Source organism: Lepisma saccharinum, chromosome 18, assembly GCF_977018435.1.
Source record: "Lepisma saccharinum chromosome 18, izLepSacc3.1, whole genome shotgun sequence".
Taxonomy (NCBI): Eukaryota; Metazoa; Arthropoda; class Insecta; order Zygentoma; family Lepismatidae; genus Lepisma; species Lepisma saccharinum.
Genome location: NC_139246.1, coordinates 25,221,939 through 25,293,863, shown reverse-complemented (window position 1 = coordinate 25,293,863; position 71,925 = coordinate 25,221,939). Strand labels below are relative to the sequence as shown.

At 37.9% G+C, this 71,925-nt stretch overlaps 1 protein-coding gene across 1 annotated transcript; it reads left to right on the top strand.

The window, feature by feature from the left end:
• Positions 1 to 12,147: 12,147 nt before the first annotated feature.
• car (vacuolar protein sorting-associated protein 33A) lies at positions 12,148 to 57,310 on the top strand. Its single transcript, XM_083139637.1, has 12 exons — positions 12,148 to 12,258; positions 14,356 to 14,549; positions 17,190 to 17,271; positions 20,523 to 20,627; positions 26,952 to 27,243; positions 28,856 to 28,973; positions 31,911 to 32,071; positions 35,341 to 35,495; positions 42,096 to 42,248; positions 46,841 to 47,078; positions 51,519 to 51,641; positions 56,971 to 57,310. Exons 1-12 carry the CDS (start codon positions 12,157 to 12,159, stop codon positions 57,054 to 57,056), a joined length of 1,809 nt encoding a protein of 602 aa, XP_082995763.1. The 5' UTR covers positions 12,148 to 12,156; the 3' UTR covers positions 57,057 to 57,310.
• The last annotated feature ends 14,615 nt before the right edge of the window (positions 57,311 to 71,925 follow it).

Below are 71,925 nucleotides of genomic sequence, written 5' to 3'. Positions count from 1 at the left end.
AAAGTTTCCTAAATATATGAGTAGGGTTCCATATATTCTTGTTCTTGCATGTTTTTCATATGATGTGATCACCACAACTCTCCAAGTGCTTTTACTGCATGTTTCCATTTTTATTGAGGCTTAGTGATTCCTAGAGCCGCTTTATGCATGAGAGAAAGCTTGAAAATTTTGATCTCAGATAGCCGTCAACCTTATGTCAGAGTATTTTCGAGTATATTTTAGTCTTATTATGGCCCACTAGAATATCATGGCTTGCTTATTTTTTAAGTATGTTGCGCAGTTATTGTATTTTTGCTTTTGCTTTCTAGATAAACTGTATGAAATGTTTAATATTTGTACTTTTTTGCACTTATAAGAGGCCAAACTTTTACTGTAACTAAAATTATTATGTCTCTAAGCACTGAAACCCCTTTACCAAGAGTACTATAACTGAATGTTTATTAATATTGTTTCTTTCATCCCTTAAATATAACAATTTAACAATATAATGACAAATCACAGGACAAGTCGATGTTAGCAGATGACTACGTGGCTCTTAAGTCCAACTGCCAAACTTTTCTTACCATGCTATTTACCCTTATAGTCTTTTATTCGGGGTACGTTTCAAGTACTATTGACTTTTTGAGTGTTTGATTAACACCAGGGGTTATTTGTATCTGTTATGCTGTATTATTTGAGGCTTCTATTTTTTATTCTACAATCACTATATGTCCATGAGAACTAAATTCCACTGACTGAAGCTTAAAGCTTAGGCTCTGCAGCATGTTGAATGGTTAAGCACTGGTCAATATGAATTTTACAGAGGCTAGTAGGAGGCATAGGAACACACGCCAGAGCATTATTAGCGTGCAAGAAGCATTTTCAGGGAGTACTACGAGGAAACGAAGTTGATTTTTTTGAGGGCTTTACCAGTTACACCAGTTACACAGCCAATAAACAAATAAGGAAATAAACAAAAAAGCAATCAACAATAAAGTTAAAAAAGGATAGTCCTGAAGTCAAACAACCTAACTCAGATAACAAGCAGCAACAAGGATAAACAGAAACCAACATGGAATTCAGAAAGGGACATCAATAGCCACAGCCATAGCAAAAATAATAGATAGTCAAACAAGCTAACTCAGATATGAACCAGCAACATACCTCAGATATCTAGCAGCAACAAGGCATAGAATAGAGTAAAACAGGACATGCTTATGGAGAAACTCAACAACATAGGAATAAAAGGGACAGCCAACACAAATACGTTACATCATACATAGCCCGTGCGAATAGAAAATTAACAACATCACCAGTAACTACTTATACCTGCTAGAACAACTAAGCGACTATAGTTAATCAGAAAAATACATATTTTCACGAACTAATTTACCTCTACGATAATAATGCTGTACTAGCAGAATGCCAAGGCTTCAAAAGATAGCTCCCAGAACAAAGTACAGCGTAGAGTATAGGGTCACATGCAAATGATTATTCAAAGGAGCTTCGTAGATCAATAAGACAATAGCGATTATTCTAAGTACTGCAACTTGACCGAAAATAGGAAACCTACACAAGAACATCAACACAAAAAGGAAAGATAGTTACTACCATTACAGCACCCACTCAATATCACAAAAGACCATGCAAAATATTCTACAACAATCTGCTTCATAACATAAAAAACTGCTAAGTTCCCTACTGCAACTTGACCGAAAATAGGAAACCTACACGAGAACATCAACACAAGAAGGAAAGATACTTACTACCGTTACAGCAGCCACTCAATATCACAAAAGACCATGCAAAATATTCTACAACAATCTGCTTCATAACATAAAAACTGCTAAGTTCCCTACTGCAACTTGACCGAAAATAGGAAACCTACACGAGAACATCAACACAAGAAGGAAAGATACTTACTTCCGTTACAGCAGCCACTCAATATCACAAAAGACCATGCAAAATATTCTACAACAATCTGCTTCATAACATAAAAAACTGCTAAGTTCCCAAAAAGTATCCAATCAATGAAAGAAAACTGGTTGAAAAGGGAGAACTCTCTACAGTCTCACAGAATTATAGGAAAATAACAGCAAAACTTGGAAGCCTACACACTCAATAATGCTCAATATGCATACACTTCACATGCAATCCCCTGCAAAAGGCATATAGCAGCCTCTCATCTGAACTTGGACACCAAAAACACCACTTTGGGATTACTAATACTCATAAATACTACATTGCCTGCCCTTGTTTGAATAGCGTGGATGCAAACTTCATAGCAAAATATTGAAAAACGTCAGATGTATGTTCGTATAAGTGTGTAAATGTGTGTGTGTGTGTGTGTGTGTGTGTGTGTGTGTGTGTGTGTGTGTGTGTGTGTGACGTGCGTGTGTATAAAAGAGAATATATGTGCATTTACCAGAGTGTGGTCTTACATAATTGATAAAAACAGCAATATAGAACCTGATAGAATAGGAAATAGTAAAAAATAAGGTTTTTAACATGCCAAAGTAATTAGTTTAGTTTGTTAATTATAAGAAACATAAGTTAATTACAAGAAATATAAATGAAATGCGCTAAATAAGTACAATTGTTTGGTTTGAAGGTAGTGAATATATCGAATTTGTGCAAAAGTTTGCATTATAACCAGTGAATTAAACAACGTTTGCGTTAGAATAGCACAAAATAGGATACTTATTAGATTAATAACAAACTTTCTGATGCAGTAAAATATTGACTAGGGCTGAATGATTCAATTACTGTAAAATATTAGTCTCAGATTGAAGTAAATAAAGTGTAAACAATACCCTTTGTTTGTAAAATAGGGTTGTTAATTCCTTTGATAGCAGAAATATAAAGTTGTACACATTAATTTGAGAGTTTTAGCAATATTTGTCCTGAAATGGATATAAATGTAACTTGTTAAGCGTGCCAAATACGAAATATTTAAAAAACAGTACCGTATAACCTCAATTTTGAAAGCTAACAGTACTCTAGTGTTTCTACATAGGCGTCTGTAGTGGTAAAATACATCCAGTCCTTAAGATTTTTGGCCATCCATTCATCCTCAGCGTCACGATTAGTCCCAAAAGCAAAAAAAGCGAAATCTTGTGGTTGTTATAATTTCTACTTTTCATGCAATCACATACACTATAGTACTAAGTTTAGTGAATTTTGGCGTCTTCCTGATTGGTCTGTTAAAGTTAGTAATCAATAAAAATATGCGTACATAGAAAAAATCCTGAAATAGTTGGATTCTCAAAAGTATGTACAATCAGTGTTCTTGCTACATTTAGCACCTAATAAAATATAAATTGAAGTCTAGTTAGTGTTGGGCTGTAAAATGTTTTGGTACATGTAGTTACTTGAAATAGCAAATATTGGCTGTGTAACTGGTAAAGCCCTCAAAAAAATCAACTTCGTTTCCTCGTAGTACTCCCTGAAAATGCTTCTTGCACGCTAATAATGCTCTGGCGTGTGTTCCTATGCCTCCTACTAGCCTCTGTAAAATTCATATTGACCAGTGCTTAACCATTCAACATGCTGCAGAGCCTAAGCTTTAAGCTTCAGTCAGTGGAATTTAGTTCTCATGGACATATAGTGATTGTAGAATAAAAAATAGAAGCCTCAAATAATACAGCATAACAGATACAAATAACCCCTGGTGTTAATCAAACACTCAAAAAGTCAATAGTACTTGAAACGTACCCCGAATAAAAGACTATAAGGGTAAATAGCATGGTAAGAAAAGTTTGGCAGTTGGACTTAAGAGCCACGTAGTCATCTGCTAACATCGACTTGTCCTGTGATTTGTCATTATATTGTTAAATTGTTATATTTAAGGGATGAAAGAAACAATATTAATAAACATTCAGTTATAGTACTCTTGGTAAAGGGGTTTCAGTGCTTAGAGACATAATAATTTTAGTTACAGTAAAAGTTTGGCCTCTTATAAGTGCAAAAAAGTACAAATATTAACATTTCATACAGTTTATCTAGAAAGCAAAAGCAAAAATACAATAACTGCGCAACATACTTAAAAAATAAGCAAGCCATGATATTCTAGTGGGCCATAATAAGACTAAAATATACTCGAAAATACTCTGACATAAGGTTGACGGCTATCTGAGATCAAAATTTTCAAGCTTTCTCTCATGCATAAAGCGGCTCTAGGAATCACTAAGCCTCAATAAAAATGGAAACATGCAGTAAAAGCACTTGGAGAGTTGTGGTGATCACATCATATGAAAAACATGCAAGAACAAGAATATATGGAACCCTCTCATATATTTAGGAAACTTTACCTACCCTAACAGTAAGAAAATACCGAGGAAACTCTAAAATAAACAAACTTTCCTACGAAGCAAACCAAAAATAGCGTAGTGGAAGTCAATAAACCCTAACAACAACAACAAGATTCAACAACTACATCAAAACAAAAACAACAACAACAACAATAATAATACTAATAATAATAGTAATAATAAAGTTTGTGGGTACAGTTTTACTTAAAAGTATTTCTTCCTTAGTGATTAGAGAAATTTTTTAAATAAAGAACAAAACTCAAAGTTAAAAATTAAAAATATAAGATACAAAAGGCAATAAATAGAAAAAATAATAAAAGAAGTTGAAAAAATTATCTTTGCAAGTCAAAATTGCAATAAACACTTCTGCAAGAATAGATGAAATTGTGATATTAGAGTAAAAAATGGAAATAAACTTTTAAAATAACAAGTTAAAAGTTGAAAAATGTCTTTGTGAGTCCAAAATTTAATAAAAAATGTTGCCTGAATAGAAGAAATTGTGATATTAGAGTAAAAAAATAAACCTAAATTTCAGCTAAAGTTGAAGAAACACAGTTTGTGTGTCTAAATTCACATGCGAACTCTTGCTTGAATCGTTCAAATAGCGTTTTCTGAGTAAAAATACACAAAAAATGCGAAATATTGTCTCTAACAGTAAAAACATCTGGTCAATTTTACATGAATCCTGATGTTTATAACCCAATAATCAAATGGGCCGTGGTTCGCAACCCAGAAATAAGAGCAAATAGTGGATGCCATCCACTTTAACTTGTAGATACTGGAAGTGAATGTTCCTAGTTCAGCCAAATTCGTTACGCCTTAGGTTAAATAGTCTTTGCAATGTTATGAAAGGCGGCAGAAATACCGCGTAGATTACTTCCACCAAATAAAATTGGAACCTCAAAGAAAATCAATACTCGTGTGTAAAAATTTGGCGACACTTGACTTCCATTCAACTTCGGAAGAAGACCAAGCGATGGGGGCCGTAACAATAGAGAACTTTTCTCCCCCCTCCCGTGTCCATGAACGCGCGCGGTTTGGGGGTGCCGATGAATGCAACCACATAACAGGTTCTTCCGTAACAGGTTAATATTAATAACATGGATTCTGCTCGCATACTTCGTTTTCATATAGGATACATCGTTCAATTTCTTCGCCTTTAAAGCGAACATGTGTTATAATATCTTCTACCTCCGATCGAACGCGTCGGCACCGGTTGAATACGGGTAAATCCGAATCCTTAATTATACCAAATATAACTCACCAATGACGCCAAAATGGCCGGAATAGGCCGAAAATGTCTTTTGTACATTAATGGAAAAACCATTAATTACAAGTTCCCACGTGTGCCTAAAGCACCCATGACTCATATCCGGCAGAAACGCATTAATAAAATACAACAATAGTGTTAGAATAGTCCGAAAACGAACTCCATAATAGTGTCTTTTGTACCTTAATGGAGAAACCATTAATTCCAAACTCCAACGTCAGTATAAATCATCTGTGACTCATATCCGGCAGAAACGCATATATAATATACAACAAAAGGTTAGCTTAGGCCGAAAACGGAATACATAATAGTGTCTTTTGTGCACTAATGGAAAACCATTAATTTCAAACTCACACGTGTGCATGAGTCATCGATGACTCATCTCCTCCTCCACCCACGACACGTGGCGCTAGATTAAATAACAATAGCGTCACCCCTCGAAAATGAATAAAAAAAGCCATTAATGTCAATTAAAAGGTCTATTGTCAGCTCTTATCTCGGGCCAATTCTACTGAGGTGGTTGTTGTCTGGCTCGAGTAAGAACCAGTCAAATCCAGGTTTCTTCAGTGTCTGATATGGAGATTCGGATGTCTTCTCAATACCCCCAGCCCTGCAACTAGAGACCACTTGTTGCCAGCCGTCAGCACGAACCATCGGAACAGTGTTCTTTTTAAACAAAAATTTCCCTTACGAGTTCCCCAAAATTCCCTTGTTGAATAAGGAGTTTTAACGTCATCCCCATATTTTTTAAAAAAAAATCTGTAATGCTTATGCACAGCCTTCAGTTGTGTTAATTTCCCCGTTTCTGGCACATTTTTACTTGTCTCTTTTTTTTTGGCTCCAAAATTCCCTTTTGTTTTGGTAAAACTTGACCCAATCCTACTGCATTAGTTTTGTTTATGTTCAATCTCGTGAAGAAGTTTTCCCAAGTAAAGCACATAGTTTGCACTTTTCCCATAGATGTCTCTGCTCGCCGTAACTGTTGCGTCGTCTAGCGCGAGATTTTCGAACTTGTCTCCAGTCCGTGGCTCCAGTAAATAAGAAATTCTCCTTTTTATTCTTTCTGCTAGCCTTCTATAATGCTAATAAAACGCTAATTTGCATATTTTTCTCAGGTAAACGATATTGTAGCGATGAAATCAAAGAGTTCGAGCTTGTTTCTCGTTGAGGTTGAAGGCACATAATCATAGGCGTGCGCAGACCCTCTGATTAGGGAGGGCAAAAGCCTGAAGTCGGGAAAGAAAATCCTTTTATCTCACCGTTTTAGTTTCATTGCATTGATGAGTATACGTATGTACATATATATAAATGTTTGCAAACTGAAAAACAATATTGAATTAATATGGCTCAAAATTTTTCACGGGGGCGATATGGTATTACCTTTTACAATTTTTTTTTCATTTAGATCGTTCGACCCCAGGGCCGACTCCCACCTCCCCCTAGCTACGGCTCTGAACTTGACAAGATTGTAATCGAATCGAAGAAAAATTTACGAAACGTATTTTTATTTGTATAAAATTTAATATCGTGGGGGCCCCCCTCTGTGTCCCTTGCAGGTGCCCTTGGCCGTCTAGAAGAAATAATGCAAGAAAGACGTGAAAACTAATTCCATCCTTTTGTCCTGCTACTCTTAAATTCTACTAGTCTTGCTTTCTTTTACCTCAATGTTCGCCGCCTCTCCCCACCAGAATTGATTTCCGTCCAAGGTGGTTGTGGAGGGGCAATGCTCATTGTTCCCTGCAGTGCTTTGGACTTCAATCGCCTTGAAAATACTTAATTTTCTTTGAGAGTATAATATCGTTTGATAACGGCGATAAGATTCCTCTCCACTGACTTTCTAGTTGAAAGTACAGTAATGTAGGAAGGACATGGACGTCTGGAAGGGGGTCAAGGATGGCCACACCTCCCCCTTAGAAATCGAATGTCAACCTAAAAGTATATATTTCACACGTATAATTTGATTTCAGTCACAGTAATTTACATTAATGCGATAATTTCGAATTCAAGTGGTGTTTTTGAGGGGGCAGCACTATATCGGGGTAATATGCCCCATGGAAAAATACTCTGCTTTTCTCTCCGTGGAAAAAAAATCTGTGGACGTCCATGATTGGTGGGGATAATTGCACCCCCCCCCCCCCATCCACACCTGTGCGCACCCCAATGCACATAGTGGTTCGGATCCTGCTTTAAAATCAAAATCCAGTCCAAGATATGTATTAAAAAGAAATCTTGCCACGTGTATGTGTTTGTTGGACCTAGTGATCTTTGTAACCAATTCCATTTAATAATTCAAAACTATGTCAAACTATATCAATAAATATTGTGACGAAAGCCTGTTTTCTATATATTTCTTTATTTTTTGTTTAATTCTGTTTGCCTCTTTAGGCTAATCCCAAAGGTCAAGGTTGATGATGAGATTAAATTGATGAACTATTAATGCCAAGCCAGGACTCGAATTTATAACCTCGAACAGCTGCTTATGGCTGTAGTGACTTAGCAAACATAGTCCTATTAATGATTGGATTGTAATATCACTGAGGTATTGTACATTAAGAATATCAATTTTTAGATTTTATCATTTTATAATTATCCACTTGGAACTTCAGTGGTTCAGTGTAAGACAAATCGTCAAACCAAACTTTGTCCACCTTACTCGACAAAAACAATTTTTCATGATTACTATTTGCCGTTATTAAACCACTAATATTATGAGTATATAAATTGCACGGAGCACCTCCAAAAATCGGTTTGCATTTATTTTTCTTGTGGTGATGTTTCGATTGTTAGTGCAATCTATAAGCCTTGAGAGTTCAAAAAGGTTGCATATTATCTCTCATCTCTCTCCCGAGAAAGTGAAAAGTATCTTCTTTAATAAATGAGCACTGATTGATACGAGGGGAGGCTGAAGTGATAAGTATTGAGCCTTACCCAGACACAATTGCTGGCCTCCCCGATGGCGCAGTGGTAGCGTCGTGGCCTTGTAACCAAGGGGTCCCGGGTTAGATACACTGTGGAGGCACAAAGTGGTTCGGATCCTACTTTAAACTGTAGGTCCAGTCCCGATTAGCCTTACTGTGTATAAAGCGGACTTAAAACACCAAATCAATTAAAACCAGACAAAATTGACCTAGGAGGCTGAAATTTGCAGGGTGTACTGGTCAATTCTTCAATATGTAATGGTGCAGAAATCGATTTTAACTTCCTTTGTTCTCCAGGTCCAAAGTGAAAACGGCAGCACCGCCAGACAAGCTCCTTAAAGGCGTCATCCTGTTCCATGACAATGCCTCGCCACAAACTGCAGGTGAGGCAATAGCGACACTGACTTCCTTAGGCTTTCAAGTGTTGCCCCATCCACCCTATTCGCCTGACCTGGCTCCATCTGACTGTCATCTGTTCACCCCTCTGAAAAATACACCTACAGGGACAACGATTTGGGAGTGTTCGGGAGGCAACTAATGCTGCAAATGAGTGGTTACACCAGCAGTCGGAAGAATTTTATTTGCAGAGCATTAAGAAGCTGCAGGACAGATGTCGCAAGTGCATTAACTTCCTGGTGGAATATGAAAAATAGTTTGGCAGTTACAGCTTCCTAGCTCGATTTTTTTCTGGGTAAGGCTCAATACTTATCAGCCTTCCCTCGTAATAATAAACAATATTACATTTTTTGTAGAAAGGGCCGGACACCTCAAAACGGAATTCCTTACATTCTTTTAAAACACGGGATATTATTTTCATTATTTTAATGGTAGTTTCTATTTTTTTCTTATGTTTTGATAGGGGTGTGAGGGATCCTGAAAAGTTGGAACCGGGACCGGGAAAAAAAATTTCCCGTCCCGATCCCGACTTCGGGAAATTACTTCACGACTTTTCGGGATCCCTAGCAGTCTGGAAATACCGAATGGTCATTATAAAAAGTCGTTAATTCTCGTTAATTTTCTGCATTGTAAGTTTCTGGAACCAGGCCCGTAGCTAGAGGGGGCAACTGACCCCCTGAGAGCCTGCTTTGACCCCCCTGTGAAAAATACAAAACACATTCCTACCTGGAATTCTCACTAATCTTTACAATTAGATCATGTGTTACGCTAGCAACATAACAAAGACACTTATGGATTTTGTGATTTATTAGGGTGTATGGGATTCCCTATAATGTCGTATCAGGATTGCGGGGGGGCGGGGGGGTAGAATTCCCTTCCAGATTCAGACTTCGGGAAATGATTTCGCAATTTTCAGTATCTAGAACAGTTGTGACATTTTAAGTAGTCTTGTATTAATGGTGCCTAATGTGTTCGGATGTTTTTCTTGGATGTGTTGCTATGAACTTGGAACTGTGTAAAGTTTTGTTTCCCAAGTCTACCTTTTGGTAATAGTGATTCATGTGGTAGAGAGAGGGAGTGGATATTTGATTCTTGTTACTTAGCGTTGCTTTTCTGCCACTTGTAGCTAATCGCAACAATGAGTGATGACGTGAAATTGATGAAACTCATAAACAGTGCCGCAACGACAGGGGGCATTGTCCGCCCCCCCCCCCCCGACCTTGGACGGAAGTCCATTCTAGGGGAAGCAAACATTGAAGTAAAAAAACAAGACTAGGAGAATCTAAGAATAGCAGGACAATTGGATACTCGTGATGGAATTAGTTTTCACGTGTTCCTTGCATTTTTATTCTAAACGGTCAAGAGCACTTTCAAGGGGCACAGATGGGCAATCGCCCCCCACCTCGATTTCAAATTTTACACAAATAAAAATATATTTCGTAAAATTTTCTTGCTCGCTTCGCTCGCAATATCTGCTATTCTTTTAGTTCAAGTTCAGAGACATAGTCGACCTGGGAACCAAACGATCTATATGCCCCGTACAATTATTTGCAGCCTATTAAAACAATTTATTTCTATGAAACTTAATATGAAATATTAATGATGACACTGTAATCCAAGAAGTCATTGACCAATCAAGGGGTTCCTATTTGTTTGTCAGGTGTTAAAACATGTATTTCGACTATAATATAATACAATTCACAATATTTTGCAAAATGGTTAATGTAACCAGTAGGCAAACATTGTCTGTAGTGATGCAAGAGTCTCTCTCCCCTTTGAAGGAAATAGAGTCCGTGGTGGAGTAAGGGACCCATGTTTTAATGTTTTAGCAAGTACAAAAAAAGTATTACAAATTTTTACACAATTCATCGGTAAAACTTCGATAGTGTCCTAACGGATTTCTTCATTTTTACACAAGAAACTACTTACCGAAATGTGTTTCTGTAGCATTTAGAAGTTCTTGTTGGTATTTTCTTTCATCGAGAAAAACCGATGTTGTCCGTATATGCTAAATTGTACGAAATGAGTGCTAATGGAACCTAACCTAACAGGCCTAACCTAACCTTTTAGGCATACCTCGTCCCCTTGATGGTTCGTGGGGCTATCGTGAATTTTTGGGGCTAACGTCAATGGTTTTTGGGGCTACCTGTGGATGGTTTTTGGGGCTAACGGCAATGGTTTGTGGGGCTAACGTCAATGGTTTTGGGGGCTAACGTCAATGGTTTAATAATTACTCTTTATGTCAAAAATTGACCTTTTTTCGTGAAAAAAGCAAAATAGCACCTTGAAGAATCTTTCGCAATGCAGAATAGGTACGAATGTTAAAAACGACGAAATAAAAGAGTGAGAGGTGTTGAACGCTATCGAAGTTTTACCCAATTCATCAAAGTGTAGATAATATGTAACCATTATTATTTAATTAATTCGATTTTTCTTGCATAACACAGTACAATGGTGTTGGATTCTCGTTAGATTCCTTTGTGCGTAAAAATCTTGCATACTGGAAACTAGAAGGAATCATTATGAAGCATGATTTATAAAGGGCTCCCTTAATCAGTTCTGCAGAGAGGCCCAAAGCTGTTGGTACATGTAAATCGTCTATTATCATTATCGACCTGTAAATATCAAGTAGATACAGTCCCTATTAGCCTATTTATGTTAAACTTTATATTCTTTGGCAATCTGGAAAGTTCATTATCGAAATATTGCTATTTGATGTTGCTCGAAGGTTGTTTTTTTTTGTTGTTCGTTTCAAGATATCGTCCCTTTTCTGTTATTTATCTCTTTTGGGGGAGGGGGCAAGTGCCTCTGTCTGTGTACCTGCTACATCTGCCAATGCAACACAATATACTAAAAATGTGCCCCCTCTAGGATTTACTTGCCCTCCCCCCCCTACAAAGAATTCCTGGCTACGGGCCTGTCTGGAACTTATCGGAAATTGTTAGTTTTTATTCCAGAAATGCAAAAACAATCATTCGAGATTTCCAGAGCTTCGGGAAATTTTGAACATCTCCCGCCCCGAAAATTTCCCGACTTCGTCGGGAATTCGCGAATTTTTCCCGTCCCGAACGTCGGGATTTAAAAAATTTCCCGTCCCGACCCAAACATTTCTGTCCCGCACACCCCTATTTTTTGAAGATACATTAGGGGGTGATCAGTCATCCCTGGCACCCCTGTGATCAATTATGATCAACTACAGCAGCTAAATGAATCGTTTAGTTGGAAACCCTGCATGAACGCAACTTCGATGCGAGTTTGTTTCTTTTCAGTCAACACAAGCAATATGGCTTCCCACTTACAAGGTGGGAAGGTAAACGTATCGCAAGTTCGAGAACTTGCCAGAAGGGATTTACTGTTGCTACTTGGAAAATGTGATGGGACAAAAGTTTGTATTAGATTCTATTGCTATATTATACTTGTATCTCACACTAATTGAACATAATTGAACACACTATAGTGCCTTGCACCAAAAAAGGAGACTCCTTTTTTAACTTTTGTTTCCTCAAAATTTAAAAATATTCATTAATATTGATTGATTGATTTTGTGTTATAAGTCCACTTTATGCACAGTAAGTCTAATCGGGACTGGACATTCAGTTTCAAGTCGTAGCCGAACCACTTTGTATCCACCGGGAGTCGAACCCGGCACCCCCTGATTACAAGGCGACGACCCTGCCACTGCGCCATAGGCCCATTTTTAAATACTAATAATTTGTTATCGGCAATTTTTTTTGGCACATACAGTTTACACACACCACACTCGCCATCTTCTCTTTTAGATATGTAATTACTGTTACAGATCATGTAATCACGGCGAGATAGGGGACCGGGTTTCAGTTTATTTGTATCCACCTCCCCTTTGTCATATGTTTAGTTTAGTTTATTTGCGTCGAAGGACTACCGTGTGTACAAATAACAACAACAAAAGTATAGTGCTACCCTGTGCATTGCACTATGCCATGAAGGTGTATAGGGGGTGTAGAGTTAGGGCACCACATTTTCTTGATTACTGCCGATGGTTGGGGGGGGTGATGTGATCAGCACCACACCCGTGACCGCCTTTACCTCCCAGAGTTTCCTGCAGGTACCTACTTTGTTATATGAAGTTGGGTGGGATCCGGATCAGCTTGAACAGGTGGAAAAAAATCCGGTTCTCCCCCACTAGGGATCGAACCCGGGTCTCTCGCATGGTAGTCAGATGCCCTAAGTACTGAGCTACCACAGCTATGGTAATATGGGACATGTCAATACAGTACTATGTTAATAAATTGTACAAATACAGATACAAAATACATTACCAAAGATTGTATAAATTGGGCCTACTTAGGTATTACATCAAAATCACAGAAACAAGCATAACATGAGAAGATATAAAACAGTACAGCCTTCTACTAGGTGTCCTTTGACATTTAAATTTATAAGAAGAATATGTGATTATACTATGTTACATAGAGTTATATACATTTTGTCTTATGTAAGAGTTGCTTCCATGTATTCAGCTATAGAATAAAAGAACATGCTTCAGAAGCATGGATTTAATATTTTGCTTGAATATTAATAATTTTGGTTCTTTCCTCACATCTTGTGATAGTTTATTATAGAGATCAATGGATGAGTTTAAGGGACCTTTTTTACGTAAGGTGGCAGTTGAAATTAGACCTAGACTTTGAAAACTATTTTCATATGTTACATGTACCTTTATATGTTGAAAATTTAACAAAGTAGTTGATGCATTTTGACCACATTTCCGCTATGTACTGCATTCATATATTAACAATATTTGGAACGACTTAAGATGACCGGACCCCTCTCCGATTTTCTTCATATTTTGCATACTCACTAATTGAGGCCTCCTAATCACAAATCTGAAGTTATAAGTTGTCGGAAATGTATAGAAATTGCAAAACAAGCGGAAAAAAAGACGTTAGTATTTGGATGGAAACCGTCGATTTTCGCAAATTTTTTTGTTTCACAAGGAATATATTCCTGATACTACCATGACACCAAATTTTAATTTTGTTTGCCTAACCTAACCACACGTCAGTGGTTCGTGGGGCTAGCGCCAATGGTTCATTAGGCTAGCATCAATGGTTCGCAATTATTTTGCAATTTGTAGATCCTGATACTACCATGACACCAAATTTTAACTATGTTTGCATAACCTAACCGAAACTAACCTAACCACACGTCAATGGTTCTTGGGGCTAGCGTCAATGGTTTGCAATTATTTTGCAATTTCTAGACGTTTCCGACAAATTTTAACTTCAGATTTGTCATTAGCAGGCCTCAATTAGTAAGTAAGTCAAATATGAAGAAAATCGGAGAGGGGTCCGGTCATCTTAAGTCATACCCAATTTTTAGACATTATAATGGTAACTTTTTGTAACAAAAATATTTTATACACTGCTGTAAGGTAATTTATTAGAAAGGTATTTTCATTGTCCTTGTTACAAAAGAAAAGTTCATGTGTGTATTCTTGCAGGCAATTGTGTGGGATGAATCCTTAGCTGGTCCAGTTGGATTACTAGCAGAATACAACTTGTTATGTGAACATGAAGTGCTTAAAATATTTGCCTTAAGAGGAGATCGTTTGCCACCTACAAAAGTGAAAAATGTGATTTTCATAACTCGTCCTCAGTTGCATCTTATGGATTTGATAGCACAGAATATCTATGGGTAAGTTTCTAGTTTCTTTTGACTGGAGTTATTAATGGTATGTTCACACGTTTAAAGGTTTTCACATGTGCTGTAGGCAAGTGATGGATGTGAAACATTGGTGATTAATTCTTTTCTGTCTGACATTGTGTGACATTAGGAGTTACTTCTTGTTTCAGTATGCAGATCAAGTTCATGTTGTTTAATTCCAAACTACTCATGGTACATATTCATTTTTTACATGATTCGATTTCTATTTGTCTGTTAACACATATTTCAAATTCTTAGTCATTACTGCATGTTTTCTGGAGAATGATTTTTCCCTTCCATGTATTCTTTTGTGATTCTTATTTTCCAAACAGCAATTCATTTACTTTTGTCTTGGATATGCACTACATCTGTCCTGTCTACTTCACGTGTGTGGGGGGTGCGAAGGAGTGTTAGGCATGTAAATGCTTTCATTGTTAGGTTAGGTAGATTAGGTTTTGGGCTCTTGGCATTAATAAAACATTCCTAAATGCTTTCATTGTTAGGTTAGGTGGGTCCGGTTTAGGGCTCTTAGCATTAAAGTAACATCCATAAATGCTTCCAACACCTGATCACATAATACCTGGTCTCAAGCACAAAAACTCCTTTGACCTTCACAAGAAAATCTGCGGGAACTACATGTCCGAGACCAATAACAACTTCTCTCTGCAAAATACAGATGCTCACATAAGCTACTTTTCAAATATTACTTATTAAATTACATAGTTTGTACATATTTGCTGTTATTGGAATGTCAGAAACCAACTTTTTCATCAATTCCAAACTAAAGTATATAATTGGAGCTTTTTAATTTAATTAAAATTTAAGGTATCTCCATCGGAGCAATTTTACAATACTGGAATCTTACTCAATTTCGTTCATATTTAGCATACTCAATAATTTAGGGCTTCTAATCATGAATCTGCAGTTAAAATTTGGCACCCAATGTGTAGAACTTGCAAAATAAGCAGGTCCGTGATTGCAACCGACACCCTCGATTTCTCAAGAAAACCAATGTTTATCGCAAAATGTTGTGTTTCGAATACTTAAAAAACAAAATATATGTATTCCTCATTTTACTACGACCCCAAATTTTTGCTATGTTAGTCTAACCTAATCAGCCTAACTGTGCATGGTTCGTGGGGCTATCCATGAATGGTTTGTGGCAATGCTGTAGACAGCGTAACGCTAATGTCACTTGTCAGCAAACATGGTTCCCAATCGTTTTTTGTGTATCGAGAATCACCGTCGTCATTGATAAGGTTATTTTACAACTTCTTCACGTTATTTTACAATTTCTACACATGAGCACCAAATCTTAACTGCAGATACGTCATCAGGACTCCATAATTAGTGAGTATTTGAATTGTTAACGATATTATGGCATCTTCTGGTATTGTAAAATCATACCTCTCCATCAAACAAAAAACATGATTTAGCAAATTTTCTGGACTTTCATTTTGGTTATCTTAACTTTTTGTGTACAATGCACTGTTTACAAGATAATATTATTTTTAATTTAGAAGGTGAATTTATGGCTCCATTTTTTCAAGATGGCGGCGAACCTACATGTTGAAGAATAGTAAACCTTTGAAAATGGGATTTGTCATTTTTTTTTAGCTGCAGAGGCACTTGGTTACATTTCAACCTCAGATCGGCAAAGTCTATATTGTCTGCAAACCAATGACAGCACTAGAAAAAAATTGGTCAGAGTCACCACAACAATAGCATAATATATGGAAAAATACAACTTCATACATGGGAAGATGGACAAAATTCCATCACATTTGGAACAACCATTAATTTTACTGTTTTAGATTTTTAAAATTGAATAGTGTTTAGGTTTCAGGTCTGACAGATTCACAGCAGCTTCACATTTACAAAGAAGTGAATATAGACACGAAACCACCTTCCATTCTTTATTCTCATAGCCGGTCAATGTTTAGACAACATTTCTACATAGCTCTGGAAAGAGGAAGAAAAGATGTAGGGGCTGATTACCCACTGTACCCCCTCGAGAATTACATTGAAATTTGTATTAGTAGACCGATTTTGATGTTTTAAGTAATATAAGATTAGTTCCAGCATGCGGAAAACACAAATAAAAGAGATATTTGATCACAAAGTATGACCCACGTAAGGAAGAACCTGCCATTTCGGAGTGCTTTCGCTGCTTTTTATTATTAAAACCTATATGCACACTTAAATAGCGAAAGAACACGTCGATAGTAACTATTGGTACCAAACCTAGCAATCCTAACCTAACGACATAAAATTATAGTTGCTGTTGTGGAATGTCGTTTTGGGTGCTAGATTCACTTGTGCGAAGCCTTCAGACTGTTCTTCTTCACGGTAAAGTAACACGCTAAGGTAACAGATGTACTGTAACACTTTTCTGTGAGATAAAATCAACTGAAAATTTTCATAAACAACAAAATCTTCATATACCATGCAAAATATTTCACGTTCTCTAGGGGGTACAGAGGGTCAAGGGTACCAAGATGTACCACTTACTTCCACAAAAAGTATTGGTGATGAATTAGTATACATAAAAAGTAGCTTGCGTGTCTTCAGCGTTGTCATCACAGTCAGAAGCTCATATAATATATATATTTTTTCTTTATTTACCCATAGGGAAGAACGTGGAAGAGGAAACAAAGAGTTCCACCTGTTCTTCGTGCCTAGGAAGAGTTTGGTTTGCCTGAAGCACCTGAAGGTAAAAACAATTTTGACATTGTATTTTTCCTGATTGGCTGACTGATTTTGTTTATTTTATGTCTCTCTTCTTCCACTTTTGACCACTGTTGACTAATCGTGACGATGGAGATGAGATGAAAGGGCGTTCACAGACACACATGGATGACACAACACAAGTCTCATGGAAGATTATTCCGGCCGAGGGTCCAGATGGGAGAACCTCATTGACGTACAACAATGCAGTTACTATGGTGTACTACGTGGAAGCGATTGATTTGCTTTTGTACCACTTTTTGGCTAATTTGTGAAGATTGGGACGAGTTATGACATGATGAAATTGATGAATGGACACTCACAAACATCCATACCCAGGCTGGGATTCGACCCCTGGCATCGTAGCATGATGTGCTAACCACTCCACCATGAGGGCTAACCTGAAAAGGTTACCAGCTGCTCCTCGTCGCAGAGTGGTTAGGGCATCCTTGCTACAATGCAAGGGTCCTGGGTTCAAATCCCGACCTGACCATGGATGTTTGTGAGTGTCCATTCATCAATTTCATCATGTCATCACTCATCCCCATCTTCGCAAATTAGCCAAAAAGTGGCACAAAAACGAAGTAAAGTAAAGCAAATCGATCAATCAAAAGGTTACCTCTTACCACGTGACATTTTTGCTGCTTCATTCTGTAAACTGTGATAAAGAAATAACACTACATATGCTGAGGAAGCCAGTCTATATTTCAGTATATACACTATGTTGCCATTCGTCACCAGACACCCCATACCAGTACGTTAATCTGGTCGCAGCACCACATCAGTATCGTGTAGGGCCACCTTTCGCCGCAGTGACATCTGCAACCCTTCGAGGAAGACTCCACCAATTTGCGATACGTGTCGACGAGAAATTTGCCCCATTCCTCCTGCAAAGCAGCAAACAGCTCAGTGGTGTTTTTTGGGTGGCATGGCCTGGCTCTCAAGCGGCGCTCCAACTCGTCCCAAAGGTGTTCAATGGGGTTGATATCTGGACTTTGGGCTGGCCAATCAAGTTTTTGCACACCCATGTCCTCGAACCACGTGTTGATAATGCCTGCCGTATGACATGGAGCATTGTTGTGCTGAAACAGGTATGGGCCAATACCGAAATGTTCCCACAATGCCGGTAGCGCAGAATTGTCCAGAACTTTTTGGTAGATATCGGCATTCATGTTTCCCTGAACTAAAACAAAGGACCAAGACCATACCATGAAAAGCAGGACCACACCATGATGCCACCTCTGCCGAATTTCACTGTGGGTACGATACAGTCCTGTAAACACCGTTCACCGGGCATACACCACACCCACACACATCCATCGGACCGCCACATCTGGTAGTGTGATTCATCACTCCATAGGATGGATTTCCATTGTTTCCAATGTTGGCGTTCCTTGCGCCACTGTAACCGATGGGTCGCATTGCAGGCTGTGACCTGCTGCGTGACCATGAAAACCAAGTGCGACTGTCTCCCGGCGGACAGTACGATCACTTGCAGCACTACTGGAAGCCAATCAAAACTCCTGTGCCACCATCTGTAACGACGACTTCTGGTTTTACTTCACCACACGTTTCAAGCATTGATGGTCACGATCTGTTAATATTTTCGGTTTACTGGGTCTGGGTTGGCATGTCATGACCCCCTCTCGCTTCCACTTCACGATAACATCACTCACTGTCGACCGGGGTATCTGAAATTTGTTGGAAATCTCATGGGTCGAATGCCCAAACCTGTGGGCTCTCTCACTCAGTTCACGTCGCCTGTCCATATTGACTGCTGTAGCTGGTATGAGTGTATTCTCAACTGGCAACTCCTTTTATAGGTTTTATGACATGTACAGACGATCCCAAGCACTTTTTGAGGGGTGTCCGGTAACGAATGGCAACATAGTGTGTATATATAGAGTTTCTTTAAATTAGTTATACAAGAGTAACCGTTAATTTGTAACAGAAATGTCTTATTCATCATTGAATACAGTATCTTCAAGTTTTCTCTACAAGTGTTCAATGTGTGATCCTTTCATCACTCGGCAACTGTCCCAGCGGTATTCGATTTCCTGCCAAACCATTTGAAGCATGTCTGATCGATGTTTGCAGCTGCCTGTGTTATCCGGACCTGCAGCTCATCGACGTTGCTGGGAAGAGGGGGGAACAAACACACTTTCTTTAATGTAACCCCAGATAGAGAAATCCATGGGGGCAAAGCAGGCGAACGAGGTGGCCACGGAATCGTTCCACCACGACCAATCCAAGTCGGTACTTCATGATTGAGGTAGGCAGTTACATCTTTATGAAAATGCAGAGGTGCACAATCTTGTTGGAAAATGAAATCAGCACCCATATCTTCATGCAATTGTGGCACGCTCTGCACCCATGTACGATTCTATGATGACTGACACAATACTAGAGAAGATAGGCAAACACTCACGCCTTCAGTGAGCTGAAACTAACAACTGGAAGCAAATGACGTGCAACAATAAACTTGAATATATGCTGTATTCATTGATGTATAAACCATTTCTGTTACACATACACTTTCTTCACAATTAATGGTTACTTTTGTATAATTAATTTATAGAGACCCTGTGTGTGTGTGTATGTGTGCGTGTGTGTGTGTATATATATATATTTAAAAAGAGAAAAAGATGATTGGGAGCCATGGTGTGCTCTTGCAATTCAGCTTCCTGGAGGTCGGAATGAACAGGATGCTGGATTGCAAGAGGAGGAGGAGGTGGTGGTGGTGGTGGTGGTAGTTGTTGTTTTTAACGAAATATAGTCTAGCCTGGTCAGCATATGTCGAGTTTTTCTGTCGTCAAATCAAGGCTTAATCATGTTGAAAAACTCTGATGTACATAGAACCACACATAATGAAATTTCCACCATAAATTGGATAAATTTCAGGAAAAAGGATTGAATTCTTATATTTGTATTTAGGTTATTTTATGTTACTTTTCTGCTAATTTTGGCTAATCCCAGTGATGAGGATTAGTGATGATTAGATGATGATGATGGACAAGTCACAAAGAACACCCAGGCCAGGACTTGAAACTAGAAACTTCAGTGATGATTGAAAATCAACGAATTAACATGCATGGATACTGAACCAGCTAGTGTAATTCTTGCAATATCATAAGATCAAAGCAGACTTGTATTACGTTTGTTTATTAATTGCACCAATGAATCTAAAGAATATTTTCTTTCAAAACTGGTAGATTGATAAATGTTTTTTTCTTACAGGACAGGGGTGTGTTTGGAAATTTTACACTGATTGAGGAGTTCCCTTGCTACTTGTTCCCCTTTGACAATGATTTGATGTCCATGGAAATTAATACGACATTTAAGGTACTATTTGTACTCAACTTGCTTTTCTTTTTCATTTGTATTGTACTCGTTACCATCACTCATGAAGCAGGAGATTTAATTTTTCCCCCCATAATATAAGGTGTGACATGTCTGACATTTCAGTATTTTTTATAAAATTAAAATTTGCATTTTTTGTGTTTGCACAATTTTGTGGGGGATGTTCCTGAGTAAACAAAAAAAATCGATCTGACAAGTTGATTGTCGAAGGCGGGGATGGAACTTCCGGTTTGGCCAAGTTCCAAATGTAAACAAGTGGAATACAGATTGTCTTCGAGTTTATTTTGTTATAAAAGATCGGATGCAAATTGGATCACTTAAAATTTTTAAGTGATATAGAGAAATAAAAGTACTTCAAAAAAATTGTGGATCTTTGGATGCAGATATAAGGGACAATACTAACATTTCCCAAGGCAATGTTGATCTACTAACAGTTTCGTTTTTGACAAGACTTCTGCAGGTTGAAATTAAACTTACATTAATTATAAACATTGAAATACTTCGATTACAACAAGAAAAATAATAATAATGATGATGATTATATTACCACGGTTATAATTGTTATTATACACTAATAATATAACCTAATTAAATACATTTTATTCAAAATTTATTATATTATTGATTTTTATTATTATCATGCTATTTGATCCACAAGCCGAGTGAATATCCAGTGCAACTATTTTTCCATTAATTCTTTTATATTTCATAGTTATTATACTGAAATGCTCAGTTATTGTATTTTGTTATTAACTTTTGCAAGTGTCGTTCAAGAAGGACTTTAGAAGTTAGAAAAAATACTCACAAAGTTTATATTATTTGACCTCATCTAAAATTATAATTTTTTGAAAACTGTGGAATCATTTATTTTGTGGATTGAACAATAGAATATGAAAATATAACCTGGTTCCTGTATTTTTCACTAATTTTTTTCAATCTTTTACATTGATTACTCTGTTTGAATACTTACCAAGTGAACTTTATTTCTGTTGCCATATTATTTACAATAAAAACAACAAACTTTCTGCTTTTTTGCAACTTGAAATGAACGATGCCAATTTCCATGGGGGGATCAACTGACCTGTTCAACACCCCCTCCCGATGCCCATGAAGAGAATGCTTTTCAACAACCAAAAGGCAAATGCGTTATAATATGATTGTAAAGAGTTCCAACTTTTACATTATAATTTTCGAAACACTTAAAATATTTTCATTTGATTTGATGAAGTGCCGACTGCAGAGCTTACTCCCTCATGTTTCTGTCCAATCTTTTTGCTTTACTGCCGGAATCCACTGATTTTTCTGTATCGGGTCTGTCTGAAAACTATGCATAGATATCTGATAACAATTATTTGTTTCCTATCTCATGTCGAAACCAAAAGCCATACAAATATTGTCATCTTTTCTTAAGACACTGCCTTTACACCTTTGAACTCCCATGTTATTATTTTCAAAATCGGAAGTGACCACGCAAAGGAAGCACAGAAATGTAAACATCCGGTGAATAGCGCCCATACTGTGCACCAAAAATTACAGATCTGGCTTATCTTCCGAGAACATCTGTTCTAATTTCATCACCAGGACAATCTAAATTCCTGCTTTCCCTTTTTGAATATTTGTTACTATTAGGAAATTAATGGGGCCCAAGATATGATTGTTTAATTCCGATTTCATCATGGTACGAAGGCATTTTTTTCATGGTTGGGTATCTATTTTCATCTGTTAACACATACTTCAGATCTTGAGCGACAGCACAAAATCAGGCGAAGCCAGGTTGGCTCGGTAGCTCAGTGGTAGAGCAATGGCTGGCACAGTATGCCAGAGACCCAGGTTCAAGTCCTGGTTGAACCTGCATTTGTCGTACCTACTTCAAACTTTTAGTGATTACTTACTGCATGTTTGCTTGAGAATGGTTTTTCACTTCCGTATACTCCTATATGGTTCTTCTCTTGCAACCAGCCAATCATTTAATGTCATCTCGGTTATGGTCGCTGCTGCCATCTACGTCCCATGTGTGTGGTGTGATGGAGTTTTGAAGTTAGGTTATGCATGCCAGGTTTAGGGCTAGCGTTATAATAATTTTCTTAAATGCTTTCAACATCTCTTAATGATGGTGCTGGTCTCAAGCATGATACCCCTTCAAGCCTCATAGCTGTGGAACATAGGCGCCGACTCCATGGGGCTTGAGGGGGCTCAAGGCCCCCCCCCCCCCAATGTTAACAATGTGCGGGCAGAGCCTCCCAAATAATTTTGCTTAAGAGGATCTAATGTGTTACTTTATTTGTCTTGTAAAGTTTACTCTGAATTGTGCCACATGAACTTAACTTTAAATGCACATTTGAAATGTTCTAGACCTTCAACTCTGGGGGGCTGAGACCGCTAAATCATCAACTTTGGGGGGGGGAGGGGGGCTATGACCGGAGACAGCAAAACACATGACTTATTACTATATACTAAGTATATAATTATGAGTATTGTTATGACAATTATACCAGTGTGTTGTTTAGTGAATTCTGAACAATTTGAGGTCGTAAACACGACTTTCAGGAAATATTGATATGTGTGATATTTAGTTATCCTCGAAATCTCTTCCTCTAGTCCAAGGAATAAGGGGAAAATAATTCTAAAGTCTTTGAGTTTATTTAACACTGGCTTGCAGTAAACTACGCAGGGAAAGCTTATCAAAAGTGTGTATTGCGAAAGCGGGAACGGCTATGATCAACAAAGGCATTATTGCAAAAGCACGGCGGACACATTTGAATGAAAGGCAATTTGCCGCTATTTGTTGTGCTTATCGGCAGAGAACCACAACACTAGCTAGGCGGGATGGGGTTCATTGTTTCAATCTAAAAAATATGCAGTCGGTTGCAAAGCTAGTGTAAAACACATAAAAACACACCCATGCCCTCGCTGGGACTTGAACCCGAGACCTCCGGATCAAAGCGAGTTGAGTCAACCACCCAACATGCTCTGCTACCGAGGCCACATAAAACTGTTAGGTTGCCCTCTTAATGTAAATACATACTTTTCAATAACAATTTTAATTGTTATCTAAAAATCAAATGCGCAGACACAAAAGACATAAAGAGACTTTAAAAGATTTTCTAAACGTTTGTGTTGTTACATTTCATTTGCTTAAAAACTGCTATACGAAGACGTAATTTTTATTTTTACAAAAGGGAGGGAGTGATCAGAGCCCCCCCCCCCAATAATTTTGACAAGTCGGCGCCTCTGCTGTGGAATGCCTTGTTGATGGGAAACTGGTGTATTTTTCATAAGGTACCTTTTACATCTTCTTTTTGCCAATAAATAGGACTTTTCGGAACTGCAAACAGTGCTAATTACTTTCAGAAAGGTTCAAATTTACAGTAACAGTCATTTCTATAATTCTGCAATACTTCATCTTTCTCATTTTGTAGGTTAGTCACGTGTTACTCACAAATCCAGAATATAAAAAAGGAAAGTTAAAAATTGTACTTACGTATGTGAGTATAGTGCTCTTATTGTAGAACGACGTTTCAGAGATTGACTATCTCTTTCCTCAGGTTCGTATAAAAAAAACTAAGTACTTGACGTAGTACCGCGTCAAAAATGTAATATGAGGATTGTGGTTAAGGGTTGGTTAGGATACATTTAAAATATTAAGTTTTTGCTATTAGAAGTACGTAAAAACCAAGTCATTCCCTAAAATGAACTTGTACAGCAGACCTATTCATAGGTAAAAAAGTTAAAAATCTAAAAAACCTGCATGAATCACAATGCAAGCTGCAGGTTTGACCTTTCCTACCCAACTGTGCTTTTCAATCCACATGAAGGTCAATTCTACATGAATGTTTCCCCTCCCCTTAATTTTCTCGTTTCCCCTTATTACGTCACAAATCCAACGTAAATTCACGTTCCTCTCTTGCAGCTTGCATAACTTCCGGAGTGACGTGGAAACCGATATTGGGTTCAATCTTCCAGGCTTTGTCCCATTTTTTGAGGAAATTGATCACCCTTCTTCCAAATTTCCTTCGTCCCTATTAAGATTATTCTCCCCCCCCCTACAAATATTCGCTGTTTCATACACGTTTCTTCCTAATTTCCTCCCCTCTTTTCTGATTATCTCTTTTTTTGCGATTCTATGCCCACTTTCCAAAATGTGTTCTGAGAGACCCATTTTGGGAACTTTTTCCGTTATGTCCTTTTCATGCTCGCTCCATCTTTTACCCATATTTCGGCCCGTCTGTCCTATGTACTCCTTCCCGCATTGGCATTCTATTCAATAAACCCCTTCTGTTTTTCCGGTATTTCCCTAGTTGTCTTTCCTTTCTTATAATCGGTGAAGTATTTTTCTACATTCTTTGGTGCTTTCATCAGGGAGGGGAAACATTCGTGGAGAATTGACCTTCATGTGGATTGAGAAGCACAGTTGGGTAGGAAAGGCCAAACCTGCAGCTTACATTGTGATTCAAGCAGGTTTTTTAGATTTTTAACTTTTTTAACTTTTTTACCTGTGAATAGGTCTGCTGTACAAGTTTTTTTTAGGGAACGACTTGGTTTTTACGTACTTCTAATAGCAAAAACTTGATATTTTAAATGTATCCTAACCAACCCTTAACCACAATCCTCATATTACATTTTTGACCCGGTACTATGTCAAGTACTTAGTTTTTTTATACGAACCTGAGGAAAGAGATAGTCAATCTCTGAAACGTCGTCCTACAATAAGAGCACTATACTCACATACGTAAGTACAATTTTTAACTTTCCTTTTTTATATTCATCTTTCTCCTATGAAACTTTGAAAAAATCATTAAACATTGGGAACCTTTACCTCAATGGGCATGGGAGTTTAGAATCTAATATCTGTACATTTATCAGAATAAGAAAAATTCAGTTGGTTTTTGTTCTTGTTAAGGTTGTCATATCTCCTCAGCCAATATAGGACATGCACTGAATGGAAGTGTAAACTTCACCTTTTTGTATTTCTCTCTCTCTCTCTCTGTGTGTGTGTGTGTGTGTGTGTTACTTTAAAATAATATATATATAGAACCACCCCGACAAAATAAGCCGTAATATGAAATATATCATACAGATATGAAGGTAATTTATGCATGACGTATCTTGGATAGTGTGCTGTTGATTGTGATCGGAATATGTGTTGAAAGTGCCTGCCGTTTTCAAGAAGGCACGCCTCCACTCATGTTTCCATATTCACCTTGACTCACCAGTGTTTCTCCGGTGATGTTCCTGATTTCAGCTGAAATTTTGTCCTTTAAAGCTTGTAACATACGCGGTTTATTTGCATACACCCTGTCCTTCAGTAAACTCCACAGGAAAAAAATCCAGGCTGGTAAGGTTGGAGAAACTTGGGAACCTGTCGCATATGTTCGTACGTGCACTGCTACGTGTCCTTGAACCTTGCAGCATAAGTGCTGCCACCTGTCAGACCATCTACTTTCCACAACATAGTTGTTCTGAAATTAATACTTTGTTTCTTTAAAAAAACATACAAACTAGTTTATCCGAGCTTTGGACTTAACTCTACCTTACTCCTACCTTGCAAGAAACTTACCTGAGGAGGGGACCTCAGAGACTCACACATTTTCTTATGACTAAAATTCAAGACTTTTTTTTGTTACAAAAATTACCATCGTTAATAAAAAATAACAAACAATTATTGCATGACTGCCACACACACATATTTTATTGCTCCCTAAACTTGCAGCATGATATCGCAAGTGTATGTTTAATGAGTGTAAATGTTTTTTTTGGTTATGTACATGCAGTCACATAGTAATTATAATAATTACAAAAATTACCAACACTACTGACCAATTGTACACTGTTACGGGCATGTGTGTTATGTTGGAACACACATTCAAAGTAGGGGAGAAAGGCTGATAGGCCCAGAATATGTATTTTACCTCATATGTACAGATGCATTTATGATTTTGTGGAGATAAGTATTACAGAAATATTAAACACCCTAAGAAGCAATGTAATTTATTTTCAATTTTATATTAAAATATTTACAGTTGAAAAATCAAAAAAGAAGAGGTGGTAAAAATGGCAACTTCCCCCCCCCCTTTCCCCTTGGGTAAGGTAGTGTTTACAATTGTTGTATTCTAAATCCACTCATATTCCTCCTGCACTCTTGTATGGCCTGTGAAAATCATTACAGAATTGGAACTGTCACCTTTTAAATAGTTAATGAAGTAAATGTGTTTTGTTTGTCACTATGCAAAAAATTGTTACATCATTTGTGTATGTGTTTAAACACATTATCAAAAATTTGTTAATGTTTTCTTCTTCCCCTAACAGGAATACTATTTGGAAAATGACCCAACTTGCCTGTATCTTGTAGCCAGAGCACTCATGGACTTGCAGTCCCTCTTCGGGATCATTCCAAAAGTTTCCGGAAAGGGGCAGACTGCGAAAGTGGTATACGACCTGATGGTTCGGCTACGGAAAGAGCAAGGAGGAGACGAGGTTCCTGTCACGCCGCAGATTGACCACCTGCTGCTCTTGGATCGAGCTGTAGATCTCTTGTCACCACTAGCAACCCAGCTGACATACGAAGGCTTAATCGATGAAATGTTTGGAATACGTGACAGTAAGTTAAGAACTAATTATTGTTTTGCATGTATGCTATTAGTGTTGTTATGGGACAGGGTGTCAATAGAGTTGTACAGTGAAGCATCACAAATCACATTGCAGTTCTTCGTACAGTGGATGCTGAAAATGCTTCCCATGGGCCTCAAGACATGTCTGTACATGCTTCTTTAGTTGTACGTTCACATAGTGGGAGTCATTTCCAGCATATATTGTACAGGGTGCGGCACGAAAAACTAGCCCCGTTGCGATCAGTATACAATATGTACAGTACAATTGAAATAACAGTGAAACATGTACTTACTGTGTACAGTATATGTTGCAAGTGGTCATCATTAACGTGAAGACACATTTGCATACGGGATAACATGTTTCGCATGACAGCTTGCAGTTCCACATGTGCATTTTGTATACTAATCGGAACGGGGCTAGTTTTTCGTGCCGCACACTGTACAATGATGCGCTGCGTGGTATGTGATATTTTGTGGTACTTTAGTATTATACGGACTCGGACTACCTCATTTCAGACCGTCTGTTTTCTGGGAAAGCAAAAGGAACACTTACCTAACCCAACCTAATCTAAGAATGTCGATTACACAGTTACGCAAAGCAATAAATCACTTAGAATGAGGTAGTCTGTGTAATACTAAAGTACCTATTTTGTTTTACAGATACTGTAGCATTGACAGCTTGGAAAATGAGGAAGGTTTTATCTTATTTTAAACTTCCTTGCCTTCTGACTTTTTTAATGTTCAATCCCTACGGGAGAGCAACAACAGTATTACTTACGTGAAATTTAGAATATTTCACACTTCTGCATTGCACAAATCCTATTAATTTCGAAGATCCACTGTCTTCATTCACAAAAGGGTACGGCGTTTGAAGCGGAGATGGTACCGCGTCACTGCATTGTTTGTTCCCGGGCGGCGGTAGTTGCGATTTCTCCCGTTCGGTGGCACCATGACAACAGGAAGCAGACGACGCAAACCAAGATGCGCATGCCAGTGCCACCGAACGGGAGAAATCGCAACTACCGCCGCCCGGGAACAAACAATGCAGTGACGCGGTACCATCTCCGCTTCAAACGCCGTACCCTTTTGTGAATGAAGACAGTGGATCTTCGAAATTAATAGGATTGAACTATTAAATTGTGTAACGCGGAAGTGTGAAATCTTCTAAATTTCACGTAAGTAACCTTAAACCGTGTTTACCGCAACCATCATGAACAACAGTATGTTCAAAAAATTTGGATGTAAATAAATAAGGTACAGTGTGTCTCAAGTTTATCATACCGAAAATATTATTTTCTGTTATTCTTGTGTTCTGTGCATATCGGGCCTCCCCAGTGGTGCAATGATAACATCATCGCCTTGTAATCAAGGAGTCCCGGATTCGATACCCGGTGGAGGCATGTTGCTCTGTGGTTCAGATCCCACTATACTGTAGGCCTAGTCCTGATTAGCCTATCTGTGCATAAAGTGGACAACAACAGTTCAAATTCTTGTGCATGTGTTAGGATTCATTTTACTGCACTACACATCTGTGATCTCATCACTTGTTGAAAAAATTACCTTACAACAACCATTTTTCCTAATGAATTTTCTATTTTGTAGATACTGTCCATTTGCCTGCCGACCGATTTTGTAGAGCAGATGAAAGCATCCAGGACATTAACGTTGAGAAGAAACAGTTCATTCTTAACTCGGGTGAAGAGTTGTTTGCTGAAATCAGGTAAATCAGGCAGCTTTTTCACAATTAATTCAGTACTTTCATGTGTCCTATGCTCTGTATTTTTCTTTATTTTTGTCCTATGCTCTGTATTTTGCTTTCAAGAAACATCAGTTCAAGATTTACTAGGGCTTGACTTTTACCGATACTTTTACTGATTTCCACCTAAGGTAAATGCCCCATTGTTCGACCATGTACCAGTAATGGTGTTAAAAGTCAAGAAGCAAGGCAATGTGCAAACCTAGCTATAGAAGAAAATATTTGACAACACTGCACAACTCCCGACTTCTCTCCTGTGAATAATAGCTGGTTCAACAAGGAGAGTGTTGTCTGTTATCTAGATAACATTATTGGTAGCACAATTTTTTATGTGGTTTCCTGTCAAATTTATTACAGGTAAGTGTAACATAATTGACAGTTAATTTTTTTTCACCATTACTTCAAGGTAATGTGCTTGTATATGAGTTAATATTTTCAAGAGTTTAAAATCAAAGACATTGACTAAAGAATTTATTAACCCTATATAGAACATTGAGACACACATATTAAAAACACGCCAAAGTTCGACACCTGTGTCAAATACTGGATATGCTAAATAAAACTAGTTCACATTACCAATGCTAAGTACAGTATATATGAAATGAAAATGAGTCAGGTCTAAAATTCAGCTTCCTATGTAAGTTTTAACAGTGGTTAAACAAAATTATTTATTGTTTTTTGTTTGTGTTTTATAATTAGGACCTAACAGTCAGATCGAGTGTTGGACCAGTCCTTGTTGATTACTAGTGCATTACCTGTTTTACATTGGTGACCATGTTTAGATGTTGTTGACTATAATATGGCTGACATTGAAAGCTGAAAGAGGTCGATCAATGTTTTCAAGTTTTGGTGTGTTGTGCAAGAAGTGATGGACAGCGGGATTGTAGTTAACTGTCTGAAAAGTTACTACACATCAAAAACTGAGTTTACAGAAAATGAAACGTTCCTTTGGTAAATTTTAAGGGCTATCTAGTGTGTTGTGAAAGTTCAAGAAATTATGAAACATTGTGCATAAATTTGAAAACACTATCCCATCTCCAACATTAGTAGAATTTTACTTTAAAATAGTCAAAAATTGAATCAGAATATTTAGTTGCTTTTATTTAATCATGAAATCCTTTTTTTTTTTTAATAGTGGTGCAAAATTAATGTAATTTTCAAATTTGGTATAATTTCCAGGATAATTAATCTTGTAACCGTGCAAAATACCTGAAAATATCTGCCCACTCAACCTTATAATTTACCTTGTCTACTGTCACCATTCAAGAAACCTACTTTTGCCAGTTATATTCTTTGTGAGTCGTTTTAACATCATCGTTTCACTGATACATTCAAATTTATGGTGATAATATTATTAGTCTCAAAAATCATGATCTGAATTATCATCAAATATTAATAATGGGAATTGTAGCTTTCCTGGCGACGTGATTCGAACAAGTGTTCTCGGGTTACCAGTCAGGTTAAGTCTGTTGGTTTCCAACGTTTTGAGCGCATACATTGCTCTCATCATCAGGGAACATAAGAACAAAGCTCCAGCCAATAATAACACCTAACACCAGGATCCAGAGCGAGCCAATAGAAAGACAGAGTCCAAATTCTGCCTCATCATATAGTCATATATTTAACCCCACACTGGGCTCCATTTCTATATTCCCTGATGATGAGAGCAATGTATGCGCTCGAAACGTTGGAAGCCAACATCGACTTAACGTGGTTGGTAACCCGAGAACACTTGTCCGAACTTAGAAATGATTTATTTTTCTCGGAATGCCTTTGTTATCAGGTGAATACTGAAATGAACTGTGCTGAACCCTTCAGTACAGTAAAACCTCATTAATCCAGACTAATGGGGGGATAAGTTGACTGGTTTAACGAAAGTGGAATAACCTAAAAGAACCGTAGAAAGTGCATTAAAACTCCGTTTATAGCAACAAAACACGTTTATTATGGTGTATTTAAAGGGCATAGACCTAAATACACTATACAGTACAGTAAAATGTAAAGCAATTCTGTACATGCAACGCAGTATGTACATACGCAATACACATATTATTATGATGTGCCCGACGAACCTGGCTCTGCATCACTCGAAACTCTTGCTGTTTAAGTTGGTTTGAAGTACATGTCTATATTGTGTTGGGACAGTTTTGAATGTCTTTCCTTCAGTAATAATTCCCGGAGGTGTCTCAAGTGGTCATAGTACGCAGATACGTTTTCATTGTCAATTCCTTCAACAAACTGGATTACATGGTTTAAATGTTTATTTCAGATCACTCAGCTTTATTTTTGGCATTTTTTTTTTTGCCTGTCCGGATTAAGTGAAGTCTGGCTTATCGGGGTCCGGATTAATGAGGTTTTACTGTACTGGTGTATCAAGTACCATCCAAACAAATGTATGCAAAATTCTACTTGAATATATTGCAGAACCAAAATGAAAAAACTCATTTTTTTAATAATAGAACAACAGTTTAAAATTGGTTAAGTTAATTTCTTGGGTTATCTGGGACAAAACGTGTGTCGTAGTTATACACATTAATGAAAGAGACGAGTGAATCATTTTGTTGATGATTCATAGATTCCATCACAGCTGCTGGCCACTTTCAAGTTGCTAATCTCATCTAAGTATGAATACGTAAAATTGATGAATAAATGGTAACGAAGAAACAAACGTGCCCAAGCCAGAACTTTATTTGATCCTAACCTGAAACCTTCAGTGCCGAGACTATAAGTCAACCACTAAACATGCTCAGCCTATAAAGTGACCACCATTTCGGTTTTTATAGGTTGTTTTTTTTTTCAGTCTTTGAGTAAGAATATGTACTTACTGCTATTATGCATATTGTGCTATTCAAAATTATTACATACTCACATTATCAAATACTTATTGTCTGTTTTTTGCAGGGATAAGAATTTTAATGCTGTAGGACCGGCTTTGAGCAGGAAAGCGAAGCTGATCTCATCTCAGCTTGAGGAGAGGCATGGTGATAAAACTGTTCGCGAGATCAAGCAGTTTGTTGCACGGTTGCCACACATGCTTGCAGCAAAACAATCTCTTGCCACTCGTAAGTATTACAAGTGAACTGTCAATTGTATCAGATTATATTTTTCGACATATTTGCTATGCTTCGCCACACCTTGGTCTGCTTGTTTTCAAGTTTGCAGATGCCTTCTTGGTTTGGCTTTAACAAACTGTGCACCACCTCTATCACCTCTATTACCTTTGTCATCTGCAAACTTCTGACTTTGTTTTTTCAAAGGCCCGAACAAATGGAACTTCAATCGCACCAAGTGCGTACTGTACGTGGATGTTTCTATGCCTCACATTTCAGAGCACATAATGTATTCACTGGATGCACAGTGGTATGGGGACAGGCATTGTCTTCAAGCAATAATACTCCTTTTAAGCAAATTGATTGATTGAATGATTTTATTGATTTTACTTTGCTATTCTGCCACTTTTTGCTAATCCCGAAGATGAGGATATGTTATGTGATGAAATTAATGAACGGACACTCACAATGTCGAAGCCAGGATTCGAATCCGGCACCCCTGGCATCATAGTGTGCTGTGTTATGCTGTGCTAACCACTCCGCCACGGAGGTGGGCTCCTTTTGAGTAAAGTCCCATCATTTTGTTTATGTCATAGGCTTCAACTTGTTCACTAGCATGCCATTAGACCATTCTATTCTATTATATCCAGCACTTGTTTCACGCTTTTCATGGAATACAGGGGGCATCAACATCCTCATGGAAGTGCACCAATATAGCTGCACTGTAGGTGCATCCCAAAAGACTTTTCCAGTAGAGACCTGTGTCTTGAATATTTTGTGGCTGAAGATAACGGATGCTTCCACTGCATCAATTGTCTCTGGTTCATAATGGTGCATCCAGGACATGTCCTCTGTCAGTTTGATAAAGCTTATAATCTCATAAGTAGAAAGAACAGTTCAAATTCCCTGTGCATGCTTGTGAGCATCGGGACAGCTGCCTTTTGGCTCATCTGCTACACACTTTACACAATACACAATACATATTGTTCATGCAACTGTGACATGTTGAACTTCATCAATAGTGACTTGCCTGGAGTCACGTGGGTTCACTGCTTGATCTGCTGTTTCACTGTCTCATTTGCCACACTAACTGGTGTGTTGACTGACACTTTGTTCTTAGAATTTCTTCCCTTTCTCTTATGATGCATATGTTGCAAATAAATTGTTGAAATGTGAACATTACTAATATACAGCGTGATCCATTTGGGTATGGATAAAATAAAACATTAATAGAGACGTAAATGTGATAGTAGGAAAATTTTCATGTTGGTGTTTTCATGCATGAAACATGGGAGTTTTGCTGTAGTGTGTTGGCAACAATGAAGTTTGAACTGATTCGTTATTGTTAAAATGGAGTTTACGAACCAGCAACAGGCTAAATGTGTCCTTTGGTGTTACACAAGTCCAACGGGAATTTCTGGAGTTTCGTTAAAGACACACTATTCACAGAAACCCACAGACATTGATGACTTGAAACTCAAAATCACACAGGCTTTCGACAGAATCACCCCAGAGATGTTACACCAGACGTGGAATGAATTGAATCACCGTTATGAGTTGTGCAGAGTTCGCAATGGAGGCCATGTAGAAAACTGAAAACTGTACCGAACTGTTAGTAGTGTATAAAAATAAAAACTCCCACCTTCCAGTCTTTTGTATACAATATTTCAGGTAATTACATTTGACCAAAAAAAATTCAGATGCATTTTATTTTATCCATACCCGAATGGATCGCCCTGTATTTCATGTTGCCTGTGATGAGTTTTACAACTAAAAATAAGAATTTGAACTGCTTAATCACACTATGTACATACAGAATAGTCATCATTCGTAGTAGCCTCAGGAAAAGGCTGAACAACTTTTTAAATATTTGAAGTCAGTTTCTTAATCCCTTTTACTACACCTTGTACTTAACCTTCCATTCCATTTAGAACAGGCCTTGTCCACTCACTATTTGTGGAAGAGCTTTCACTTATGCACATGTGGACTTCAGAGTCAGTAGCAGTACTGTACCGGAGGGGAGTCACACAGGAGGCTTTGTCAGTTGCATTTGTGCAGTGAGATAACCTCTCATCTGATTTGTGAGTAGCAGTGTAGTGTGGCATTGTAAACATGGTAGAAGAAACCACAGGTTGTTTTGTGAAAAGGAATGCACTTTCTCCTGCAGTATTTTTTACCTCTTAGTGCAAGTGGCTGCACCATTCCTGCTCTGCTGCTTACTCGCCTTGAGGTGCAGTGTGCAAGCAAGATGATTTAGAACAGTTGAGGTTGATATGAAATTAGGCTATCATCAAAACAAAGATACATGTTGAGACCAGGGTGTCTGTCTACCAGTCTGGAAATCCAGGAAATGTCAGGGAAGTTACTTTTTCTGAAAAAGTTAGGGAATTTTCTTTTTCTGGAAAAGTCAGGGAATTTACATTTTCTGGAAAAGTCAGGGAATTGACTTTTTCTGGAGAGGTCAGGGAATTTTCAAGGAAATTTACTGTGTTTCTGGAAAAATAAATATTTTTTTTTCAACTAGAAATCTACAACAGTAAGTGGCTATTGGCATTTACCACTTTCTTCTTGCAGTTTTTAGGTACTGTTTGGTACACATTAGGATTAATACATGTATATTACTAAATTTCACTATAATTATGTACTATTTATGCTATAATTCTTCTCTTTTTGTAAAAAATAATTCTTTATGGTTAGTCAACCCGTGGCAAGTATTACATAAAAGCTCACTCCTGATGCTCCTTCCTAACAGTCAATTTCTGTTAAGTTCTCCTTCCTGATGTTACTTTTAACGTCATATAGTGGGTTTCTAAGTGTGGTATCCTTCTTATGCAAATGTGTAAATAAGGGCTGAGCTGGTACCACTTTGAACCAATACCAATACTGGAAAGTTCTAATAATTAAAAGTTATTCTAATTTTCACTAACAATAGTGTGTAAGTATTGCACTCTAATTTATATGCATCAATTTACAAATATTTTTGCTTTAAAATACATAAAAATTACATAAGAATATTAAATTACATGTGTATGTAATGTAATGTCATGTCATCACAAAATTAAGTATTTTTTTAACACAAAACTAGTGCAAAATGACAAAATGCTGGTATGGGTAAATAAATTACAACCAATACAAGATTGCAGTTTTTGGTCTGGAAAACCTGCAAAATTCCGGGAATTTTGTTGTTCCGAAATTGTAGACACCCTGGAGCCTTTTTGTTGTTTTATGATAGTGAATACAAAAATATATTTACTTAGCCCACCCCCCCCTTTTTTTTGTAGATACTACAATAGCAGAGCTGATCAAAGAAGTGACGGATTCCGACAGTTTCCTAGAGTCTCTGCAGACGGAACAGGAATTCATGAATGGAATAGACACGGATAAAGTCAACCCTTACATCGAAGATTGCATAGCACAGAAATTAGACCTGAATAAGGTGTGTGGTTTTTGCTGTTTTATTTTTTTCTTGAGAACGAGGTCATGGCCGAAATATTTGTTCTTTTAATTCACCAACTTTTAAATTACTGAATTTTTGCTAAGGGACTTTGGTATCTATAGTTAAGAGAAGGGTGCAATGGACCCATTATAACCTTTAGCATACATTTTCCTTCTCACTAATGATATTTCAAAAAAGGAAAGCAGAAAATTGAATTTTTATGCAAGGAATTCATGTTTGGCAGCTCACTGTGGATACCATAATAAAATGAAGTAAATTTTAAAAAAATATTAGTTAGCACTATTATGTTCTTATAATCATGCGAAGTTGTGTTGAAAATCATTATCTACTTCTTTTTGGAAAATATATATATATATATATATATATATATATATATATATATATATATATATATATATATAATGCATCTGTGATTGATTGAGTTGGTGTTTTAAGTCCACTTTGTGCACAGTAAGGCTAATCGGGACTGGACCTGCAGTTTAAAGTGGGATCTGAGCCACTATGTGCTTCCAATGGGTATCGAACCAGGGACCCCTTGATTACAAGGCAACAACGCTACCACTATGCCATCGGGGAGGCCGGAAGCTAGATAATGGATATGTGCTGTTATGTTTCTATTCTTGTGCCGAATTTTTAACTATTCATGGAATAATAAAAATGTAATGCACCTATGAGAAAAACTGTGTATTAATCTTACTAAATACAGTTCCAAAGAGCCGGTTGCAGTGCAGGTTCTATGGCCAATTATGTCTTGAAATATACAAGGATGCACAAAAGACCATGGTTCGAAGACATACGAATCCTGTTCCCAACTTATAATATATAAAAAATTGAGACCTCTCCTGCTGGACACCTAATTGCTAGACTAAAAGAAAAGCAAGATCTAGTACGTATGTCTATCTATGTTCTTGAAGGTTCACACAATCATTTTTTTTTGTAGATGCAAAATAATATATATACAGGGTGTCGCAAAACTCTTTCAACAACGCTTGGGTGCTGGTAGATATCATAAAAATAAGTAACTTTTCCCTATAAAGTTTACCTCGAAAGCGCATAGTTTCTGCGCTATAAGCACTTAAAATCTATCCTGTACGTATGCAACCCAACACAGCAAACGCTTGCTCTGACATAACTACCAGGGGCGCGTGGCAAGGTTGCCACTAGCGTTCCTCGTTAAGGGAGACGACTTGAAAACAACAACCTGGGATTCTTGGCTGAGCAAAATCCAAAACATTAATGATACTTGCGATGTTGAAAGAAGCATTGACTGTATTTATAAACTAACCAAGACAAATAATGGGCAGACTGAAATTCAAGATTACGTACTCATTCTAAAATATCTCCATAATTGATCGATTGATTTGGTTTATTTTAATTTGCTTTTCAGCCACCTTTGGCTAATCCCGAAGATGAGGATGATAGCTATGATGAAATAACAAATGACACCATTGTCTAGGCCAGGATTTAAACCCCGGACACCTGGCACCTTAGCGATCTCTCTTAACAACATCACCACGGAGTGTTTCGTGTATCATGCAATATCAACAATTGCAAGGGACACGTGAGATAGGGGAAATCCACTAACGAACAAATGTAAACATGATGTGTTTGCTGCCTTGTTTCGAACTCGCAGACTGTAATGTTATTACAATTTATTTGAAAATTATTCCTATCTGTGCTACCGTTATTGCTAATCGTGTTCGTCTCATTAGGCATCCCCGATGGCGCAGTGGTAGCGTCGTCGACTTGTAATTAAGGAGTCCCCGGTTCGATACCCTGTGGAGGCACATAGTGGTTCGGATTCCACTTTAAACTGTAGCTCCAGTCCCAATTAGCCTTACTGTGCATAAAATGGACTTAAAACACCCAATCAATCAATCATAAGGAAATAATTGCAAGTCTCTTTTAATTTAATGATTCATTGATCGATTGATTTGCTTTATTTTACTTCACTTTTTGTGCCACTTTTGGCTAATTTGCAAAGATGAGGATGAGTGATGATATGATGAAATTGATGAATGGACACTCACAAACATTCATACCCAAGCCGGGATTCGAATCCAAGATTCCTGGCATCGTAGCGCGATGTTCTAACCACTCCACCACAGACGCCGACTTTCAATTTAATGAAAAACGTCGTTTAGACATGAACAAAATTCACACATTAAAACAAGTGCTTATTAAGAACCAAAGCCAAGAAATGCATACTTATGTCAAGCGCTGAACTGTAAAGGGTACTCGTATTGCACATTTGCGCATTATTTACATTTGTTCGTTAGTGGATTTCCCGTATCTTACGTGTCCCTTGCAATTGTTGATATTGCATGATACACGAAACACTCCGTAGTGATGTTGTTAGCAAAGATCGCCAAGGCGCCAGGTGTCTCGAGTTTAAATCCCGGCGTAGACAATGTCATTTGTTATTTCATCATAGCTATCATCCTCATCTTCGCGATTAGCCAAAGGTGGCAGAAAAGCAAATTAAAATATACCAAATCAATCGATCAATTATGGAGATATTTTAGAATGAGTACGTAATCTTGAATTTCAGTCTGCCCATTATTTGTCTTGGTCATTTTTTAAATACTGTCAATGCTTCTTACAACATCGCAAGTATCATTAATGTTTTGGATTTTGCTCAGCCAAGAATCCCAGGTTGTTGTTTTCAAGTCGTCTCCCTTAACGAGGAACGCTAGTGGCAACCCTGCCACGCGCCCCTGGTAGTTATGTCAGAGCAAGCGTTTGCTGTGTTGGGTTGCATACATACAGGATAGATTTTAAGCGCTTATAGTGCAGAAACTATGCGCTTTCGAGGTAAACTTTATAGGGAAAAGTTACTTATTTTTATGATATCTACCAGCACCCAAGCGTTGTTGAAAGAGTTTTGCGACACCCTGTATATATATCCATATATATATAACCATCCCCATGGCAGAGTATTTAGCACACCTTGCTTCAATGCCAGAGGTCCCAGGTTAAATCCCAGGCTGTGCATGGATGTTTGTGTGTGTGTGTGTGTGTCCATTCATCAATATCATTACATAATCACTCAATTCCATCTTCTCTAATTAGCCAAAAGTGGCACAAGAGGTGAACTAAAATAAAGCAAATCAAGCAAGCAAAATAATATAACTGTTATTTTAAGCGGTTTTTATTTTTCCTGCAACATTTCATGTTGATTTCATAGAACTTTCTGAAGCCAAGATAAACACACACTAGAATACTGCATAGGACCACTTTTACTTGCTAAAACTCGTTCAAGTATCCCATACTCGAGGTGTACCGCACTCGTAGTGGAATAATTGTGTTTTGGTTAGGTTTTCCAGACCCTAATGAGCAGCACTGTCAACCTAAAACTTGTACATCATTGTTCACTTGCCGAAGAGGATAATCATATTCTGCGAAGAAAGAAAAAAAAATGCGGTTACCAACATTCAATCGAACATCATTTTAATGTGACAACAATCATAGTCTCGGCCCATAATCATCTATTTCATTTTCACATCTCTATAAGATATACAAAACTGTATTTTAACATGGAGATGATAACAATTTCACTTCGTCTTTTACTTTATAATCCATATTTAAGGACCCACTATCATAGACAAATGACGGAAATATGTGTAGTAATAAGGTTCGAGTGTATTCTGCTCATTTAAACGTTTTTCACTCGAGTGGAAGATCTATCAATTCGTGTGCCATCTAGCATTGCCCGTGCAAACTATTTGCAGCCCGAGCGAGAAACGCTCATTGCAGCACTGTAACACACACACAACCTTACATGACTAGTGTATTCTGTCGAGTGACTAGTTATGTGTTGCGTGTGTGTGAAACGTTGCAGGAAAAAAAAATAAAGAAAACTTAAAATAACCATATTATGGTGTTACCTATCTACAGTCGACAAAAGTTTCATCGGCTCTTCACGAATAATTAATCATGTACAGTAAAAATAGTAAACTCTTGCAATGGTTGAGGCATCTGCTTGTTTGCTTTCCAAGTGGTCACGTGTGTGAAAAGTCAGAATTGCTTTGTTAGCTAGATGCAGGCTCCTTGCAAGTCGAGGTTACTGGCACGTAACTCAACAGATACCTCTCTCAAGTACACATGTTGATGGCACTCAGAAGTGAATACAGATTAATGTATTTTCAAGTTCTGTAGTTGACATTTTATGACGTTCCTTTTGGTGTTCGCCACTGGCTCACTACGTCACGGTAGCTACCCAATCTTCCTGTGCGGCAGAGTTATGAGACTCTCCTTAATGTTATGCTACACTGAGCATTCTCAGGACATACGATTAGAAAAAGAAATAGCTTCTTGCCAGTTTCCAAGTTTAATAACACATTTTACCTTTAAACAATCACATTTCAATTAAGCTGCGGCTTTTCCTTTATAACAGTGTTTTTCACAAAATTAACATCATCTCACGCAACTCAACTTACTTTTCGCCTTTTTACGCACTGTTGTCCTGGCAACGGAATCAATAAAAGATTGGACAGTTCTACAAATGTTTATAAACCGGAAAGGACTTCCACTTCCGATGCCACATAAGTCCAGAAACTATAAATTTGATAACACAAACCACAATATTACAGCCAATAAATAAATCAAAGAGATTTCTGTGAAATTAACAGAAAACAAATAAAATATTACATATGGCCAAAATAAACAAAGCGTATCAATTTACAAAACTTTCAAGAACAAAAAATGCCAAATACGGTGTCTACACAAGGAATTGTATTTGAAAAACCGTGAGTGTGGTGCAAATATTTAAAAATATATATTTTTTATTACTATTATCTGTATTTGTAAAACATATCAGAAAAATTCCTGGTTGGAAAGTAATAACCCATCAATATTTTACTTTTTAGGGGCATTCCATTGTCACAGATGGGACACATGGGCTTCATTTTTTATAATGAAGTAACTATTCTACTGATAGTTAAGCAGCATTTTTCTTACAGTTTCTATGCAATGAAATATGAATCTTTACACTGTAGATTAGACATAACTACCCTTAAAATACTTTCCCAGATTTGCTATAAGAACAATTTTGTGTCACTTGTGGGACAGACGAAACACTGCCAATAAGAAATTTATTTTAATTTCTGTGAATTGTGAAATGATGAAAGGGGAGGGGGGGGAGAACAACCGTTAAAGGAGAAATTAATTGGTTTTTGGTGACATGGGTGGGACACAATACGAAATGCAAGTAAATCAAAAAGTTTAAATAAACGAATAATATGTAAAATGCCTTCCTTCTACCTTCTAACTTAATTATGTATAATTCCGAGTGATCAAAAAGTCACACAACCCATGGAGGGACTATAAAAGATGTTGGAAATGGCCACCATTCAGTTCCTCACACATGTGCACCCTTTTGATCATGTTCCTGGAGATCCTCTGGAGTGTATCACATGAAATATTGTCCACAGTACATTGAATATTCGTCTTCAGTTCATCCAGAGTGTGTGGATGTGTTACGTAGGCCGCAGACTTCAGAAATCCCCAGAGGAAAAAGTCCGGCGGAGTGAGATCAGGAGACATGGGCAGCCATAGTGGCTTCGTAATGATGCACCCAGGTAACGCAATAAAAAACAAATGTTACATGGGTTGCGTGACTTTTTGATCACTCTGTACTTGAATTTTTATGCAAGTGACAATTTTAGATGGTTCACTCAAGATAGGGTAAAGTTACAGCACTGCATTTAATTTTAAAAATTGAGGTTCAGGAGCATTATCACATGGAATGCCCCAATAACATTGCTTTTTTTTTTCTTTAGGAGGGGCTTGTTATAAATACTAACAATTAACGTTTTGTTTTGCTTTTTGGGGTATGTCTGGCCCTGACATGTACATAAAGTAATAAAAAGACAGAACTGAATTATCATCTTTGGTTTTGAAGATATCACATGTTAATTACAGTCAGCTAGTGTTGGCTGCTTAATTGACCATCAGGCATCTAGGGCATAAATCGTGTGACCACATCAGCAGGTATCCTTAGAGTCACATATTTTTGGTAAATAAAAAAACAAAATTTCGGTACAAAAACAGTCAATTTCAGATTCAAAAGCGGTAAATAAAATAACATTTCGCTGTTATAGCTCTACATAAAATGACATTTTGGTTTTAAAAATGTGAATTTAATCCCAAATTTGATTTAAAAACTGCACTTATTACACAAAATAAACATCTCTCTTCTAGCACATTTATGTCGTTACCAGATTATTAAGTTTATTCCTGTAAAAAGGGGTCCACTTTTGCTTCTCAAATATGTACAGCAGAATTAATCAATTTTCAGTGAATTGCATACCTCGCAGGATAATTCTGACTTCAGAAAGTGTTGCATCGGTAAATAAACTCTAAATTTCATGTTTAAGAGTCTATATCGCATTTTGCAGTTCATTTCGCATTATTTCGTGACAAAACACTGTAGGAAAATACACTTCACACCTTTCAGAAACATGAAAAATTAGCATTACAATGGGTCATTTCACATTTCGTGTTTTCGTCAAAACGAAATATGCATGCCTCTAGCTATCATGCATCTGAAGATTAAAATACAAACTTTTCTTTTCAAAGGTGCTTCGTCTGATTTGTATGCAGAGCGTGACAAACAGCGGCCTGAAACAGAAAGTTCTGGACTACTACAAGAGGGAGATTATTCAGACGTACGGATTCGAGCATGTACTCTCACTCAACAACCTGGAGAAGTCTGGCCTTCTTAAAATACAGGTGGGTACAATTAAATGCATAATGTATTTAATACAAGCGAACAGTGAATGAAAATAAAAATTTCTAGTAGAAGGATACTAATATAGAATTCCTGCAATCTGGAGACAACAAGTGAATCAACCTACATGTGAAGAAATCTGAGAATTTTTACCAAAAACCTGTAAAAATGAGGAAAAATGAAACATTGTTCAGCACTTGCAAGTTATTTATATTTATTTTTGTTCATTTATATAAAAGGAAGTTCAATAAACTTTATTATCTTGAATGGTAAGTGTAGTTTGACACTTAACACTTGACCAAAGTTTTATTTTAAGTCAGTAATGCTCAGATAAGCTAATTGGGACAGGACCAGCAGTTTAAATTGGGATTTTAACAACACAATGTGGCTCCACTGAGGATTCAACTCTGGACACCTTAATTAGAAGTTGTCAGTGTTGTCACTATTAGAAGGGATACGTTTATTTTGTGTAATAAGTGTAGTTTTTAAATCAAATTTAGGATTATATTCACAATTTTAAAACCAAAATTTCATTTTACATACCACTTTTGATTCGATTTTCCACTGCTATAACACTGAAATATTTTATTTATTGCTTTTGAACCCAAAATTGACTCTGTTTTTGTACCGAAATTTTGCTTTTTTATTTACCAAAAATATGTGTGTCTAGTAATTTGGTCATTTAAAAGAATATAAAAGTCAGTAATTTTTTGCTTTCATGACTTCAATTTGTAAATTTTTTGTTACTGCAATTTGGAGATAGAATATGACTTCTCAGTAAAAATCAACCATATGATAAGACTACCAAGGGAAAATATCGTTATTTTGTTCAATAACAGAATGATAAGAAAAGGCACTAAATTGATTCTGATCTTTTACATGTGTGACTGCTGTTTGTGATTGCAGATAATTTATAGCATTATGGGATTCAACATGGTACAGCTTTTTCTAGGAGTACAGATAGGAATGTATGAAGAGAATAAGGAAAATGCATTCAGAAGCATTTAGATTAGAAATGAAAGAGTTCTTTTTAGAGAGTCCTTTTCTTTAGCAAAAAGCAAAGTAAAAGGAAGACAAGTAATTATATTTTGTTCTCATAAAACTATTTTTTACATTAAATGTGTCTGTACAACAATGAAAAGGTATTTTAATTTTCATAAAACATAAGTTTTGTTCAATAAAAAAATGTGTGAAATCAGGTATGGGAATGTGGAGTTCAAATAATATATTTTTAAATGAAATTTTGGATTAGCAGCAAACATAATTGTTGGACATTTAATATTATCAATAATTGGGTACACAGGAACAATATTAGAAATTATTGGAATTTCAATTTTGATTTTTTGTCTTTAAAATGCTAATTTATCGTTAATCTACATTCTGTCAGTATTACACTATACAAGCACATACGTTATTGGTAAAATTACTGATAATTAAGGTATAATTTATATATCCTAATATTTTTTTGAAGCAAAATGCTACATATGCAGTTGCTTTTTCTAATATAAATATCACTGCAGTCATAGGTGCGTCTCTATGCAGGGTTCAACCACTAGAAATTCATATCATTAATTTCAAATTAGATAAAAGGAAAAAAACATTACTTTTATCATCAATAACAGAAATTAAATTTTATTATTGTATTTGAGCCCAACAGACAACAATTAAAAGTGTTTTAGATCAAAAATTAAGTATAAATGCAGTAACTACATATTGTCATATTCTACAACTTAATCGAAGAAAAAAATTTAAAAGTGAGATTTTTATATGAGTTGCCCAACTTCATGACTATAGCTCCCCACACTAATTTTTTAAAAATATATTCTATTAGACGTTTGATAAAGAATAATAGTGTATTTTAGTGCATGAACTGTATATAATTATAAAAATTTAGAGAAATCAGATAATTTGGATAATCACTCATACGAGGTTTGTCCCAAAAAACTTAACTTTTTCAAAATAAATTTATTTACCTTGTACACGACTTAATCAGATTTATCACGTTCAAAGTATGTCCTCTACTGGTAATACAGCACTCTCAGACTTACTCACATTACACTTCTTCCACTGTTGGAATGCATTCTGGAACATATTTTTTGGAATAGTCTGTAGGTCCTGGAGCGAATTTTCCTTAACGCTCGCATTACCAAGCGGGGTATTCTGACTACCCCAGGTTGATTTTCCCTATAATAATTTTATCTGAAGAGCTGCATACTTGTGGTTTTATGACTTTGTCCTAAAATGATTGAAATTGTATTTACACTCGTGACTGGCCCAATTTTTTTGTTTTTATAGTTATTATTGACGGGATATATTGGTGGGGTTGTGAGACTACCTCGCTTGGTATGAAATGCCTTCTCTTCTTATTTGTCAAGAATGAAGGTTTTACGAAATATGTCTCTCATTCATCTTCGTTATTTAATTTTTCCATTGTTGAGTTTTACCATACATCCATTGTTTAGCTCAAATAACATATATTGTTCTCTATTGTTTCAGGTTACTATTGTTGAGTTGAATTAGAGTGCGCATACATGGCAATGCTGCACTAGTGTCAACATACGGTGTTTATGTTCAGTTTAAATACTTTTAATAATTTGAAAAACCTTATTTCAATACTAAATAAAGCTATTCATTGAAAATAACAGAATCTAAAAACAAATATTACACTAAATCACAAAATTGTATTGGGCTAGTCAAAATACCCCGCTTGGTAAAATAAAGGTGTCGAAAAGCTTGGCAACGGGAGGGTTAATCTCTTCTATGGACTGGAAGCAACATCCTTTAAGGGTGTATTTTAACCGTGGAAACAAAAAGAAGTCCACAGATGCCAAATCAATGAAAAGGGGGGTTACAACAGGTGTGTTGTGCTTGGCGAAATATTCTTCAATAAGGAGTACGGAATGCACTGGGGTGTTCTCATGGTGCAGCATCCATGTTCCATTTGCCACGCTGCAGGCCTCTTCTCCCTCACAGCCTCCATCAAACACCACATCATTTCCAAATAAGACTGTTTGTTGATGTTTCAACCATGTGGGACATACTCATGATGCACAACCTTGATAATAAAAACACACAGGGAGGGACTTTGGCTTGCCTTCTTCAATCTCGGCAAACGATTTGCCCACCCACTGCGATGACAGTGCTTTGGTTTCAACGCTCATACCCAGGTCTCATTACCCATTATGAAGTTCCTCATTTGTTTGGTTCAAAAGATCTTAACTGATGTCGACATGTTCCTTTTTGTTCATCTGTCAACAACCGTGGAACAAATTTGGCAGCAACCCGATGCATGTTGAGCTTTTCCACCAAAATCGTATGACACAACATTTTTCTTATTACCACTATTTCACGGATTTATCAACCGACGATTTTCCCACACCACAGCATGCACTTGCTCAACATGCACGTCATCACACGATGCTTATGGCTGTCCATGCTTTGCATAGTTTTCAATGGATGGTCTGCCTGCTTTGAACCGTTCATACCACTCATATCATTGTGTCCGGCTCATACAGTCTTCTCCATATGCTTCTTGCAACATTTTGAGCATTTCTTTAAATGTCTTGCCCAATTTGAAACAAAATTTGATGGACAGGCTTTGCTCTTCGAGTATCTTCTTTTTCTGTGTATCGGAAAATTGCCGCATTCATGCAACATGACTTCACTTAACTGCTCACAGGATGAAAACTAAACAATGTAGACTGGTTCACTGAACGGCATAGTACTTCTGAAGGATCCCTCCACAGGGTGCTAGTAATTTGACCAATAAGGATTGTTTCATTGGTGGGCAATTTTGAAAGTTCGTTTTTTTTTTTTTTTGGACAAACCTCGAATAGTCGTTCAGGTAGAAGTGTAAATAAGAATATAATCATAGTAATAATTTGGCAACACAGTAATAGTTGACTATTATTAGTTTATAATAATTATTTGCATGTTCTACCATTCAACATATCAACCGACTTGCCCCGTTACCAAAATTTATTGCAATACCCATGATGTAGTCATCTGGTTATGTACATTAAAGCTGTCTCAATAGCTCAGTTGGTAGAGAGGAAAGGTATAGCATACCAGAGGCCTGGATATGAGTCTTGGTCAAGTTGGCTTTTTTCTTCACAAATTTCATGTTGGCCTATTCTTAATATCTATACAGGATTATTAAAAAAGAAAGAGCAGATTTCAAATGTTTATTTCTCACGAACTATAGAAGATAGAAACATGTGCTATACATCAATGGATAGAGGAAGTTCAAAGTTTTATAATCCTGCCTATTTGTTCCATTCAATATACATCGAATTGTAGCTATCAATTCAATAACTAGGCACCAGTTAATTTGTGTGTGCCAAGAAATGTAGTACCGTTTTGATGTTTGTTGGGTAACACATGGTGCTCATTTTGAATGCATACAATAAAACTTTGAACCTTCCTCTTTCCATTGATGTATAGGACGTGTTCCTATCTTTTATAGTTCGTGAGAAATAAACATTTAAAATCTGCTCTCTCTTTTTGAATAATCCTGTATTATGTTAATTACGGTACATGGTATCAGAGTGCATGTGTGTGTTTCATTACAGAATTGCTATTTGCTTTTTTTCAGCAAGGAGCTCGTCAATACACTGTATTGAGGAAGACCCTTCATCTAACGGTGGAGGATGGGAGTGAAGTCACACCAACTGATATAAGCTATGTGCACAGTGTGTATGCACCCATAAGTTGTCGCCTGGCTCAGAACATGGTTAAGCCGGGATGGAAGGGGATTCAGGATATGCTGGGGTTGCTTCCAGGACCCACGATAGAGACCACACAAGCTCTTCCTCAAGGACAGAGGATAGGAAGTAAGCTTAGTTTTTATGTTCCCTACAGCTTCTTGTGTAAACGGTTTTTGTGCATTATATATGGTGTCCACCATGAAACTAGTCATATTTTTCTTACATTTCAGCTGTAATTCTTGACAGAATTGAATGCGTAAATTCAAAGTTTACATCAAAATTTAGTAGTACACATCATAGTTGCAGTGACACTGCAGTCAGTCATTTTATAAAATAGTGATTGTGAGCTAGCAAACACAAGTTGGATTTTTAACATGGACACACTGTATACGACAGTTTTACAAGCACAGAATTATGTTTAAGTTTCAGGTGATCACTACTTTTTCAGACCTTTATTTATAGAAATATAGAAACTCCTTATATTGTTACAACAACAAGAGTCCTCTCAGAGTCAGTGTAGTGCAATGGGCAACACTGTTGTCTTTTAATCAAAGGACCCCAGATTCGACTCCTAGTTGGTGCACAGTGTGCTGTTGTTGAGATCTTACTTTAAACTATAGATTCAGTCCTGAGTAGCCTATCCAAATATAAAGTTAACTTAAAACTTCAACAAACATTTTTTCTTTTCAAATATAATTATCGATGGCGCAGTGGTAGCGTCGTTGCCTTGTAATCCCAGGTTCGATACTTGGTGGAGGCACATAGTGGTTCGGATCCCACTTTAAACTGTAGGTCCAGTCCCGAATAGCCTTACTGTGCATAAAGTGGACTTAAACACCAAATCAACCACCCAACAAAATATAATTATCGGATTGCTATATTTTGCATTATTATTTTCTGGTATGGGAGTGTGATACCCTTGAAAATTATTAAAAAAGATGATTCTGTGGTTGTATAATTACATAAATGTTACTTCAAGGTTTAATATATGCAGGGAAATATGTTTAAAAGCCAATTATAATTAACCCCATTCTGATCTAATACTGTGTTGATGTATGAATCTTTCGTCAATTTAAAATAGTTATAAAATATTGATGGATTCTATCTTTCTCACATACGCAGTCATCAGGATTGCAGAAAACTATATTTGCAACACTGTTCAGTTGCATTTCACACAATTTACATGAGAGCTATTGGCTGTTGTCTTTAGATTAGACCTTTGCATTCACAAAACCGCTGAATTTCACTTATATGAGGTACCCAATAAAGTTCTGTCGGATTTTGACTCCTGCAAAGAGAACGGTGAGAACATGAAGTAAGATGTACATGGAATTTCAGAAGTAGTCTCCATCAGCAGCAATAACCTATCTCCAACGTTCAGGCAGACCATAGATCCCGCGATGGTAGAATTCAGCGGAACGTGGACCAAAGAAGTCATCCAGTGTGTGGTTCATTTTGTTAGGGCTCAGAACCGTCGTCGCCTCAGATGGTTATCAAACAAATGGTAATCCGATGTCTGCAATGTCTGGGGAATAGGGTGGCTACATTAGTGTTTACCAACCAAGTCAGATAATGGTGTCATGGGTGGGTGACCTTAGAAACATGAAACCTTCACTTCTACCCTGAAGATGAGAGTGACATTAGCTCTCGAAAGCTTGGAATCTTTTCCACAACTCACCTGGTCAATAGCCCGAGAGAATCTTTTCATGAAGCTTTGTGTTGTCCTGAAGCACAATAACACCCCTCCGATTCACAAACTCAGACTCCACAGTTTTCAATTTTTCATGGACATGTACCAATTGCTGCTAGCACACACAGTTCCATTGATCATCTGGCCAGGTTGCAGCAGTTCACAATGCACGATACCCCGAGCAGTCCACCAAACACAGAGCATAACCTTCTGTTGATGCAGTGGTGGTTTTGGTTGTTTGAGAGGGCATTCAGGTGTTGCCAATCAACGACGACGGTGCCTTGGAATATCATAAAGAACCTACTTCTCATCGCACATCAGCACTCTGTCCAGAAACAAATTCTTCTTCTGACGAGATGGCAAAAAACACAGGCATTGGCTCATGTCACTTTCTGAGCCTCCGCTAACTGATATGGGACCCAGCTTCCCACTTTAAACCAGTGGAGGCCAGTGTCAACTATGATGGGTAGTGCCAACGTGATCAAAAAAAAAACAAAAAAAAAACTCAATGTCCCCCCTCCTTGAGGTTGCGCCACTGGCCAAAATGTTTATCCTCGTTTGGTAACGTGAAATACGTGTGTTTAAGTAATAACGTACTAATCCGATTCATCTTCACTCACTCACCTATCTTTATACACTACAGGGCACTTCCCTAAAATATAACAATTACAAGAGGAAAGGAAAAACAACCATAACCTTCTGCTCCCCCATGCACACGTATTCTAACTGGATGTCGAAAATATCTTTGTTATGAAAAGAAATTGTCGAAATGCCAAAGGAAACTTGCATCATCATAAGATTTTTTACTTTTATATTTTTAAAAAGTCTGGATGGCCCTCTTGGTGTATCTATCTATTATCAAAAATGTTCATTTAACTTTGGAAAAATACTAGGTTCGTTTCTCCAAAAGTAGGCAGATATTACTTCCCATCTTACAAATCAGTCGTATTTAGCGACTTCTCTCTGAAGGTGGCAACTGTGTCAACTTGGTTAGGTCCATGTGTTAGGCCAACTCTTGGGTGGCAAGGACTGTTGCCTCGCGAGGGTATGAACGAAACAGCTGGCTATGCAGTGAGGAGGTTGGGGCGGTCGTCACGGCAGCTTGACCGATTGCAAGATTGAAATCTCCTTGTCTGTAAACTATCAATGTATTCATTTAACAATACTTGGCGAGGTATGCATTTCTTCTGAGGGTAGTGCCATGGCACGGCGGCTCTACCCCTTGAACCACCGCTGCTTTAAACCGTTTTCCAAGCTGATGAAGGTGTTAGCGAATGGTTTTTGCACTGCAAGTGAATGCATGTTCCGCCATTATCGGCCTCAATAGCCACCTTGAATGCCTCATTGTCTATGGTTACGTGGTGCATCAAGGAGGGATTCGTCACTGTTCTTGAATTTGTGAAACCACCGCTATACTGTCTGCTCATTTACCATATCCCTACCAAATGCCTGGTATATTTTTCTTCCTGTTTCACTAGTGTTTGTTCCCAGTTTAAACTCATAAAGCATACAGGCCCATGTAATACTGTTTGGTGTTCCTATGTTTGACCAGCTCTCACCGACAATCCCTGTTGAACTGTGGCGACCACAACCAGCAGGCTACAAGAAAAAAAAACACTCGCTAACACCTTACTCTCCTCTTAACTGTCTCCTCGAAAGGTGTAGGGAGTGTGCGCAGTACCACCTGGTGGAAATCTGACAGAACTTCATGGGCACCTTATAGAACACAAAAAGTCCATCTCTGTGTACTACGTCAGTGTCTCTCCCAGTCAAGAAAGTCATGAAAGTAAATAAATCAGCAGGTAGTTCAGGAAGTAAAGAAAAATTCAAGAAATTATACTTTTTTCTATCACAATGACTGAATGATTGATTTACATTATTTTACTTCACTTTTCTGCCCCTTTGGCTAATTGCAAAGATGATGATTAAGGGACAGTCACAAATGTGAAGAGACGACAACACGATGAGAGTCCAGACACCAGATATTTACTAGTCTGCCAAATGCAGTCCGGGGTGCATTAATAGATAAAGCAAGTTACAGATTCAGGTTTCATCTTAACTGGTTTTTTGGTGTTTTTCATTAAATAAATATTTATTTTCTTAATTGTTAATTCCTAACTTTACCTAAGTAGAGGTCGTATAAATAAAGGTTAAGGAAAAGAATTTTGGATTTTTTATTTTGGTAGAGTAAGAGTTCATCTTTTTTTTAAAAAAAATGTATTGCTTTAATATTTCTGTCTATTTTCAATGTTTAGAGGCATGCATGTTTCGTTTATGACGAAAACACGAAATGTGAAATAACACATTGTAATGTTCATTTTTCATCTTTCTGAAAGGTGTGAGGTGCATTTTACTACCCTGTTTTGTCATGAAATAATGTGAAATGAATTGCAAAATGCGAAATGAACTCTTAAACATGAAATTTAGAGTTTATTTACCGACGTGACACTTTCTGAAGTCAGAATTCTCCTGTTCACGGAAAATTAGAAGCAAAAATGAATCCCTTTATGCAGGAATAAATTTAATATTCTGATAATAACATAAATGTGTACTAGAAGGGATATGTTTATTTTGTGTAGTAAGTACAGTTTTTAAATCAAATTTGGGATTATATTCAAAATTTTAAAACCAAAATGGCATTTTATATGCCACTTTTTCACCACTATAACAGCGAAATTTTCTTTTCTTTACCACTTTAGAAACTGAAATTGATTGTTTTTGTACCGAAATTTTGCTTTTTTATTTACCAGAAATATGTGCCTCTATCAATGTTTTATTAACTAGGATTTTTTGGGGTTGAAATGTTGACTATTATCACGTACATGTTACATTTTAGCATGTCAAACTTTCTACCATAGCATGTTTTTATTTTGTAGGAGGTTCAGTATCTAGTCAGTCATCCCAAGGTGATTCACCGAAGGTGGTGCTTGTTTTCTTCATTGGAGGATGCACTTTTGCTGAGATTTCAGCTCTTCGCTTCCTTTCACAGCAGGAAGATTGTAAGTTCTCGCATATTTTTTGTCTCTTTTATTCTCTCTCATTGTGTGATGTATTATCTATTTTACCAGTTTCAGTAATTTCTTTGATGCTCAAAATAGTTCTTATTTACTCCCGCTGCTAGGTGCGCTGTTGTTAACTGTACGTCTGCGCCCGTGTTAACTGTTGTAGTAGGGGAATCCAAGTGTGGTGTGCCTGTCCGCTATCGATGTTCAGCTCGTGTGTGAAGTGCATTATGGCATGCGTTTCCTTTATTTTGGTGTCTACGAGTGTGTGGGCAGTGTGTTTGACTTGTACCTTTTGAATTTTATTATGGCTATGGTATTTGATGTGTTTGGCAAGACAAGTAGTGGGTTGGGCTTTTTTTGCATCCGTTAGGTACTGTTGGATTCTTTCATTGACAGATCTGATGGATCTGCCAGTGTAATGTGCCTTGCACTCACACTCTACATCGTATACACCTGGGTTATCAAGGGGGGAGAGGAAGTACCGTTTGTGTTTGTTTAGTTTATGAGCTATTTTGGCATTGGGTTTGTGCGCTACTTTGATGCCATATGGGAGAAGGGCTTTGGATATGCGGTTGGATGTGATGGGTTGGTAGGGGAAGGTAAATAATTTATATTGGTTGTTGATTGTGGCTGGTTAGGGTGCCTGACCTGTATTTCCGCTGGTGGCTATCTCTTCTCGTAGATCCTCTTCTCTGCAGCAGTAGGGGAAGCCTCTTTGATAAAAGTTCAGCCACATGTTAGCTTTTTGTTTGGGGGGATGGCTAGAGAGAGCGTGTATGGACTAGGGGTGGCCAGATCCGGATCCTGGCGGATCCGAAATCCGGATCCGGTTGGTTCCGGATCCTTAGGATCCGGATCCTAAAATTTTTCGGATCCGGATCCGGATCCGCAGATCCGGAATTTTCAGATCCGGATCCGGATCCGCGGATCCGGAATTTTCAGATTCGGATCCGGATTCAGAACTTTCGGATCCGGATTCAGAACTTTCGGATCCGGATTCAGAATTTTCGGATCCGGATCCAAAACTTTCGGATCCGGTACTTTCAGATCCGGATCAGGTACTTTCGGATCCGGATCCGGTACTTTTGGATCCGGATCCGGAATTTTCGGATCCGGATCCGTTTTGCCATCCCACATGCGCTTCTTTGGAAAGTAAGAATGTGCTTATAACATATTGTTACCTGCTAATATACATATATATATAATATACATACACACACATATATATATATATAGTGTGTGTGCTCGCGTGTGCGGTTTGTAATTAATTAATACACTTACTTACTAGGGAGGTCTAAGTCTCCCCCTCCGATTTCCATGAAACTTGGCAGGTGTATAGAGCCCCCCCCCCCCTCAAATGTCAAGATGAGGAGAAATTGAAGTCCCCGAAACCACGTAAATATGGCATAGGAAGAAACAGGGGGCATACGGCCTCTCTATACACCTGTCAAATTTCATGGGAATAGGAGGGGGACACAGGGGTCAGATGATTCCCACGGCAATTTGTCCTTATCTTGACATTTGAGGTGGGTTTTGCCCCCTAAAACAGTATTTTAGCCGAAACAAAAAAACACGTATTTCTTCCTTTGGGCCCCTCTATACACCTGCGAAGTTTCATGAAAATCGGAGGGGAACACAGGGGTCAGATCCTTACTTCAATTTGTCCTCATCTTGACATTTGAGGGGATTTTGCCCCCTGAAACAGTTTTTAACTCAAACAAAAAAACACGTAATTCTTCCTTCGGGCCCCTCTATACACCTGCCACGTTTCATGGAAATCGGAGGGGAACTCAGGGGTCAGATCCCCACTTCAATTTGTCCTCATCTTGACATTTGAGAGGAGGTTGCCCTCTAGAACAAATTTTTTTCCGAAACAAAAAAACACGTATTTCTTCTGCCAAGTTTCATGGAAATCTGAGGGGGACACAGGGGTCAGATCCCCACTTCAATTTGTCCTCATCTTGACAATTCAGTGGGTTTCGCCCTGTAAAACCGTTTTTTAGCTTAAACAAAAAAAAAAACATGTATTTCTTCCTTTGGGCCCCACTATACACCTGCCAAGTTTCATGGAAATCGGAGGGGGACACACAAATCAAATGCCCACTTAAATTTGTCCTCATATTGACATTTGAGGGGGGTTGCCCCCTAAAATCGTTTTTTAGCCGAAACAAAAAAAACACGTATTTCTTCATTTGGGCCCGTTTATACACACACCTACCAAGTATCATGGAAATCGGAGGGGGACACAGGGGTCCGATCCTCACTTCAATTTGTCCTCATCTTGACATTTGAGGGGGTTGTGCCCCCTAAAACCGTTTTTTAGCTGAAACAAAAAAAGCACTTATTTCTTCCATTGGGCCCCACTATACACCTGCCAAGTTTTATGGAAATGGGAGGGACACAGGGGTCAGATCCTCACTTCAATTTGTCCTCATCTTGACATTTGAGGGGGTTTTGCCCCCTAAAACCGTTTTTTATCTGAAACAAAAAAACACGTATTTCTTCCATTGGGCCCCACTATACAGTATACACCTGCCAAGTTTCATGGAAATCGGAAAGACACAGGTGTCAGATCCTCACTTCAATTTGTCCTCATCTTGACATTTGAGGGGGTTTTGCCCCCTAAAACCGTTTTTTAGCTGAAACAAAAAAAAACACGTATTTCTTCATTTGGGCCCGTTTATACACACACCTGCCAAGTATCATGGAAATCGGAGGGGGACACAGGGTCAGATCCTCACTTCAATTTGTCCTCATCTTGACATTTGAGGGGGTTTTGCCCCCTAAAACCGTTTTTTTTATCTGAAACAAAAAAACACGTATTTCTTCCATTGGGCCCCACTATACACCTGCCAAGTTTCATGGAAATCGGAAAGACACAGGGGTCAGATCCTCACTTCAATTTGTCCTCATCTTGACATTTGAGGGGGTTTTGCCCCCTAAAACCGTTTTTTATCTGAAACAAAAAAACACGTATTTCTTCCATTGGGCCCCACTATACAGTATACACCTGCCAAGTTTCATGGAAATCGGAAAGACACAGGGGTCAGATCCTCACTTCAATTTGTCCTCATCTTGACATTTGAGGGGGTTTTGCCCCCTAAAACCGTTTTTTAGCTGAAACAAAAAAAAACACGTATTTCTTCATTTGGGCCCGTTTATACACACACCTGCCAAGTATCATGGAAATCGGAGGGGGACACAGGGTCAGATCCTCACTTCAATTTGTCCTCATCTTGACATTTGAGGGGGTTTTGCCCCCTAAAACCGTTTTTTTATCTGAAACAAAAAAACACGTATTTCTTCCATTGGGCCCCACTATACACCTGCCAAGTTTCATGGAAATCGGAAAGACACAGGGGTCAGATCCTCACTTCAATTTGTCCTCATCTTGACATTTGAGGGGATTTTGCCCCCTAAAACCGTTTTTTAGCTGAAACAAAAAAACACGTAATTCTTCCTTTGGGCCCCACTATACTGCCAAGTTTCATGGAAATCGGAGGGGGACCTTTAGATAACCTCCCTTGTTAGTCTTACACTTTGTAATTATTTAACACTACATATATTATAATGTTTTATTTTAATTTGTAAAACTGTAACTGTAGAACAATTGTATAATTTTTCTATAACATTTCTATCTTGTTATATGTGTTAAAGGTTTCATCCTGGAATGGAATGTCTCACATTTATGTGTGTTTTCATTTCCAATACATTCGAATGAATACATATTCGTTTCAATGGCATTTACAAAATCACTTCGGACATTTGTGCACGAGTGTGTTAGCCGATGCGTAGCAAAGTATTTTAGGAACAACACTTGAAAAAAATTCTTGTAGGACTAAGGTGTGGTAATATTATAATGGGATTGAGATACGAAACTCTTGGATCCGGATCCGGATTTTCGGATCCGGATCCAGATCCCAAACTTTCAGACCCGGATCCGGATCTGCGGATCCGGAACTCTCGGATCCGGATCCAGATCCGAAACTTTCAGACCCGGATCCGGATCCGCAGATCCGGATCCAGATCCGGAATTTTCGGATCCGGATCCGAATTTCTCGGATCCGGATCCGGGATTTTCGGATCCAGATCCGGGATTTTCGGATCCGGATCCAAACGGATCCGGATTTTTCGGATCCGGATCCGTTTGGCCATCCCTAGTATGGACTGGTTGCCTGCATTTGGTTTTTTTGTAGACAGTGGTTATGAATTTGTTAAGTGCACGGCTGATTGTGATGTCCAGAAAGTTGATCTTACCATGTTCCTATTGTTCTACGATGAAGTTGAGCCTGGGATGGATGCTATTTAGTTTGTTCACTAGAAGGTTGAATTCTGCCTTTTTGTAGACACCCTGATGAGATAATTCAACGTGGAAGTGTTAGATGGTAAACAAAAGGGAGTTCAAGGACCAAGTAAATTAGTACAGTGTAGGAAGCAATTTTCTGGGCTCTGTGAAAAGCAAAAATCAATTGGATAGATCAGCAGCAATCGCTGATTTGCTGAACAAGGTAGGGTCTGGTGGCACATTTAAATCACAGCTTATCTCAAGTGAGTTAGAGGATTAAAATATTATTATGGTGTAACGAAACTTTGAATATAAGGATAATAATAAGAAGGAGGGTAGAATATAAGGATAAGGATAAGAACAAGACTGAGAGAATATTGAGAGGTCTTTTGAAAGTTTCCAGTTTGTGTCCCAGCTTTTAGGACTGCCCACAGAAGCTGTAGTTGTGAACTATTTGAAACAAATCCACACTGTCCAGTGCCAATAAACTTCCAAATTGTTGTCAGAATTTATACTGTATATCTTTGAATATTTAGAACAATGATCTTAATTAATGCAAAACGTTTGTTTGAAAAATTTAATATGAATATGCAATACATATACATAATATACATCTTCAAATATATTAATATTTTGTACACATAAAGCTTAGTATTTCCACATCCATCATGAATTCAACATCATACAGAAGGAAATGTGCAAATACGAGTATAACATCAGCAAGATTCATGCCCAGCAGCTAGGTGGACATTTCGTTCCTCAAACCGTGCAGAAACCGTGAATTGTTCCCGAAATTTCTATTTGCAACGTGGAAACACTAAACTTTACATAAGCAATACTACAATAATACCGCATCCATCATGAATATTAATGTTTCTTTGAGAAAACCACATCGAATAAATCATCGTAGTCTATATTTCTCTCATCACTGGTTTCACCATAGAAAATATACCTGTTAAGTGTAAGATAAAAGTGTTTGTGCAAGTTACTATTAAAATGATTAATTGATTCTGATTCCTTTCCTCTTTCTCTTTGTAGCTTCCGTGGAGTTCGTGGTTGCCACAACAAAGCTCATCAATGGGAACACTTTCTTGAAACCTTTGCTAGAGCCTCTGCGTGCATAACAGTCATGGTTTGTCTTCAGGACTCTAAATGCGCAAGAATTCTGTGTGGACAGGCAACATATTTTTGATTCCTGTTTTTTGACTGTGTATTTAGTGTCTTTTTGTGTTATTTTCTGTGCGAAAACATTCCATACTAAGTGCAGATGTGTAAGCTATATTTTGTGTGTGTGTGAGAGAGAGAGAGAAAGATAATGTATATATTATACCAAAGATGTAAGTGTTTACATTGAAATATACCTATATTGAGTTAAATTTCACTTCTATATCTTTTAAAGTATATCTGTCTTTTAACCTTTAGCTCTTATGCGTCGATATAGCATCTCCGGCCAGGAACTGTTCAGGCACACGCTTCTCAAACTTGTAGCGATGTACAAAAAAAATCGTAGTTTGAGAATTAATTGTAGAAAAGTGAAACCAATTTTGTTTTCTTTCTTAAATACTGAGCTTTTAGTGGAGGTGAAATTTATTCATTGTGCATCCCAATATTGAAAGTTAATGGAAGAAGAAGAAAATAGATTTTTGTTTTAAAAAAATGTATTCAGCAGACCCTTGTGCCAACCACAATAGACGAAAGTGAATGAAAATAATGTATTATGTAGCAGAAGTACATTTGTACAATCACACGAAGTTTCGTTCAAGACAGACTAATGAGTCATTCCATGTCAAATCATCCAGGTCATGTCATCCACCATCTCAGATTTTGATGAAATTCTATGTACTTATAGAACTTTTGCTGCTGAAACAAAAAATGTCAGTTTTATTGAGTTTGATCAAGGTGTTCAGAAATTATGCACTTTTCAAAATCTCCGTATATGCAACATGCTTTGAATGACACTCATTAGGTTATAAATGATTGTATCTTCTCTCCGGTTTGTCTTAGAACCATCAATATTTTTTTGTTTTGTTCAGAATGCTGTAAGCTTTTATTTAAATGAGGTTTGAGGTGAGTTAAGCAATAACCATGTCTTTTTTTATATATTTATTTTAAAAACAAATTACTAATTTCAATGGCTGATTTCATGCATTGCCTAGCTCCATTCAATTTCCCCTGTCTTTGATGTGTAAGTAGCTCAGATTGCGTACTAATGCTTGATGAAAAATTTAGGATGGGCGGTTCAGAGACAGGGTGTTAAACATCATATGCAGCAAATGATATTCAAAATTAATCCTATTTTTTTTAAATATATATATCTGGCACAATATTAAACAAAGCCTAAAGTATAATACTGCATGTTGTTAAGATAAAACCTTCAAAGTTCCTGTGTGCTATGTGTGAAAGTAACTAACATATTGTGATTTGCGTATTACTCGCAGCTAAATAATGAAGAACTTTAAAAAGGTCTAAGATCAATTACTTACGTGTGTGAGTACGATTTGTCGATCAAAACAACGTTTCAGAGGTCAAGACTTCCTCCTTCTTCAGGTTAATATGTATTCTTAGGCACCAAACATGGTGTCACTTTAAGAAAGTGTTAGTTGAGGATACAGGTTAAAGGTTATGGTAAAAAAAACATTTATTGAAGAACCCGCATTGTGGCTATAAAAACCATCATTCTGTCCACACACAAATCTAAAACTGCGCATATCACAATCTAAAACCTCATAAAAGAAACGTCCGAAGCGGCTGATAGAAGCCACCCAGCCTGTGCTTGGGATAGCGAATGTGCAGCGTATGCTCAACACGGAGAAGAAAGCAAACTTTCCCTCCTTAGTTTCCCCCTCATGAAACCCGTGCATCACTAGTCCAAGATGAACTCAATTTCCGCCTCAGCGGCCCTCCTGACCTCGGACGTAACATGGAAACCCAACTTTGCGTCATTATTCACAGCTTTATCCCTTTGTTTGATAAATGCAATCCATCCTTCTTTCAAATTGCCGTCGTCTCTATTAAGTTTATTCCTATTATCCGTGCATATGTAGGCTGTTTCATAAACATTCCTATCCAATTTGTTGTTCACTTTCCTGATAACTTCCCTTGTTGCGATCTTATGCCTGCTAACTAATATGTGCTCTGATAGTCCTGTTTTTGGTATCCCCTCCTTTATAGCCTTGTCATGTTCACTCCACCTGATGAGCATGCTCCTTCCCATCTGTCCCACGTATCCCTTCCCACATTCGCATCTAATACTATAAACCCCCTTGGTGTAAAATGTGGGATGAAAGCCCCTCGGAGCATTGAAAAGCATTCACCGGATATAAAAAAGGGGGGGGGGGAATCGGCAAGATAACCCGTAAGGGCAAAAGAGAGTTATTTTCTTCCAATGCATTGCTGTAACAGCCAAGTCTGTGATTGAAAAGCTCTTAAACATTCTAGTTAGTATTGTCAGCAGGCCCTTTGTACCAGAAAAATTGGTGTATTCTGCCCAGGATCCAACACCAGACTGACGACGATCATAATCATATCTTCATCGCAGAGAAACCTGAGCGCTAGTGTGGATACCCCCTGACCGTGAGTGGACTGTGATCTGAGCTTTGCTGGAGCGTAGATGTGAATCAAGCCTAATAGTTTACGTTTAGGCTTGTTAACAAATGTTTTGGTTTAAATTAGATGTCAACCACTGGATGTAATGATATCTTGTACTTTCCTCGAGCCATCATCATTATATTATTTCCATTCGCATGTTTCATTTTGAACTTCACTACAAAACATTTGTTAATGACAGTTGCTGCAGTAAAATTATGGATTTCAGGAAAATCTCTCGTGGCCCGGTACAATTGATGTAAGAGCCTGGTACCGGGCCACGACCTGCCGGTTGAGAAACTGCCTACAGCCACACTTCCTAAGTTTCCTAATGACAAGACGACTTTTAGTCAAACATCTAACCTTAATACAGCCACCAGAAGAAAGTCGATGTAACAATACAGCAGACAATGCATACTATTTCCACAGTAACAATATAAAATTATCACACACAACAATCACTTTGAATTTTGTTAAGGTATAGAAGCCATGTCTTTATGGAATTTTCCAATATACAATGTCATTATGAATGTTTGGTCTTCGTAGGAGGTAGGTGAAATTTAATACCTTTATTTTTAGGGCCAAGCTGATACCACCATTTGCCAATACTGATACCCTGACCGATTCCAGCTGATACCGATACTTGTATAATTCCAGTTTAAAATAACAGTCAAGTTACTGAGTCATGAAGCTCATCACATCACTTTCTATTAATGACTTTAAATAACTCCCAAATCATTCTCATGTAGCATTATAACATTTTAAAATTTCTTGTGGCATTTTATGTTAACTTCTTTCTACCCCAGAGGATGCAAAAAATGTAGCAGTACAGGGTGGCTACTTGTCGGGTATTCCTTGAATTCTGGGAATTATGCGTGGATTATTGTCTCCGGGAATTTACTTGAATTCTGCATGAATTTTTCTACGTAGACTTGAAAAATTGCAACTTTTTTTTTTTAATCCCTTTGAATTTATATATATTTATAAATGCCCTGTTGCGAGCTTTTCATAGTTATGCTTTTATTTTTATCAAGGAAAGAAAAAAAGTTGCGTGAAAAATAAACAGAATTCTCTCAATCCGTTTACTTTGTAGTGCCCTTTGCAGAAAAATATCTCTGACGGACGGAAGATTATTGCAAGATAAGATATATTGAAGTTGATTAAATACATTTGAGTTTGAAATACTTACACAATTAAATTTTTTTTCGTAAATTAGTATATCCCATAACATCATGATTTGGGTTTGTAGATGCATTTCGAGTCGGAGTATCTGAAATAGCAAATGTAAACTCCACAACTAAAATTAAATATTTTAAATATATATACCGTTTAATTTGAATGAAATGAGAATTTTTGGATACGTTGGAACCCCACATACCCTTTATAATTTTAATATAGTACGTAAGATTGAAAAAGAGAAAATATCTGCTTGTATTTTGAATTTTTGAAAAGTTCTCCTTGAAAACTGGGAATTATACTTGAATTTTATCGTGGTCCTAGAGTGGCCAGCCACCCTGTAGTAGTAGTAGTTTTTGAAATACTGCAAGCCTTTCTAAAGTGGATTATTAGGTGTCCCTGCTTCATTTCATGCTCCCCAATTTCATGTAAACAACATTCTTGTCGTTTGGATTGAGGAAAACTATGTAAAAATACATACATGTACAGATATATTTATTAATGCTCATTTGGCCAGATCTATATATGCCCTGCTGTAAATTATTCTGTTGCGTGCAATAAAAGCAAGTCACTACAGTGTCTATATCGACCAGCAGTCATACAAAAGACGTGCACAGAAGGGTAGAGCACAACCCTCTCTCCCACAGCGACATTCATACCTTTTCCAAGAACTCCGAAATCGGCCTAGTATAATAATATTGCTGTTTTTGAAAACGTCCATATTCTTACCGCACAAGTTTGTGAGCAAGAATTGGCAAGGAATGGTTTCTTTTCTTTTCACATAACGTTGACCACCAGGCAGTTATGTGCCTTCAATGTCACGTTTAGGTGCAGCACTCTCACTTAGATTCTTCATTTGATCGTGTCATCTGCTTCCCAGGAGAGTGCATCATTGCTCAGAAATCTGCATGGAATTCCTGTGCTATACCCCCAAGTCACAAGGAAGGGTGAACGATCCTTTGAAAAAGACAAATCTTGACAAATGAGTTGTTTCTCTTGCCTGCTCTTCTAACCACTCATTGGTATCGCTGAAGAAAATTGAACCGACACTTACCGGTATCGGCTCAGCCGTTCTTATTATTATTTGAAATAAATGAAGACTAATTCACTTTTAGTACGAACAGGTGAATGTCATATCCAGTGTTCCAACTCAGAGTTAGTCGTCACTTCCGTTACATGTATTACTATTACTATATGGTACACACAAAAATAGAGAGAGGTTTTGATATAAAGTATGTAGTACAAGGGAATTCTTGTCATTTTGAATTTACGTGCTTTTATCTGGCAGATCAAATGGAAATAATTCATTCCAATTTCAATATTATTCTCCCACGTCAGAGAAATTAATGCTTCATGCTACGAACCTAGGAAGAGGGTTAGTTGAAGTTTTTCTGCCTTCTTTGTTGACATTGATGTTCGGAAGGGGGCTGGGTTATCTTCATATATATTATCCTTGTATTTATACAAGGATAATACCAATAATATTGGTACAAGGAAAACCAATCCGTTTAAAAATTGGCATAGCAATGGCACAATATGCCAAAAACCCGGATTCGAGTCCTAGTAGAGTTTGCATTTTTCGGTTAAATTTCCTGCTTGCCTAAAAGAAACGAAATTATTACTTTTTGTCTTGCTGTGTGCTCGCTTGCTGTTGGTAATGGAAGCTTCAATAGTTAACATTATTCAAATTAAATTCAGGTAACTTCTCCGATATTGGAATTGGCAAGTAACAATTGTTTAAAGTCTTCCGTGCACGATTCAATTGTCACTGTAACAGAGCATTCAAGACCCAGCAAAATCGACAATTCAAAGGCGTTGAACTACATTTTATTGGATGTCTTGAAAGATATGAAATTGTACAGTGGGATGCATAAGTAATACCAAACAAATTGTCCATCATCATGTTCATGCACTTTATTTTACTCAATAAAAGCATCAAGAATTGAAACAAAAAAACACCATACAAGCTCCAGACGACGTCTGTACCATCATACGTAAAAATCTAATCCTTAGAAACACATGGGATGCAAGAGAAAAAATTAATGAAAATGGCCATGGACAATTTGCCAAGCAATACTTGTGCATCTCACTGTGCTCGTACACGATCAAGTAAATATTAGACAACGACTAAATATTTTAGCGCAAGAAGCACGGCAAGAAAAATAAATAAATTAGTAGCCTAGTCTTTCCAAAGACGTACGTCATAAATTTGAAAGAAGTGTGATCTTTTTTTCGGTAAATTCAATCTGACACACCAGAAGAGAAATTGTGTAATAATAATGTGTGAAATATTTTCAGAAAAGATGTAGGCTATATTATTATGATGATTGTTTCCAAGGTTAAACAGGATTTTTTTTCTACATTTTCTTAATCTGGGATAAATTACTTGTAGAAGACCAACAACAAAAAGGATTTACGATTGGTTGTCGATCTAATTTATTATTATTTATTATTATTACGTCACTGCTTTAGAAATATACATTATTCTTTGTTGTTTAATTGAATTTAAATAAATACCAGCAAAAATGTTTCACTGCTCCTCTTCCCTTTCTCACCAGGGGGCCCCTAGGCCATCCTTTGATTTGGGCCCTGCCGACATTATTGTAATTATTATTAAAAATGTTGTTATCATGGCACTAAATGCATGCTTTGTATTAGTAACTTGCACTATGCATTTCGCCACCAGTGGCGGCTGGCCAAGTGCAACAAGTGCAGATGTTTTCACCTAATTTTCAAATTAATATTGACATTTTTCATTTGCTGTTAAATTAAACTATTTCCCAGCAGAATGCACACGATAATACTCAAATAATACGCCGCTCGGCGCTACGCACGTGAAGAGTTCGTCGTAGCATTAACAACCCAAGAGCAAACGCCGCCAGGATGCGAAAAACTTAGCCGGTTGTCATGGCAACGGTGACGTCACCTAGTGTTGGCCTTGAACGGGTGTCGCTTTCTAGGTGCAGCAGTTCTCTCGTCGGAGAAAACATTGCATCCAGTGGTTGTGGCAAAATCTTTGCGTTCTCGCGAGATCTTGTTCCGCGTGTGTGTTTCGCGTTTCCTATCGTGTGTTGTGTTCATGTGGTGAGCTGTGGTTTCTACAATGAACCCAGTAAATGACTTGGTGTGTAATTTGTTGCAGACACCATTTTCCAGATGGACGGATGAAGACAAAAAAAGACGTTTTAAATTGTGGGGGGCCCACTGACACTATAAATGTACTTCTTCACCTGTTATTTTAGGCACGAGCCGCTACTGTTCGCCACTCAACACTAATACTCTCGGAGTGGGGATCTGAGAGATTAACTTCTCCGTCGATGTCCCTGTAACTTACTCTGGGACATAGGCGTGCGCACGGGGAGGGGGCAAGGGGGCAAATTACCCCCTAATCATGGGGCCCGTTCCGAAAGTCGCACGAGTTTAACGAGTTATGGTAACTACCTGTCCCATAAGTGCTTCCGTGCGTTTCGTGAGTTTCATTATGCTGTCCCAAAAGTCGCATTCCGTGCGTTTCGTGCAAGAACGAGATTCACCAAACGCACGGGCCAGGAGGCTGGTTTGTTCCGTGAGAATCGTCTGCTGCTTGCAGACAAAGCGCGTGCTGATGGATTCAAACTCCACTAGTTCGGAAAATGTATTATAATTTTAACAGAGACCGATATGAAGCAACATGCACAAGATGAGTATGCCTTGACCGTTCTTAGAATGTGATTAAAATGAGTAACAGTGTCTACAGTAGAGTTTATTTTTGCCATAAGGACATTCCTTCCGCTGACGCCATGCGGAAACTTTCTCTAAACAAAACGCTGCGCCTGATTCACGAGCCCTGTTATTTTCGTTGAATGCGTTCGTTTCGTTAAAACTTTCGGAACGCACCCATGGATACGTCCGCAGATTTTTTCCACAGAGGGACAAGTAATGTATTTTTCCATCTGTATATTACGCCGATAATAGTGTTGTCTCCACAAAAAACACCACTTGAATTTGAAATTATCTCATTATTGTAAACGACTGTAGCTGAAATCAAATTATACATGTGAAATATATACTTTTAGGTTGACATTTCATTTCCACAGGTCAATGTCCCTACATTATTATACTTTCACCTAGAAATTTAATGAAGAGAAATCTTATCGCAGTTATTAAAATATATTATACTCTTAAGAAAATCAAGTATTTCCAAGCTAATTAAAGTTCAAAGCAACTACAGGGTAAGGGGCAGGGGCGCCGACTTGCCAAAATTATTGGGGGGGGGGCTCTGATCACTGAAATAAATTAATGAATGACTCACTCCCTCCCTCCCTTTTTTAAAGTTTTGTCCTCAGTGTTCGGAATCTCGTAAAAGCCAATGAATTCCTCAAAAATATCAAACTTTTCATTCACAGTTCGAATGCAGAATGACAATTGTTCACATTCCCGACTTTTAATATCTGCTACCACGGAGCGCAAAACAGATCTCCCTAATATATTAACGATCTCGTTCTGAATGTCATGTGAGAGCCATTTGTAGCCCGAACGTCTCATCCACTCCCCTAGTTCATGCACATCGTCTTTGGAAACTCTTTAGTAAAAAGTTTGTTAACAATACTCATAATTAGGTATATACTTACAAGGGAGGTTATCTAAGTGTCCCCCTCCGACTTCCATGAAACTTGGCAGGTGTATAGAGGGGCCCAAAGGTAGAAATACGTGGTTTTTTTTTTTTTGTTTCAGCTCAAAAACTGTTTTAGGGGGCAAAACCCCCTCTCAAATGTCAAGATGAGGAGAAATTGAAGTGGGGATCTGACCCCGAAACCACGTAAATCTGGCATAGGAAGACATATAATTGTAACACACACAGCACAGAAGTGTAGGATTGTCGGTACCAAACGCAGTGCAATTGTAGAGAGATGCTGAATTCATAGACACCGTTGTTTCCGGATAGGCATGGGCATAACAATAGACGGACCAGAGCAGGGTAACGGAGCGAGGTTAGCCGAAACAAAAAAAAAAACACGTATTTCTTCCATTGGGCCCCTCTATACACCTGCCAAGTTTCATGGAAATCGGAGGGGGACATAGGAGTCAGATCCCCACTTCAATTTGTCCTCATCTTGACATTTAAGGGGGGATTTGCCCCCTAAACCAGTTTTTTAGCTGAAGCAAAATAACACGTAATTCTTCCTTTGGGCACCTCTATACACCTGCCAAGTTTCATGGAAATCGGAGGAGGACACAGGGGTCAGATCCCCACTTCAATTTGTCCTCATCTGGATATTTGAGGGTTTTTTCCCCCTAAACCCGTTTTTTTAGCAGAAAAAACACGTATTTCTTCCTTTGGGTCCCTTTATACACCTGCCACGTTTCATGGAAATTGGAGGGGGACACTTAGATAACTTCCCTCATGTGTTTTGCTGTCTCTGGTCATAACCCCCCCCCCCCAAGTTGATGGTTTAGCGGTCTCAGCCCCCCAGCGTTGATGGTCTAGAATATTTCAAATGTGTATTTAAAGTTAAATTCATTTGGCACAATTCAGAGAAAACTTTACAAGAGAAGCAATGTAATACATTAGATCCTCTTAAGCAAATTATTTGGGGGGCTCTGCCCCCACCTCGTTAACATTGGCGGGCTCGAGCCCCCCAAGCCCCATGGAGTCGGCGCCTATGGTAAGGGGTGCAGTGGTGCAACCACAGGGGGTAATGGGCATTGCCGCTCCTTAAACTAGGACAGAAATCCTTTCTAGGAAGCAAGGGCGGCAAACATTGAGGTAAAAGAAAGCAAAACAAATAGAACCTAGAGTTGCAGGACAAAAGGATATTCAAGATGGAATTAGTTTCCACATCTTTCTAGCATTATTTCTTCCAGACGGCCAAGACCACGTGTAGGGTGGTACAAGGTGTTAATTGCCACCCTCGATATAAAATGTTATACAAATAAAAATACATTTCGTAAAATTTTCTTGCTCGCTTCACTCGCAATTTTGATTGATTGAGTTAGTGGTTTAAGTCCACTTTATGCACAGTAAGGCTAATTGGGACTGGAGCTACAGTTTAAAGTGCGATCCGAACCACTATGTGCCTCCACCGGGTATCGAACCCGGGACTCCTTGATTACATGGCGACAACGCTACCACTGCGCCATCGGGGAGCCACACTTCGCTCGCAATATTTGCCTTTCTTACAGGCTTGTCAAGTTCAGAGTCGTAGCTAGGGCACGGCGGGAGGTGGCCCTGGGCGCCGAACGATCTAAATTAAAGAAAATTGTAAAAGAGAATGCCATGGCGGCCCATGAATTTTTTTGTGCCATATTAAATCAATATTATTTTGAGTTTGCAAAAATTTGGAACTAAAAAATTTTCTTGCTGGCTTCGCTCGCAATTTCTTTGTTTTCTGTAATAGTACATTGTAAATTGCTAGATAGAGAACTTATACCTACTAAGTACTTCAGACTCTTGCTGTTAAACAGTTTTGTCTTAAATGCATGAACACAATTATTTGGGGGATGAGGAGCGCGGCAAATTTCAGAGACAATTTATTTATTCGTTATGGTGCCTCAAAGTTGCTGTATTTAATAAATATATATATGCATATACCATCAATGCAATGAAAATAAAACAGTGAGATAAAATGAGATCATTCTTTCCCGACTGAACTTTCATCAAGTCTCTTGCCCCCCCCCCCCAGATCAGAAGGTCTGCGCACGCCTATGCTCTGGGACTCATTCAGCCTCTCAGTAATGTGTACCTAAACGGCCCGAGCGTGGACCGATTGCATGATCTTCACATTCTAACGTGGTGTGACAGGGACCTAACTCCAATTTATCACATTTACCGGAGAGAGAAAATAATGTATTCTTAGGAATACGTCTGAGTTAAAAAGAGTAAGTTAATTGGGGATACGTGCATTGGCGTGCCCAGGATTTTCGTTCCTTGGTAGTCAGCCCTCATTTTGTCATATTTTCCTTCCTTTTACCAGGCGCGTCGCCTGATAATGTTCGCATGAGTACGTGAACACTCATGTATATGTCTTATGAAAAAATGCTATGTTTGATGTACGAGTATATACACACAATTTACTCTGACAAGACTTCTCTCGCGTCTGATAACTTTTCTAGATAGTTGGTAACACTGAAGCCCACGGTGTTCCACGGAGGGCGTTGAACACAATTGCTATGCGTGTTGCATAGAGCTAACAGCTAAGGGGCTGTTGACCACTATACCCCCAAAGATATTCACTTCGCTGTGCGAACGCTGATGCAACTGACGCTTCTTACATTCGGCACCAGAGTGCAGCATATACAAGGCATGTCTAGGGGGACTCGAAAAGGTCTGTGCTACATAGTTGCAAACTTTAGCGAGAATTCGCTAAACCTGGCGGATTTTAAGGTAGGAGAGGGACAATTTCCACTAGGACCTTCTTGTATTACTTCAAATATAGCCTGATTTTGGGGGGAAAATTGTTGAAAATAAATTGAACTGTTATTCTCACTTTTTCAATTAAGATGAAGTTACAAGGGAGGGGAGTAAATCTGCATTCAGTACAAAAACATTAATGTGAACACTCGTATGCGAACCGCACGCGACACCACTGCCTTTTACGTTCTTTTATTTTAGGAATACTTGGCGAAAGGGGGGGGGGGTTATAACCCCCAATCAACCCACACTTGGGCACGCCACTGGATACGTGACTCCACCTTACTGCTGAGGATTAGAAGTGGAGATATGTCGAACTACCTCCAAATAGAGCTCTTCAGAGGAGTTTATTTAAACAAAACCGAAAACCACATTTTTGGAGTGCGTTCCTCTGGTTCTCATACGTTTGCTATGTATGCTCATAAGCTATGTTTCTTGGTGGTATAGTGATGTAACATAAGGATTTATTTTTCCGATAAAACTTCCTATAAAACAAGATGAAATCTTACCAAACTAAATAAATCGTTATGTAAAATTCGTGATTTAATTACAACACATATATCCAAATAATAAACAGTAAGAGAATATTGAAACATACCTAGTGTATCAAATCAAGTTACCAAATGCATATAACGCGTTGCGGAGATAAAGGGAATGCCAAAACATGCAGAAGGAAATACAGGCGGCGATAAGGATAATGAGTAGGTAAAGAAAGCTGTTTGGATACCAAATATAAACATAAAGGAAATTGAGAAAATAAATCTTCTTAAATCTGAAGCGAGATGGAGAAACGAAAATTGATGCAATAACATGGTAACAATTTGGGGGAAAATTATATGTAAATAGTACGGCTCAAACAAGAAAATGCGTACTTGTAATTCTTCTGGTAACCTATCAATTCATTTCAGAACTTAGAAGAAAAATAGCATCTCGTTTGACAGTAATGATGTGAAATCGCCGTGTAATGCCCAGGGCACCAGAGGCACACCGTGTAATGCACAAAACAACAGAGGCATCCAGTTTTATTTTAGAACACCGTGTAATTCCCAGAACAACAGAGGCTTCCAGTTTTAATGTAGAACACCGTGTAATGCCCAGGACAACAGAGGCTTCCAGTTTTAATGTAGAACACCGTGTAATGCCCAGAACAACAGAGACTTCCAGTTTTAATGTAGAACACCGTGTAATGCCCAGGACAACAGAGGCTTCCAGTTTTAATGTAGAACACCGTGTAATGCCCAGAACAACAGAGGCTTCCAGTTTTATTTTAGAACACCGTGTAATTCCCAGGACAACAGAGGCTTCCAGTTTTAATGTAGAACACCGTGTAATGCCCAACAACAGAGGCTTCCAGTTTTAATGTAGAACACCGTGTAATGCCCAGGACAACAGAGGCTTCCAGTTTTAATGTAGAACACCGTGTAATTCCCAGGACAACAGAGGCTTCCAGTTTTAATGTAGAACACCGTGTAATGACCAGGACAACAGAGGCTTCCAGTTTTAATGTAGAACACCGTGTAATGTCCAGGACAACAGAGGCTTCCAGTTTTAATGTAGAACACTGTGTAATGCCCAGGACAACAGAGGCTTCCAGTTTTAATGTAGAACACCGTGTAATGACCAGGACAACAGAGGCTTCCAGTTTTAATGTAGAACACCGTGTAATTCCCAGGACCACAGAGGCTTCCAGTTTTAATGTAGAACACCGTGTAATGCCCAGGACAACAGAGGCTTCCAGTTTTAATGTAGAACACCGTGTAATTCCCAGGACAACGGAGGCTTCCAGTTTTAATGTAGAACACCGTGTAATGCCCAGGACAACATAGGCTTCCAGTTTTAATGTAGAACACCGTGTAATGGCCAGGACAACAGAGGCTTCCAGTTTTAATGTAGAACACCGTGTAATGCCCAGGACAACAGAGGCTTCCAGTTTTAATGTAGAACACCGTGTAATTCCCAGGACAACATAGGCTTCCAGTTTTAATGTAGAACACCGTGTAATGCCCAGGACAACAGAGGCTTCCAGTTTTAATGTAGAACACCGTGTAATTCCCAGGACAACGGAGGCTTCCAGTTTTAATGTGGAACACCGTGTAATGCCCAGGACAACAGAGGCTTCCAGTTTTAATGTGGAACACCGTGTAATGCCCAGGACAACAGAGGCTTCCAGTTTTAATGTAGAACGCCGTGTAATGCCCAGGACAACAGAGGCTTCCAGTTTTAATGTAGAACACCGTGTAATGCCCAGGACAACAGAGGCTTCCAGTTTTAATGTAGAACACCGTGTAATGCCCAGGACAACAGAGGCTTCCAGTTTTAATGTAGAACACCGTGTAATGACCAGAACAACAGAGGCGTCCAGTTTTGATGTGGAACACCTTTCATTCATCAGCCCAAGAATACCACTTGCACTATTCTTATAATATCGTTTAATTTCCGTGACATGAGGAGTGTCTCTCTTTAAGTTAAATCATAATGTATATCGTCGATTTTACTTAACGTTCCATTATGTGTACTATAATTATTGCATCTTTTTTGTACAGTATGAAATATACAATGCTATGTTATTTTAATGGTGCGTTTCATTGCGTTATTAAAGCTTTAATTTGAACCACCATGTAATGTGTTTTCGATTTTAATTTTAGGCATTTTTTTACTCGTAGATTTGTTTGATTTTGTACAATGAGTTGGTAATTTACACAATATGTGGAAGAAACTTTTTGCTGTTGTAGTACATCTTTTTCTATTCTTTTGTATTTGCTTCTGATTTCGCTTTAGTTCTTATCTTGTGATTGTTTATAGATATTGGTGAAATAATCTTATATGTATTTTGTGTCATCTCTTTTGCGCTTTTTAATTTAACAAGCAAAATGTGATGAAAGATGTTAAAAGAATTTATTTTAGCGCGAGATCGTTAAGCTAACTGCATATATGCATATTTTGAAATCGCCGTGTTAATAGAGGTACACATTGAATTTTTTTATAGACTGTGTGAAGCTAAGAATGAAATGGTACTGGTAAGGAAAAGTTATGAACATATGAAAGCTTACCATAGATATGGTTTCTAAAAATATGTAAATTATATTAAACTCAATAGATAAATTATATATCGTATTTTCCATTTTTAATCATATATGTACTTTCATGCAAAATTACTTACATACTACCGTATCTCTACGATAGATGATGTCGCCATACAAATCCAACACGATTTCACGACGTTTAGAGGAAATCAGCCAAAAAAATTGTCAATCACGTCTTCCTCATTATGGCCTCATTTCTACGCTACGAGCCCTCAAAAAAGCACAGATCCATGGTTGCCACTATCATTTATATTTCATGCCAGAAAACATAAATGCGAGAATGTGCTACGGAGACAGCATCATGATAATAGGGACACTGGGAGGTGAAATAAGTGGGTTTAAATCTGTGCATTGTGCTAAACTTCCTATTTTGAATTTGAAAGGGTTTTCCCCTTTTTTCTACAGGGTGTCCCACGAACGGCGCAACTGGGAATTAAGAGTGGCGTTACTTTGTAACCGAAACCTGTACATACATAAGTCATATACCAAATGTTAGCCCTGTCCAAGTAGATATTTTTAAACATAGAAACAACAAACGGGGTGCAGTGTTGTTCATGCAGTGTTGCCAAATGTAAGTGAAAGTGTAAATTTATTTTTCCACAAAGCATGGAAAATTGCATGTCAAACATTCGTACGGAAATTTGGACGTCAATTTCCACCTTGGGTAGGTGGACTATTTCGCCATCTATAGGTCAGAGAAGAAAACCGATCGTTTTCGCGTATAGCCAATCCTGAAATGCCTCGTAAAGGCGTACCGGT

Bases quoted from the DNA above. Each gene is read 5' to 3' on its own strand.
- car (XM_083139637.1), top strand. From the start codon at position 12,157: ATGGCTTCCCACTTACAAGGTGGGAAGGTAAACGTATCGCAAGTTCGA. The intron at 17,272-20,522 runs GTAAAAACAATT...TTTTTCTTACAG, and splicing joins TTTGCCTGAAGCACCTGAAG to GACAGGGGTGTGTTTGGAAA. The intron at 20,628-26,951 runs GTACTATTTGTA...TTCCCCTAACAG, and splicing joins AAATTAATACGACATTTAAG to GAATACTATTTGGAAAATGA.